The following is a 62,112-nucleotide window of genomic DNA, read 5'->3' on the forward strand; positions in this document are numbered from 1 at the left end:
ATGTCTCTACAATGGACAGTGGCTATGGATTTGAGGAAGCCCTATAACCTTGTCTCCATGTCATGGAGAAAATGTCTCACCAGGTTTGGGTGAGGGGCAAACACTACTAGTGTTCCTCGGGAAAGGATGGTCATGTTTAGGGCAACACCTTGATACCTTATTTCAGGCACAGGGGACGAGACCTAAGAATGTGGTCTGGAGTCAGACAGTGAGAGAGTGAAACTGTTCTGTGTAGGAAGTGAATAGAAATTTGGGAGCATGGACAAGGAGCAGAAAGGAAAGTGAGAGGGTTAGAGGAGAAAGACAGGACTGAGCCACAGGACGGGAGGTGGAGCCTGAAGACAAAGAAAGGCACGTGGTATGTGAGGGATGTGCCATCTTCAGTCTTCAGTAGTTGCCTGGGCTCAGATGTAAACCTCCACCATCCCTCTGAACCTTTAGGGAAAGTGAGCCAGTGAAACAACCTTTCTGGCTTCTGACAGTGGCATTTTGTGGACTGAAATAATTCTGGCTGTCTTGAATTTAGGAAGGAAGTCAGTTCAAAGACCCCCAAGCTGAACTAGTTTAGCAGTAGTAGAGTTCACCTGAGGAGCAGGAGACATCTCAGCCCTTCCCTGCTCTTCTCCAAGAATACCCAGGAGAATGGGGTCTGTTTCTGTATCTGGGAGAGAGTTAGGGTAGAATCCACTTTAATCCTAAAAGGGCAAGGGATGAATAATCCCAATAATCATTTAGATTCCAATTATAGGAGAGAATAAATACAAAAGTGAATGTGCTTGACACATGGTAGGTAACAAACAAATGTTTGTTGATTATGATTTTTAAAATGGTGTGTATAATAGCTAGCTCCTCAGAGAATCCGCCCATTTAGGAGGGAACTTTCTTAGCACTGTCCTTCTTTTCCCTCTAAATTTAGCAAGCATTTATTGAACATGATTTGGCAGGAGTAGCTAAGAAAGCATTTTGAGAGGCACAATCTGATGAGGCAAAAGACAATACAGATACAGATTATAATTCACATCAGACATGATAAGAGCTACAAAAGAGTCGAAAGATTGCCTGGGGGCACTGAGGAAACAGAGATCCATGCTGAGGACAAGATTTAAAGACAGGGATGTAGGACAGGGTGTCCAGGCAGAGGGAATGCAGGGTGATGATGTGTTAGGCAAGGAATCAGAAGCTTAGGGAGGAGAGGTCTTCACAAATGATGCTGGTCCTTTTCAAATGTGTTTTTAACAACCAAATTCTTTATAAATAAAACTTTCTAATGGGACAAGGGTTAGGAGATGGGTGAAAACAATGAAGGGATTAAAAAGTACAAATTGGTGGTTTTGAAGATAGTCAGAGGCAAGTAAATTAAAGTATGGCATGGGGAATATAGTCAATAATTTTGTAATAACTAAGTGTGGTGTCAAACAGGTACAGGACTGATTGGGTGATCACCTCATAAGGTATACAAATGTCTAATCACTACACTGTGCATCTGAAACTAATATAATTTTGTATGTCAACTGTAATTAAAAAGTAAAACAGTAAAAAGAAATGTTCCACAAGGGAGAAGGGTTCCTCAAGCAGTTTAAGTGATAGTTATTATTTGGTGAGTCTTCATTCATGCTTGTTGAGCCGTTGGAGCTCCCCAGCACTTGACACATTGTTTGCAAAGCTGTGATGAAGTCCATCCCTCCTGGTTCAGATGGGTGGACTGAGGCCAGAGGCGGGGTGGGTGACTGGAATGGGGTAGGAGTAGTGAGGCTGAAAGTATAGTTAGAGTCAGTTCAAGAGAGGCTATGAGAGGAGAAAATTGGAGACAGGGAGGCAGACAATTCTTTTAAGGATTTCTCTCAGACATGGCCACAGACATACATAGGGTGGTAGCTGCAGTAACTGAAAGGTAATTTGTTTGTTTTTGAAGATGAAGGGAAGAGAAGGGTGTGTAGATGCTGATGAAAAGCTCTAGCAGAGGAGGGAAATGGATAGAAGAGAAGGGGGGACAAGGGAGAGGGGACAAGCACTAGCAGTGATAACCTTGAGTGGGTAGGGAGGACAGGGCTGTAGTGCAGAGGGAGTCATTGAGTTTTCATGGGACTCTTCTGTAGCTGCACTTTCTCATCTGGTGGCCATGAGTCCCCTGACTCATGGAGGACTTGAGATGTGATGTAAGTGCAAAACACACACTGGATTTAAAAGACATGGTCCCCAAGATGCAATATATTGAATTAATCATTTTTTAGATGGATTACATATAGAAATGAGATTTTTGGATTTATTGGGTTGAATAAATGTTATTAAAATTAACTTCACCTGTTCCTTTTTTTCATTTTGTAGTGTGGCAACTTGAAAATCACATACATGGCTTACATTATGTATCTGCTGGATAGCACTGCCTACAACCTGAGATAACTCATTCATTTATGTATTTCTATGCCTGCTTTCACATAGGCTTGTGTAGTTGCTACAGAGACCAGATGGCCAGCAATGCCTTAAATATTCAACCTCTGGTCCTGTACAAAAGACCTTTGTTGACACCTTTGTCCATAGTAATGAGTGAGAAGGACCCTGTGAGTAGAGGTGCAGGTTGATGAGTACCTGGGTGTTACATGTTGAACTGCATTTAATTCTCCCCCAGTGTCAGAAGGTAGGTACTGATTTATAAACATAGAAACTAAGACTAAGAAAAGTCACATGCTTAGAGTAACACAGCAGTAAAGCTCCAGGTCAGGGACTTGAAACTCCGCTCTGATTCTGACAGCATCTCTGTTTGTTGTAGTGTCTGGTGAAGAAGCTTGGTGGTCAGTGCCTTTCCAGGGGTTTTCTAAACACAACTGAGCTGGACCCTGGGGAGCATTGGTCAAGAGGGATACTCACCTTTTCCAAAGTGTAGTAGAAATGATGTGGGTTGATACAGATATCTGTGATAAAGAGACAGATTCCCATCACAGAAAAGATCGCACTGAGGATGTTCATGCCCAATCCGCCCTTCAGCTGAAGAAGACACAGAGGGTCAGGGTGGGAGAGGAAAATGATTATAGATCTGAGATGAGCAGAGTCTCAATAAGTGTTTCCTAATGTGAATTCCAGGAACCCTAGTTCTGCAGCAAGTAAAGAGGTGTTCTGTGCAAAAAGTTTGTGGGTAAATGAGGACTGAAAAAACCTGAATTGAACAAAGTTAAACAGGTTTGACGTGTAAGACTTTTCAGAGCCTTTAACAAAAACTATTTATTTCCCAGAAATAGGATTATTAACTAGAGATTTTTTGCTCCCAATTTATCTAACAATCTCCATAAAGTTTCCTACTTCAAGGATAACATTTGGGTAACACTTGACCCATTTATCCCCCGGGAGTTATGCAGGAATCTCAGCCCCAGTGTCTTGGGATGTGACAGTCTCTGATGCTCCACAAATGTGGGCCAAGGGTAGAAAGACCAAGCCAAAACTGAGCTTCCCTTTGGAGATTTTCAAATAGAACTTATGTGGTGTGGGATGTGACCACCCTGGGGCCCCTTGCCCTAGATAACCTGCTGTGAGAGAAACAAAGGTACTTTCTCGGTCCATTGCTAGGGGACCACAAGGCCTTGTCCATGTTGATTCACAGAGCTTGGTTAGTTAGATTCCTAGGGAAGTTGCTGCCTGAGTCTCCCCTTGCTTCCCTATAGAAGTGTCTGGAGGTCAGGTCTGTGCACTGCAGGCAGTCTCAGTGCCCTGCTCTGCTGGAGGGGAGCCCTGTGCTCCAGGAAGCTTTTTGCCTCCTCCCGTAAGGTTCTATTTGGAGAGTTACTCTCTGTGTCTCCACACCCTGACACCTCAACAAAAATGTCTGTATTTCCCTTCCTTCCCCCGAATTTTCTGAACTCTTTCCCACTTGTGACTTGGCCAGGTTGGTGTGGTCCTGCATGTGAGTATGAGTGAGCATGCATGTCAGTGCCGTGTGTCTGGTTATGAGTAGGTGCATGGATGGAGGAGGGATTGTGTGTTAGCTTCTTTCCTTTATAGTGTGTCCCTGCTATTGGTCCACAGCTGGGAGAGCCTGTCTCAGGATGTGACTTACCACGCAAGGAGAATTTGGCTGCTCCTCTGATGCCACTGAGAGGGATCCTGAAATGATGAACTGGCACAAAAGAGGGAGTTTAGAGAGAGGTCAGAGGTCAGAGCCTCCCCCTTCAGGCTTCTGTGATTCTTATCACACATATATTCTCTCACACATGCTAGGTTCCTCTGCTGGGTCCTCCAGCTCCACATGGGGAAAAACAAATGAGTGAATGAATGAATGAGCTCTTTTGCACCAGATGACAGGGCAGTGAAGTGGGATACATATAGATTCTAGGATATAGCAGAGCTAGTTTTAAATTCTAGTGTGAATTCACGTGATCTTAGGCAAGCTACTAATTTCTCTAAGTGGTAATTTTCTCATTTCTCAAAATGAGAAAAACTGTATTTCTTCCTCCTAAGTGTCATTGTCATGAGATAATTTGTCTCTTGAGTCTGACATTTGTTATATCTTTCCCTTGCCCTGTATATCTGAGTGTACCTAGTAGACACTCAGAAAGTTTCTTCTTTCTTATCTTTTATTTCCCCACATGCACAACTCTTGGTCTCCCCCCAAATTCAGTCAGATCTGAGGGCTCATGTTGGGAGAGGGAGGGGTTTCCCCAACATCTGTCCTTGCCTGTCTATAATTTGATGAATCCCTTTTGGTTACTGAGAAGTATGTTGCATCTCTATGGTGCTGAACATCAAATACAAGACGAATGGGGTACACTGTGTGCATGTACTTCAGCACTCATGCTCTGCAGGTGCAGTGGCTGATGGGGTGCCCTGCTATCACTAACAGTCTGAGAGGGCATTGGCTAGTGTTTAATGAAAGGTTTGCTGAGCCCTACATGAAGTGCTTCCAACCTTGCCTTATATAGCTGCACAATGGCCCATGAAGCACTATTACTCTTCCCATTTTATAGAAGGGTGGCCTGAGGCTTGGAGATTTCAAGTAACCCACCTGAGACCATCCAGCAAGTAGCAGATATGGGAATCTAATCCAGGTAGTTGACTCCAGATCCCATGATCTTAACCCTCATCCTACACTCCTTCCCCCTCAGAGTAGATGCATGAGCCATGTAGTGGAAATGGGTGTTTACAATGAAAACTGGCTCTGGCTGCCTAACCTTCTAACAGGAATGCCAATTCTCCTGTAAGTGAATAATGAATCTCAATCTTACATCCCTGAGTTTATGGAGACTTGATGGGGAATGAAGGAAACAGAAGGTTGGACTTCTGATATTCCTGCTGGTCCCTTTGAGGAACCCAAGGAGATAGATCTTGGTTTGTAGGAAGACAATGATCCTGAGAAAATAGAAAAATAGTCCTGTAGTCAAGAAGGCAACAAAGAGAAAACTCCTTGCAGAAAAAAGGAAAGGGGGTGTCATGAGGGCTGATGGGCCCTGAGCAGCAGCCTGGTGGAAGTGGAGATGGCCACCAAGGCATCTGAGATACTGGGGCAGCCACAGGGCTCTTAAGAATATGAGATATGAGAGACTGTAATGCTCAATGGCAACTGCTCTGTGGCTGTGGTAGTATCTTCTCCATGGCCCCAAGCCCCACTGCAGTGTGTTATGGAGACACAGGTGCTTGTAGCTAAGTGGAGGAATCTGGGCTGAGTTCCCAGTGTGGGTCTGTGTGGAACTGAGAGGGGACCTCAGCCTCAGAGGTGAGACACAAATGGGAACAAGAGAGAGCCAGTGTTAGGCAAAAGTGCTCCCAGGAATGTAAGTCCTGCTGTCTTACAGATGCCATATGTCCAGGAGGGTGATAAATTACTCCAGGCTGTTTTATGGGACAGGGTGACTTGGCTGATGGTCAGGTTAGTCTGGAGTTGTGCCATTTGTGAGAAAAGTTGCACTGAGTCACAGAGAAGTGTGTGATTTGGGAGACAGACTATGTTATAGCAGGGAGGTGAAGGAGATGGGTGGTGGGAGGGAGGAGAAGGAGGGACTGTGAGTGGCTGTGTGTGTGCAGGAGGGAGGACACTGAGGAGATTGCAAGAGAATCATAAAGGTGAGACACTGGAGAAGGGAAAGGACCTGAGGTTCTTCACTTATTGAGGATTACTGATCACCCTGAGAATGTCACAAAAACTCTGGGCTTTCCAGAAAAAGGTAATCATCTAATATACCAAATATTTTGCTAAAAGTGGGACTCTGAGGCCATCTGTGAACACCAGGTTGAGTCCCCTCTTCTTGATGACTCTTCTGTGGCTGGGCATCCACTCTCAACAAGTGGTGGAAGTGGTTCTCTCCTGGAGCTCAGGCTGGGGCCCTGCACTGATCAACACTTGAGCTGAGTTCCCAATACGTCCCTGTTTGTGTCAATTAGGAAAGATGCTGCCTCTGGGCTGATGATCCAGAAGAAGGTTTCTTGACCTCTGAGGTGGGCTAATTAGGAAAGGTGCCCAGTCTGGGTCCATGGAGCCTTACAGGGCTGTCACTTGGTGTTATGAGCAGAATTGCATCCCCTCAAAATTCATCTTTTGAAGCCCTAACCCCCCACACCCCAGAATGTGACTGTAGGGATGGTTCCAGATGCACACTGGTTGGACTTAAGATTTTGTTGATTGTACAATGATGTGAAAGTGATATGCCCTCAGTAGAAACTGTTCATTAGATTTTGAATACTGATCTTTTCTTGGGTGAGTGTATGTGGTAAGATACTCTCGTGTGATGAAGGACAGTGGCAGCTGGGTAGAGCTTCACATCAGATGTTCTATCACAATGGTGAACAATTCATACACTGCACAATGCAGTATTCAATGCATTTTTGACTTGGGATGTTTTCTTTTTTTAATATATATTTTATTGATTATGCTATTACAGTTGTCCCTTTTCCCCCCTTCTCTCCCCTCCACCCTGTAGCACCTCTCCCACCCACGTTTTCCCCCTTTAGTTCATGTCCATGTGTTATACTTATGAGTTCTTTAGCTTCTACATTTCCCGTAGTATTCTTGCCCTCCCCCTATCTATTTTCAGCCTACATTCTATGCTACTTATTCTCTATACCTTTTCCCCCTCTCTCCTCCTCCCACCCCCCTGCTGCTAACCCTCCATGTGCCCTCTATTTCTGTGGTTCTGTTCTTGTTCTAATTGTTTACTTAGCTTCTTTTGGTTTTGCTTTAGGTGTGGTTGTTAATAATTGTGAGTTTGCTCTCCTTTTACTATACATGTCTTTTCTTTATCTTTTTTTCTTAGATAAGTCCCTTTAGCATTTCATAAAATAAGGGCTTGGTGATGATGAACTCCTTTAACTTGACCTTATCTGAAAAACACTTTATCTGCCCTTCCATTCTAAATGAGAGCTTTGCTGGATAGAATAATCTGGGATGTAGGTCCTTGTCTTTCATGACTTGGAATATTTCTCTCCAACCCCTTCTTGCCTGTAAGGTCTCTTTGGAGAAATCAGCTGACAGTCTGATGGGAACTCCTTTGTAGGTTACTGTCCCCTTATCTCTTGCTGCTTCTAGGATTCTCTCCTTCATTTTTACCTTGGCTAATGTAATTATGATGTGCCTTGGTGTGTTTCTTCTTGGGTCCAACTTCTTTGGGGTTCTCTGAGCTTCTTGGATTTCTTGGAAGACTGTTCCCTTTGCCAGATTGGGGAAGTTCTCCTTTATTATTTGTTCAAATACATGCTCAATTTGTTGCTTTCCCCCTTCCCATTCTGGTACCCCTATAATTCGGATGTTGGAATGTTTAAAGGTGTCCTGGATGCTCTTAAGCTTTTCCTCGTTTTGAATTCTTATTTCATCATGCTTTCCTGCTTGGTTGATTCTATCTTCCTTCTGGTCTACTGTATTGTATTGAGACTCAGATTCCTTCCTTTCACTATTGGCTCTCCTCCGCGTATCTTCCTGCATCTCTTTTATGGTAACCTGCATCCTTTCATCTAAATTGCTCCCAAAATCAACCAATTCTGTGAGCTTTCTGATCACCAGTGTTTTGAACTGTGCATCTGATAGATTGGTTATTTCTTGGTTGCTCAAAAGGACGAGTCATGGGGGACTGATTCTGCTCCGCTGGATACATGTCTTTCCTTTTTTTTTTTTTCCGGTCTGGTCCCTCTTGTTACGGTGGGGGGCGGAGCCTTAGGTGTTCACCGGGGCTGGGCACCCCAGTCGCTAGATTGTGATGTTATATGTGGGAGTAGGGGCGGGGGCGGGAGCGGGGATGGGAGGGAACAATGGCAGTAGTTCCGTTCTCCTGGGCTCAGACCCTTCTCAGGGATCCTGGGCTGCGAGCTCTGCCCTGGTCCACAATCGCTGCCTCACTGGGTCCGCCAGCAGCAGCTTGTGTACTCAAGGATCACCGCTGCGTTCTTGCACCCGGATGGCTGTCGTGCCGATTTCACGCCAAGTTTTCCCCGACCTCTGTGCGCCGCCGACCTGCGCCAGCCCCGCATCCGCCCGGCTCGTCATCTCCTACCAGTCTGGATGTACAGCTCTACTTCAAGTTCTTGGCTGTCTGACTTCCATTCAGATAAATCCTCTATCGGTTCTGGGTGTTATTTTATCTGTAAATTATTGTTGTAAATTATTGTTGTTCTAATCTTGGTTGTGCGAGGAGGTACGGTTCGTCCACCTATTCCTCCATCTTGCCAGAAGTCCTCTGACTTGGGATGTTTTCAATGTACGATGAGTTTATTGATCCATAACCCCATCATAAGCTGAGGAGCATCTGTATTTGAGGATAAGACCTTTAAAGAAGTGATGAACAGTAAATGAGGTCATATGGCTGGGCCCTAATCTAATATGACTGGTGTTCTTATATGAAGACACACTAAACCATAGACCCACAGAGACCATGTGAAAACACAGGGAGGAAGATGACCCTCTGCAAACCAAGGAGAGAGGCACCAGAGGAAACCACCCTGCTGACACCTCCATCTAGGATGTGTAGTCTCAGAAACTGTGAGATAATAAATGTCTGCTGTTGAGCCTCCCAGTCTGTGGTATTTGTTCTGGCTGCACAAGCAGATTAATGTTCTTAGTGAACAAGGCGTGAACTGGGTTCACAGCCCACATATTCTCTTGACTGGAAAACTCCTGTAGCAAAGTACACAGCTTGACAAGGTGGCCCTGAGTGTGTTGGCAGTCTCTGGAACTCACTTGCATGGTGACTCTTGTTACTTACTGAGATACCACCCCAGAAGGGATAGCCTCCGTAGAATGAGGGGGCTCTATAGGGCCCAAGCAGGATGGTCCCCATGATGCTGCCAAGGCCGAAGTGTATCAGTCCAATCAGGATCTGGAGGGCCTATCAGGGGAGCCACAAGGTGAGACATTTATTTCTGTGGTGAATCCTTTCCTGCCAACCACCCTCCCTTGCCTCCTTTGTAATTTATTTCATTTTTTGTTGGTCAAAAAAGCAATATGAAACACGTAAAATTGAAATGAAAACTACCCATAATTTCTCCCCAGAAAGATAACAACTACTTACATTTTGGAGCATAACCTCCCATTAACTTTTCAAATATCTACACTGATAATACAAAATAGCTCTGGAGTAGGTGGAACAGATATTGGGCAGGTAAGATTGTTTCTATGCTCTCATATTATACACAGCACTGTGATGAACACCTTTGTGGGTAAGTGTCTCTGCTCATCTCATTTCTTTGTGACATTGTTTTGAATATATCAAAACAATATATATATATATCAAAACAATATCTGGGATATTGTATTGTTGGAATTTTGTCTGCCTCTCCCCCATCAAAATAATATTTTGAAGTTCTGGTCTCTGGTGCCTCAGAATGAGACCTCACTTAGACATGGCATTGCTGCAGACATAATTAGGTAATATGAGGTGTGTTGGAACAGGGTTGCTCCTGATCCTGTAGGACTGCTGCTACCCTTTTAAAGGAAGGCCATGTGAAGAGACACACATGCACACAGAAGAATGCCAAGGTTGGAGTTATGCTGCCTTAGGCCAAGATCACTGGAATCTTGGAGACTGGCCAGGGTAGATCCTCCCCTTGAGCTTGGAGGAAGCATGGCCCCATGGACACTGTGATTAGAAGCTTCTGGCCCCCAGACTGTGATACAGTAAATTTATGTTGTTCTAAGCTATTCCATTTGTAGTACTTTGTTATGGCAGCTGTAGGAACCTACTATATATTCCTGCTGAAATGGTATACTATAAAAATGGCAGTGAATACAAATATATTATTTCCATAAATTTGCACAAATGGTGGTAGATTATATACAGTATCTGCCTCTAATTTATTCTCATTAACGATATAGCTTGGGTGTATGTCCATATTTTTAAGAAAAGGGGCTTTTTAAAAATATATATCTCCACAACATTTGATTTTTTGGATGTACAATACATTGGTTTATCCAGTATTATAGTGAAGGATATTTAGGCTGTTTCCATTCTTTTCCTATCAAAAACCATGTCTGCAACAAATAACCTCATGCATACCATATTTCTTATGTTCACAGGCATATCTACAGGAAAAAGTCTCAGAAATGGAATTATTGGGTATTTTAAAATTTGGCAGGTATAGATGGCTCTCCTAATAGGATTGTATTGATTGACATTTCCAAGAGTAGTATGTGAGGGTGAAGCTAGAAATTGAAACAGGGCAGGCTGGATCAGAAAGCATGTATATCATTATTTAAATATGCAGTGAAACAGGCCTACCCCTGTCTTAGGGGTAGAGTCAAAGTGAGCTCTTATATTATTGCCATTGGGCAAAGATTCCATTGAAGCACATTGGCTTTAGACTCCCCCTTGTGGCTTGCTGCACCCGCCTTCTTCCAGAGGCCACATGATCAACATGGATTCTGGGCAACAGGAAAAACCTTTTAATTTTCTGCTTCTTTGTTGCTTTTCTTTCTCTTTTCTAAAATGCCTAAGTTAGGTAATATAAGGCCTCATACTGAGGCCCTGGTGATGCTGGACAGCTGAGCTTCCTAGTAGACCTGACTTTGGCAAGGCAGGGTAGCTCCAGCTCCATGCTGGATTTTCCATTTCTGTATTTTCAACCCTTCTCTCTCCCCTTCCTCTGGGGACCAGCAATGTGGTCCCCAGCCTGTGGTGTGAATTCTCACTTACCCCTAAGGTTTTGCCCTCTTTGAAGATTCTCTGGGCTGGTGGTGAACTGGCAGGTGTCTGCAGGCCAGGTTGGTTCCCAGGAATTAGGTTGACTTGGGGCTGGTTGTGTGGATACATGGTCACCTGAGTTGTGCTCTCTGGAATTACAGAGTGTGCATTGTGGGGTGCTGCCATAAACACAGTATTAGCCATGGGTCCTGCTGAAGTCATTGAATTCATGCTGCTAGAAAATAAATGCACTTGAATCATGCTTCACATGTGCTGTGATGTTTACAGTGAAAAAGAACTTTGCCTTCATTAACTCAGTTGAGCATTGCCACCCATTAGGAGTTTATTCATTCTGTTTCAGAGATATTAGGTAGAGGTCCATGATGGTGGCTGAGTAGATGGAAGCAGCACTACCTTCTTCCCAGGACAAAGGTGGAAATTACAACTAATTTATAGGAAAAATCGTCTTAAATGACCAACGTAACACTAGCTGGAGAGGAGATTTATAACCAACCACTTATGGAAGAAACCACACCACCAGAATGAGAATGGTAGGAAGTATGGAGGTGCTAGAGGGCTGGATTGGTTCCCACAGACAGCAATTGAAGTTTTATAGCAATATTTCAGCTACAATGGGGTAGGGGGATTCCCCCTGAGAAGTGTGGGGTAAAACCCCAAGGTGGCCTCCCAAGCCTAGAGAATGAGAACTGGGAGTGGAACCCAAGTTACATCCCGCTTTGAAAAGAAGCTGGCTTTCTGTCTTGCTGGGAGAGATGGCAGACTCACAGTGAACCTTTAAAAGGGCCAATGCGTGAAATTTCCTTTGAGGCCTTGTCCCCCCAGGTATGGCAGAGGGAGGGCAGAGCAGCCTAGAGCCATGTGAGGAGAGTCTGGGATTGGTAGCTCTGGGGAGAGACTTGGAGGGTCAGCCATCAGGGTCCCTGTGCTGAGTCATTCCCCCATACTGTAGAAGCCATCTTTCTCTGGCAGCACTCCCCTCCATGTGGCATCAGCCTGGGGGGAAGCAGTAGCCCCACCCTCAGGAATCCCTCTTGTCCCATCCTGTGGAACTAAAGCAGGGCTGTTGAGGAGTACAAATGGAGACTGTTAAGCCTAACAGAAAGGCTGTAGTTGAAGGCAATACTTGGGAGCTCTGATACTTAAGCATATACTGGTATTCCCGCAGGCCAGGGGCTGGAGCAAACCACCCTAGGTGCACAGCTGGTTCTTTCTGCAAACGCCAAGCCCCAGCAGAAGGAGCCACAGGGGATGGATCACTGACAATTCCAAACAGGTTTCCCAGGGCCAGTCACAGTGTCTCACATAGATCTGCACCAGTATTTGCAGATCTACCTAATACATAGAAACAAACACAAGGAGGCAGTCAAAATGGGAAGACAAAGAAACAGGCCCCAAAGATGAGAAAGTAAAAGAGAATTCTCCAGAAGAAGAACTAGATGAATTGGAGGCAAGTAATTGATCAGATAGAGAGTTTAGAGTAATGATTATAAGAACCCTAAACAGCATGAAAAAAGACATAGAAACCCTAAAAAAGGACCAGTCAGAAATGAAGAATGCACTATCCACAACAAATCATACACTGGAAGAAATGAACAGTTGGTCAGATGAAGCAGGGGTTCGGATCAGTGATTTGGAAGATAAGGTAGAAAAATATACTCAAGCAGAAGAGTAAAGAAAAAGAAAAATTTTAAAAGAGGAGGAGAATTTAAGACACTGTTGGGACAACATGAAGCATGACACTAACTGCATGAAGGAAATACCAAAAGGAGAAGAGAGGGAGCAAGTGACTGAGATTCTATTTGAAGAAATAATGACTGAAACCTTCCTAGTGAAGGAAAACAACACACAAATTCAGGATGTGCAGAGGGTCCCAAACAAGATAGACCCAAATTGGCCGACACCAAGACATGTCATAATTAAAATGGCAAAGCTTAAAGACAAGGAGAGAATCTTAAAAGTCCCAAGAGAAAAGCAGTTAGTTACCTCATGGGAGCTCTGATTAGACTGTCATCTGATTTCTCAATAGAAACACTTCAGGCCAGAAGAGACTGGCACCAAACATTTTGGGTGTTTAAAATATGGACCTATAGCCAAGGCTACTTTGCTAGCAAGGCTATCATTTAAAATTGAAGGAGAAATAAAGAACTTTCCAGACAAGAAAAAGCTAAAGGACCTGCTACTAGGTGAAGAAATCACCCAGTTCTTATTTTACATCATTAATGTAGGACAGGTACAAGAGGCATTGCAAGAGTATGTATGGAAACAAAATTCCACCTGCCCTTAGTAAAGACTCCTGACACAAACAGGCTAAAGTGGGGGACATGGTCTATTGAAAAACCTGGAGCGACAATAGTCCTGAGTCCCAACTACAGGCCACATAGGAGGACCCACATCAAGTCCTACTAAGCACTCTAACTTCAGTAAAGCTTATAGAAATAGCCAGTTTGGTTCATTTATCTCAAAGCAAACCTGTTTCTTGTGAGTCTCTACAGGAATAATAATCCTACTCCTACTCTTGTGAACCCCATCAAGGACCTCAAGTTCCTGTTCAAGAAACAAGAACCTGTTACAGATAAATAACATGATGGCCAGGCTTTAATATAATGGTTTTTCTCATATTTTTGACACTCTTTCTACTAGCCTGTTAGTACACCAAGCCTATTCCTCCAGAAAAAAATGTTTCTGTATACTCCACTTAAATTATTTAAATTTTAACCAAAAATGTTTATCCTTCCTATTTTCATATCTTTACTGTAGTAAAGACCTTACGAGGAGAGTGGGAGGCTAATATACTGGTAAGCTCTTCCAATACTGTTGATGTTGAAAATCAACTTCTCAATTGCTGGCTCTGCCATTAACAATCAATCCAAAGAGCATTCCTGCCTCAGGGTCAACCTACAGCCTTCAACACACCAAGTCTGGTTTTAGGGCCTCTCAAAAATTTTGAAAAAGCCAGTTCTTTTTTAGTAAACTTCCTTCCAGTTCCCGATGGCTTTCTTTGCACCAACCACATTGTGCTCATTAGTTAGAATAAAACTGGTCAATATTAAGGCTCTTATGCAAGACCCTTACAGAACCCTACTGTCATTGTGGTATGTTGAACGAATGTGTCACTAGATTTGAACTAGATAATTCTGTCCTAACTTTGATATATCCAAAGACTTTTTCTGACAATGTTTTCTGTACCTTCAATCTGACACACTAGTGTTCTCTAGACTACAGGTCCAAATTAGATGCCTGGAAAACTAATTCTCAAACTGACCTCCAGAACACCTGCAATTATTGGTGAGAACAAACTAATATTAAGTGGAAACACATTTACCAAGTCCCCAGAACACATAAAATACCACAGGAATAAGGAACCATCTCCTGAAAGGAGGAACCCTTACCATGACTGCATAGAAAACACCTGCTGGGGTTCGACCTTCCAGGCCTGGTTTTCAACAACATATGTGGGCTGAGCTTGCACCCCTCCTGGATACCTCTTTCTCTGTGGACACCTCCAAAATAGACAACCGTATGGTGGCTGACCTTATACCAACTTCCACTAACCATTACCTGCTGTAGGCTATCCATGTGTTAACAACACATAATTTCATTACGCCAGTACACCTTAGGTTTTCTTAGCCCGTGAGCAATTTCTGTCACTGTTCATAATACTACTCACCCTCAAAAAATGAAAGCCAGAGGGAGAGTGGCATGTCTCCAGTAACGGCTTCCTGCTGACAAGGGCTGCCAACCCTGCCTATGTAGAGTGAAGGCACCTCTCCCTGCCTGCTATAAGGAAGACAAGGGAATGGGATCTGAGGCCAGAACAGAGAGGCCATTGGCTTATTCTTCTAAAGTAGGGATATGCAGGAATCCCCACAGAGTCATTGTCTTCACATGGAATTGTTGTAGTTTAGAGGTAACAATTTGACAAGAAGGATAAAAAGGATAAGACTATGATAACTGGCATAAGGGCAGCCATCAGCATAATATTCCATGGGGAGGTTTGCCTATCAGATTCCACCTTAAATTAATTTAACAGATAGTATACAATGACCTAAAAAAAGTATTAGCCATGCCCTCAAAATCTACAACAGTCTTTAGATTCCCTTGCTAATGTTGTACCAGGTAACAGAGTAAGCCTTGATTATTTAGCAACAGAGGAGGGGTGTGTGCAGTCATAAATGAAACCTGCTGCATTAACTCTTCATGGCAAGTAGAAGAAACTATATTAAAAAATCTATGACCAAGCCACATGGACTCATAACTTTGGAAAGGGGAACCCTTCTGCAAGATTAATCTGGGAGACTATTGCCTGGTTTTTATACACCCTCAATTCCCTAAGTATAGATTTCCTCCTCAACTTAGGGCCATGCCTTTTTTACCTTCTTGTCAAAAATTTTACCTCTAAAATACCTCAATTCCATGTGAAGGCAATGACTCTGTGGGGATTCCTGCATATCCCTATTTTAGAAGAATCAGCCAATGGCCTCTCTGTTCTGGTCTCAGATCCCATTCCCGTGTCTCCCTTACAGCAGGCAGGGAGAGGTGTCTTCACCGTACATAGGCAGGAATGACAGTCCTTGTCAGTAGGAAGCTGTTACTGAAGACATGCCCTTCTCCCTCATCGCCCCCCAAAGACTTCAGAAATGGAATTGTTTGAGGAAGAAATAAGGCAGAATCATTAGAAGCTAGAAACATTTCTAATGGTGTGGATGGGAAAACTGAGATTAAACAAGGCCAAACAACTTGACCAGTATACAGCTAGTGACTCACAAAACCTCATTTTCCTAACCAAGAACACTGGAGAACAAATGGTGCATACCTTTCCTCTCTGATCCATGAGTAAATAGTTTAAATTACCCTGGTGAGAGATAGAGGATAGGAACCCTAATAATGGCATCTGTGCCAGCCAAACCCTGAGATGCATGAAGTCAGGGCAATAAAGTAACAAACACCTGATTAGAGCCAGAGAGACTCAAGATAAGTAAACACTAAAGCAGACCAAAGAATAATCCCAAACTCTCCTATATGCTCATTTTGATGCATCATCATATTAAAATTACACCTAGGAGGCTGATGAATATTCTGCTGAAAACCTCCCCTAAGACTGTCATCTGCAAAAGAGAGATAAAATCCCTGAAAACAAAAAATACCATTGCAAGCTCACTCTAGAGCATGCCCATGACCTTCCTATTTTCTTCCTCTTAAATCTAAGGATCCACAAGACTTGCAACCAGGGCAGCAGCAGGCAGCAGCAGCAGCAGCAGCAGCAGCTTGTTCTTGGCTTACTCCCTGAACGTGTTTCCAAAGTCCTCTTTTTCTCTGAGTTTTCAGTGAGACAAAAGCAGCCCCACCTTGACTCACTTCTGTCACTGTGACTTTTACCTCTCAGTGAGTTCACACAGCCCAGTGTGGCTCACTTCTTTTCTATAACATTTCTAGGGAGTCAAAGCAGAGCTCTGCCTAGGTTCTCTCTTGCTGCTTTTCCCACCCTAAATCCTTCATTTGTTTCACTGTCCTCAGTGTTAATAAATGTACTCTCAAAATCAACTTGACCTGTGATATGAAATCTTTCCTATACAAGGTCAAGAAAACACACACTATGGCTGGCCTGAGGCACAACCAGTCTGGGTCCACTCCTCATCCCGTGACATTATTGTAAGTCTCATTTGTCAGAAAAATCATACCAGCATCCCTGAGTTAGCCAAAGAAATCATTAGATCAAGTATACTCACGTTGTTCAGCCTGCAGCTCAGTCTCTCCTGCGCCTCTTCCCCAGTGTTTCGTTGTGGGCAACTTCTCTTTCCTGAAGAATAAGCACACTGGGCTCACACTACTGTGTACTCACAGGGGATATGTCTAGAAAGATCTGAAAAAACTCCTTCAACAGGGGACCTAAGCAGCTGCATAAATCTGAGGTTTCTCACCCACATATCTTTTTTGTAATTGGCAAGAACCAATTAAATGCAGTTCAATTGGGTAAGAGTTTACTAGTATCTGTGTGGAGATGGGAGAGTCATATTTGGTGGGATTTCACAAAAGTGAACTTAGCACTCAGGGGTGATGTGTGTAGCTTTGTGTATGACGGACTAACAAATGCCTCAGTAGAGAATAGGAGCACATTCATGAACACACACTTTATTGGATTTCCTCTCTCCACATATCACTTCTCTATTCTCTCACAGTATCCAAATCCATAGGGCAGTGCCTGTTTGGGGGAACACACAAAAAGACACCTACTGCCTTGCTTTTAATTAATCTGGCAACAATATGAGACTAAAGACTGAAGTAGATACGGAGGCTGTACATCTAATTTAACCTCCTCATCCACCAAATGATGCTCATGGATCTTGTATGACATTCCTGCCAGTTCCGAGCACTTCCAGGAGTACAGAACTGTTACTACTCTGGGTTCTCCTGCTAGAGAAAGGTAGCATATGGAGTATTATACTCTACTCACCCAGAGAGGACTGAGTGTTTCCATAATATTCAGTTCTTTACACAGATCCCACTGCTTTGGGCATGCGGATGGCTTACACATATTCGTGTGCATTCTGTATCCCCTGAGATCCTGAAGGAAAACAGAGGGCAGTCTTAATGTCTATCACTGAAGAAAGATTAGTGAAGGAGCTATTAAGAGAAATGTGGGAAGATCATGGAGACCCAAAGGGTGGTCACCATGGGAGCCAGTAATATAGGGAGCCAGTAATATAGGGAAGCTGTTTCCCTCAGAAGTAAGGGACAAGAAGCATGAATCCTGTTACTATAGCAGCCAGCCTGAGCTGCATCCAAAAATTTGAGCTGCCTGATAAGAGCTGAGGTCTTAGGTAGGAGACCTCAGCTGCTGGCCAATTGTGACCAGCAAAGGGAGGGTGAAGTCTCACTTCTCTCTCCCCCTGACTTCCCCTTTCATTGGCTGAGCCACCAGCAAGATCAGCACACAGCTGTGAGGGTGATGCCAGCCACACAGGCTAAAGAGTCTGGTTTGCTTCTACTCTTAAGAACTTTGGGGCATTATTCTAGCACCTGGAACTCTCTATATCCTGCCCACATTTTGGAAGAAGGCTCTATATTCAATGTCCCTCAAATGATCATATTTGAATGCTCCCTCTCAGCTTTCGCAGTTATCTGACTCTTTTAACAGCAGAAAATGGATGGATGGGCAAGTGGGTTCTTGTTTCTCTCTTTGGTCCTCTCTCCTTGCCCCACATGGTGGCAAAGAGGACATCTGTGACTATTTTTAATCTAAAGGAAAAACTTAAAAAGCTTCATACAAATTAACAAAGGGCTCCCAATAAATACATGACAACTTGTCCTTCCCTGGAGAAGGCCTGGCTCATAGAAATCTCAGGGCAATTACCTCAATATGATGTTTTCTTCCTTTTATAAATTGTTGTTCAATTGTCTCCATTGTTTCCCTACTACCCCCTCCCCACCCTTCCCCACCTTCCATCCTTGATTTTACCCCCTTCATCTCTATCCTTGCATCCTGTATATATGTTCCTTGAGAATCCTCCCCCTATTGTCCTCCATTATCCATCTCCCTTCCCCCCGGTTACCGTCAGTTTGTTCTTTATTTCAATGTCTCTGGTTATATTTTGCTTGCTTGTTTGTTTTGCTGATTAGGTTCCACTTATAGGTGAGATCACATGGTATTTGTCTTTCACTGGCTGGTTTATTTCACTTAGCATAATGCCCTCCAGGTCCATTCATGCTGTCATGAGGAGTAGGAGCTCCTTCTTTCTTTCTGCTGTGTAGAATTCCATTGTGTAAATGTAATACAGTTTTTTGATCCACTCATTTACTGATGGGCACTTAGGTTGCTTCCAGCACTTGGCTATTGTAAATAGCATACTGTTGGTGGGAATGCAGACTGGTGCAGCCTGTTTTTGTTTTTTTGAGAGAGGTGGATTTGAGAGATTTCCCTCTCCTGTCCTTTCATCTCAGTCAAACTGAACAAAGCTTTCTCTATCTCCAAGCACCAATGTTTCAATACTTTTTCTTATTAGAGCATCATGTACACAAACCTGATTTTCCGGAGGTCATTTTGCAACATGGTTTTTCAGGATGAGTGGAAACATACCCAATGTGCAAGATCGAACACCATCACAGGCAGCAGGAGGACATCTAAGAAGATTATCATCCCATGTTTGTGCTATCATTTTCTGTTCCTAGTTATCAAGGTGCATGTCTTATGGGAAAATGGTAGAGAAAGTTTGTAAAGCTCCACAGACTCATCAACGTTTTCAACTGTGCAGAGCATGTGGGATCAGTGGGCGATCAGTAAATGGCATTAAAAAAAGAATGAATGAGTCAGAACATGAGCAGAATGTGAACTGGTGCACAGCAAAGAGAACTCTGGAAGTCCTTGCACGTGAAATGAAGAGCAGTCCTGGTGGGACTGTTGGGGACTCCTTTGGTGGCTGTTCCCCAGGAATTCATGTGCTAGAAAATGTAGTGTTAGCTATCACAGGGTATTAGTTAAGCTTGCCAATGCATTCCAATATTTCAGGCGCACAATTTTGTGTGAGCTCACACAGAACATTAGAAATTTTGCCAATGCATTCCCATATATTAGGTGTATCTGTTGTGCTAGGCACACAAGAGAGCTGAGAATGGTAAGCACTGTGGGAAGGAGGGACCAGGGGTCTGGGGAAGGGCACTCAGGTTCATGCAAAAGACTTGTGGTGTTTTAGTTCTTGTGGTGAGTGGAGTTGGATGGATGGTTCTTCCATTATAATGTTTCAGTTTTGTTATTAAAAGTTCTCATGTAGGCTCTTAAGGCTCAGACCTGGTCATTTTAAGCCTTCAATATTACATGTGAGTCAAAGTTTACCTTCTGCCTTAACTTAGTCTTTAGGCTGCAATGGCTTAGTGGATGGTTGATGGGGGATGGGTCCCCTCGCTTCTCTGTCTCCTCTAGTTGTGCTTTGGTTTTGAAGGCAGTAGTTGAAATATGGCTGTCAGTGAAAAGGTGACTGTCCTTTTTGCTTACTAGGAGTGTTACACCCTCTGTATATAAGCCAGTGTCAGGATATGGTCCTCTTTCTGTAGATCAAATCTTCAATCTGTGTGGGTATGTGGAGGCTTCTACCAGCCCTTGGAAGAGCCACCTGATTTCAAGCAGTTGCCTTGGGCATCAGTAGCCTCTTTTGTAATCCAGGCTTCTCTTCCTACTGACCCTGGACTGCCAGCACTTTGTTGAATTGCTTTGCTATGTATGGCTCTCCATGCTGCAATAATTCTTGGGAAAATTCAGGAAAATATTTCTTAAGCATGATACAAAATGCATAAATCATAAAATTTCAAACATGTTAGATCACATTAAAATTAAGATCTTTTGTTCATCAAAGATATCCTAAAGAAAGTAATAGGAGAAGCCAAAGTATTGGAGAAAGACACTTGAAACACACAACTAAAAAAAGGAAAAATATGCAGAATAGACTATGACCTGAAGAATCAAATAGAAAAAGGGAAGCAACCCAGTAGAAGAATAGGCAAAAGAAATTAACTGACTTTAGAAAAGAGGGAAAAATTAAATAGCCAAAGAATACATGAATAGAATACTTGGGTGCTCAACCCATTGGTATCAGAGATCAAAAACCAGATCACTGAGACAGCTGGTATTCCATCTGCCAGAATGGCAATAATTTCATAGTTGTAAAATATCAGGTTGGAGAGAGGCCGTGGCAGAACCAGGAGACAGTGTTTTCGACAGTGTTGGGTCAGAATTCTGCAAAGGTCAAAAAAGGTAAGTATGAAAATAGAACCATTGAGCTTGCCAAAATGGGGACATTGGTGACTTTGGTGACAGCAGTATTGCCACTGGAATAGGGTGTCAGGATTTGGGAGAAAGCTGGGGCGAGAGTGGTGGCTACTAAGGTGGTAGAGATACTATCTTTTGAACTAAATCACTTTACTTTTCCCACCAGGTGTCTCTGCTTCTGCAAGGAGCCATGGACTGGCCTTCTGGAGTTCTGGCTCTGGTCTTGCCTGTGCTCCAAGCTTTGTTGACCACCTTGGGAAAATGCCTTCCCTCTCCACCTGTGTGTTTCCATCTACCCATAGAGCTCCCAGGTCTCTTCCAGTTTTCATGTGTCATTTTTCTGGAGGGGATGGAGTGAATGGAGGTGTGCAGTGGATGGCTTGTGGAAAAGTGCAGAACAAGCATACAATTTATTGCCCACAGGTGGCAGTGATCTGTCACCCTGCTGGTGAAGGGGCCCCCTGGGATGAGGAACCTAACACACAGAGCAAATAATGTGAGCAGAAGGATAGGAAAGGGAGTCTGTTCCAACAAGCCCCCTGGTGATTTCAGCAGTGCAGGTGGCAGGTGTCACCTCTCTGGAGAAGCACCAGGTGTGTTTCAAGTTGCTTTCTCTGAGGCCATCCACACTATAGGAGGTGGGACAGACCTGGGGCACATTTGTTAACTCACAGGTCAGACAAGTCAGGAAGGAAGCTCTGAGAACAGAGTGGAGGATCAAGGTGGAGGATCAAGGTGGAGGATCAGAGATCTGGAGACCAAGAAGGTATGGAGTCGGATGGGGCAGTGAGAGGCAACACTGAAGAAGAACATGGAGAGAGGGCCAGGCTCACTCTGACCACCTTGCCCTCTGAGAATGGCCCAAATGGTCCAGCCCCTTTTGGGGACCCCAATGAACAAATGTCTCAGCTCACAAAACAGATAGGTGGACAGCTGGTCTGAAACCAGAATATTACATGCTCCATCCTCCATTTTTGTTGCCTGTGATTTCCTAAACCCCTTTCAGTTCTAGAAAACCCATGGGGGGCTTTGAAACCTCAGCCATTTCTGAGCAGCTGATGGGAAGCCAAGGGCTCCTGGTCAGAGAAAGTGCTGGTGCAGAAGTACATGGAATTAAGTCACATGCCATTTAGAGGAAACTTCTTAGGTAAAGTCAGCACTTAAAAATAGACATAGGATTAAATCATGTTCTGTATGTAGTACAAACAACAAAAAACTTATAGCCAGGCTTCTGCCATAAAAGAAAATTTGATGGCACCTGGACTTTAGAGGTTACTGCCATAATCTGTTGTTAGGTAAACATTTGAATGCCGATTGGTCATCATGAATAACAATATTTAAGTTAATAATGTGTGCAAATCTGGAAATTATAGACATAGTTATTTCTCTTTGAATTTGTGCTTATCCTTCCATGTATAATGATATACTAGCATCATAATTTTGGAAGATATATTAAGACAATATTCTTGAGAACTATTGCATCATGGTAACTATATATAAAAATTGATCATGATAGTGGATGACCCACTGCTCCAAATATCTTCCCAACACTGCAGTTTCTTATTGCATAAAACTTAACAGCAACAACAAACAAAATAAATCCCCTACTCTGTCCTTTAGTGCCTGAATAAATCTGATTTCTCAAGCAGACTTGTCCTCTGCTTTCCCTATCACTGCCAGGATAAATTGTTTCCTTCTTTTCCAGAAGGTACAGCCGTACCTTCTGCCTTGTGTTAGAGAAAGTTGTTTGCATGCTGCTCTACTTTCTGAGGCAGAAATTCCTTGAAATCAAGGGTTTGATGTGTTCACCCATGTTCACCATTCCTCTGCCATGAAAGAGACTTAAACGTATCAAGTCCTGGTGCATATTTATTCAATGAGTGAATGACTGAAAGAATGAAGCTTGGGCTGTTTAGACATTTATTCCTCTAACTCCTAAGCTCACACAGGTAAGCACATGAATACATGCACACAACTTCCCCACATGTGGCTGCCTTAGGGAGAACTGCTTTGCTAAAATCCACTTGACATTTCCATTTCCTTTTTCATAGAGGCACAGACAATTTACCAGGCTCAAGTAAAGGGAGTTCAGGGTGCACACAGTTGGACAGACATGTTCCTTAGTTTGTCAGGGAAGGAAAAAGCTAAGTTTCAAAAGCACAAAAAGGGGAGGTTTTCTTTTGATCTCAGTGAAAGATGCTTCTACAGCGTTTGGCCTATTTGGAGTGCTTCACCTCACGGGAATAAGGTGGTGGCGAGTTCACTGGTTCTGGGTTGGACACTTGGTTTGACACGTAGATAGTCTGGTAGACCACGGTGCCCTGGAAAAGACAGGCACAGGAGGTGCTCTGATGAGAACTGGGTATTCAAGGATTCCCATAGACATTACGAAACTCCCCTGCTCCCGGGAAGGAAGGGGAAGCCTGAAGATCCTTCTGGTTTCCACCCTCTTTGGGGCATCTTTTCACCCACTGAGGATCTTTGAACTCACGTAGGAGACCAGTTGGCAGCCAAAGTGGGCACATGTGGAGGCAATGAAGAGCTCCAGGAGGCTGAAGATGAGCAAAACGCCAGAAGTAGCGAATCCAGAGGTCTGGAACCAGAACGAACCGGAAGTTAATTAGTGCTGCTCTGGGAGTATGAGGTCTGCCTCAGAGTATGTCTCTGCAATGGATGGTGGCTATAGCTTAGGGGAAGTCCTATAACTTTGTCTCATGTCATGGATAAAATATCTCACCAGGTTTGGGTGAGGGGCAAACACTGCATGTGTTTGTCAGGAAAGAGTAGTCATTTTTTAGGGCAACACCTTGATACCTTATTTCAGGCACAGGGGACGAGACCTAAGAATGTGGTCTGGAGTCAGACAGTGAGAGAGTGAAACTGTTCTGTGTAGGAAGTGAATAGAAATTTGGGAGCATGGACAAGGAGCAGAAAGGAAAGTGAGAGGGTTAGGGGAGAAAGACAGGACTGAGCCACAGGACGGGAGGTGGAGCCTGAAGACAAAGGATGTGGTATGTGAGGGATGTGCCATCTTCAGTCTTCAGTAGTTGCCTGGGCTCAGATGTAAACCTCCACCATCCCTCTGAACCTTTAGGGAAAGTGAGCCAGTGAAACAACCTTTCTGGCTTCTGACAGTGGCATTTTGTGGACTGAAATAATTCTGGCTGTCTTGAATTTAGGAAGGAAGTCAGTTCAAAGACCCCCAAGCTGAACTAGTTTAGCAGTAGTAGAGTTCACCTGAGGAGCAGGAGACATCTCAGCCCTTCCCTGCTCTTCTCCAAGAATACCCAGGAGAATGGGGTCTGTTTCTGTATCTGGGGAGAGAGTTAGGGTAGAATCCACTTTAATCCTAAAAGGGCAAGGGATGAATAATCCCAATAATCATTTAGATTCCAATTATAGGAGAGAATAAATACAAAAGTGAATGTGCTTGACACATGGTAGGTAACAAACAAATGTTTGTTGATTATGATTTTTAAAATGGTGTGTATAACAGCTAGCTGCTCAGAGAATCCTCCATTTTGGAGACAACTTTCTTAGAAATGTCTTGTTCTTCCCCCTAAATTTAGCAAGTATTTATTAAACATCTGTTTGTTAGAGTGTCTAAGAAGGCATTTTAAGAGACACAATGTAATAAGGGAGTCAGGTGCAGTTGTAGATAATTATAATTTACTGCAGACACGATAAGAGCTACAAAAGAGCCCAAAGCTTACCCAGGGCACTGAGGAAACAGAGATCCATGCTGAGGACAAGATTTAAAGACAGGGATGTAGGACAGGGTGTCCAGGCAAAGGGAACGCAGGGTGATGATGTGTTAGTCAAGGAATCACAGAAGCTTAGAGAGGAAGAGCCTTTACAAATGATGCTGGACCTTTTCAAATGTGTTTTTAGCAACAAAATTCTTTTAAAAATAAAACTTTCTTATAGGAATAGGGTTGGGTGATGGGTGAAAACAATGAAGTGATTAAAAAGTACAAATTGAGAGTTTTAAAGTCAGAGGCAAGTAAAGTACAGCATAGGGGATATAGTCAATAATATTGTAATAACTATGTGTGGTGTCATACAGGTATTGGAATAATTGGGGTGATTACCTCATAAGGTATATAAATGTCTAATTACTATGTTTTACATCTGAAATTAATAACATTTTGTATGTCAACTGTAATTAAAAAATAAAAAATAACAAGAAACGTTCCACAAGGGGGAAGGGTTCCTCAAGTAGCTTAGATGATAGTTATTATTTGATGAGTCTTTGTTCATGCTTGTTGAGCCCTTCCTTGGAGCTCCCCATCTCCTGGCTAATCATGTGCAAAGCTGTGATGAAGTTCAGCTGTCCTTGTTCAGATGTTGGCCTGCAGCCAGAGGTGGGGTGGGTGGCTGGGATGGGGTAGTCCTGGTTCGAAGAATAATCATCAGCAAAACTGAGATTAGAAGCCAGGTGGTGACGGCTCCACATGGATTCTGGATGCATTGTAATGGTGAAAGCCACAGGATTGCCTGAGGCATTGTCTGGTAGATGCAGGAGAAATAGAGCGGGGTGATGATTTCACTGAGTTTTCATCCTGAGTGACTGGAAGGATACAGTTGTCATCAGTGGGGAAACATAAACCCGAGAGAAGGTTTGGGATAAAAAATCTGGAGATCAGAATGGGGTATGTTAATTTCAAGATGGTGAGTGTACAACTGGATTCAAGAGACTGAAATTTGGCAGACAGGTGTGGGGAGTCATTGTCATAGAGAAAGTGTTTCAAGTCACTGGATAGGATGAGGTTGCCAAAATAGTGAGTAGAGAGAGAAACAGAAGAATGAGGATAAAGCCAGAGAATAATGAAAAGAAAAGTAACAGCAAGGGAGACAGAGAAGAGAGTGACCATTATGAGTGGGGGAACACTAGCAGCATGGCCTGGAAGCCACGGAGAGGTCTCCAAATGAAATTGGGGACCTTGAGCAGAGGAGGTTTTTGGAGAAGTGAGGCTGAAAGTGTGGTTAGAGTCGGTTCAAGAGAGGTTTTGAGAGGAGAGAATTGGAGAGAGTGAGGCAGACAATTCTTTATTTCTGCAGACGTGGTTAAGGATCTAGGGTGGTAGTTGCAGTAACTGAAAGGTAGTTTGTTTGTTTTTGAAGATGAAAGGAAGAGAGGGGTGTGTAGATGCTGATGAAAAGCTCTAGCAAAGGAGGGAAATAGATGTAGAAGACAAGTGGGGACAAGGGAGAGGGGACAAGCACTAGCAGTGATAACCTTGAGTGGGTGGGGAGGACAGGGCTGTAGTGCAGAGGGAGTCATTGAGTTTTCATGGGACTCTTCTGTAGCTGCACTTTCTCATCTGGTGGCCATGAGTCCCCTGAGGACTTGAGATGTGATGTAAATGCAAAACACACACTGGATTTCAGAGACATCGTCCCCAAAATGCAATATATTGAATTAATCATTTTACATGGATTACATATAGAAATGAGATTTTTGGATTTATTGGGTTAAATAAATGTTATTAAAATTAACTTCACCTGTTCCTTTTGTCATTTTATAGTGTGGCAACTTGAAAATTTAAAATCACAATCATGGCTTACATTATATATTTGTTGAATAGCACTGGCCTAGAACCTGAGATAACTCATTCATTTATGTATTTTCTATGTCTGCTTTCACACAGGCTTGAGTAGTTGTTACAGAGACCAGATGGCCAGCAGTGCCTTAAATATTCACCCTCTGGTCCTGTACAAAAGATGTTTGTTGACACCTTTGTCCATAGTAGTGAGTGAGGAGGACCCTGTGAGTAGAGGTGCAGGTTGGTGGGTAACTGTGTGTTACATGTAGAACTGCATTTAATTCTCCCCCAGTATCAGAAGGTAGGTACTGATTTCTAAACACAGAAACTAAGATTTAGTAATGTCACACACTTAGAGTAACAGCAATAAAGCTCCAGGTCAGGGACTTTAAACTCTGTTCTGATTCTGGCAGCACTTCTGTTTGGTGTAGTGTTTGGTGAAGAAGCTTGGTGGTCAGTGCCTTTCCAGGGATTTTCTAAAGACAGCTGAGCTGGACACAGTGGTCAAGAGGGATACTCACAAGTGACCTGTCGGAGTTACTAGATTGGCCGTTGGCACACATATCTACGATGTAGGTACAGATTCCCACCACGGAAAAGAGTCCACTGAGGATATTCATGACCAAGTTGCCCTTCAGCTGAAGAAGACACAGAGGGTCAGGGTGGGAGAGGAAAATGATTATAGCTGAGATGAGCAGAGTCTCAATAAGTGTTTCTTAATGTCAATTCTGGGAACCCTAGTTCTGCAGCAAGTAAAGAGGTGTACTGTGCAAAAAAGTTTGTGGGCAAATAAACAATGGAAAAACCTGAACTAAACAAAGTTAAATAGGTTTGATGTGCAAGACCTCTCAGATCCTTTAGGAAAAATTATTTATGTTTCAGCGAGGGGACTATTAAATAGTGATTTTTGCCGCCAAGTTTACCTAAACATCTTCATAATGTGTCTTGTGCGATAAGTGTCCCCAAGGATAATCTTTGGGAAACACAGATAATCTTTGGGAAACATTTGACCCATTTATCTCCTGAGACTTATGCAGGAAACTCAGCCCCAGGGTTTTGGGATGTGACAGTCTCTGATGCTCCACAAATGTGGGCCAAGAGTAGAAAGCCATGCCCAGAATTCAGCTTCCTTTTGAAGACTTTCAAACTGATCTCATCTGGTGTGGGATCTGGCCATCCTGAGGCCCCTTGTCCTAGACAACCTGCTGTGAGAGAAACAAAGGTCCTTTCTTGGTCCTTTGTTAAAAGACCACAGAGCCTTGTTCATTTGATTCATAGACCCTGGTTAGTTAGATTCCTAGGGAAGCTGCTGCCTGAGCTTCCATTGGTTTCCCTGTAGAAGTTTCTGGAGGTCAGGTCTGTGCACTGCAGGCAGTCTCAGTGCCATGCTCAGCTGGAGGGGAACCCTGTGCCCCAGGAAGCTTTTTGTCTTTTCCTGTAAGATCCTCTGACTTTCTCTCTTTCCCACCCTGATGCCTTAACAAAGGTGTCTGTATTTCCCTTCCTTCCCCCGAATCTTCTGGACTCTTTCCCACTTGTGACTTGGCCAGGTTGGTGTGGTCCTGCATGTGAGTATGAGTGAGCATGCATGTCAATGCCCTGTGTCTGGTTATAAGTAGGTGCATGAATGGAGGAGGGATTGTGCGTTAGCTTCTTTCCTTTGTAGTGTGTCCCTGCTATAGGTCCACAGCTGGGAGAGCCTGTCTCAGGATGTGACTTACCACACAAGGAGAATTTGGCTGCTCCTCTGATGCCACTGAGAGGGATCCTGAAATGATGAACTGGGACAGAAGAGGGAGTTTAGAGAGAGGTCAGTGGTCTGGTCCCCCCTTCAGGCTCCAGGGATTATGGTCACACACAAAATTCTCTCACACATGCTAGGTTCCTCTGCTGGGTCCTCTAGCTCAACATGAATGAATGAATGAATGAATGAATGAATGAGTGAACTGTTTTACAAAAGATGACAGGGTGTTGAATTGGAATATAGGTTCTAGGATACAACCCATCCAGTTTTAAATTCTAGGGTGAAACTCATGTGATCTTGGGCAAGTTACTAATTTCTCCAACTGGTAATTTTCTCATACAAAATGAGAAAAACTGTATGTCTTCTTCCTAAGTGTCATTGCCATGAGGTAATTTGTCTCTTGCACTTGACATTTGTTATTTCTTTCCCTTGGTAGGTCTTGTACACAGTAGACACTCAGAAATTTCCTTCTTTCCTTATCTTTTATTTCCCCACATGCACAACTTCTTGATCTCCCAAAAATTCAGTCAGGCATGGGGGCTGTTGTTGAGACAGGGAAGAGATTCCCCAACATCATCCTTGCCTGTCTATAATTTGATGACTCTCTTTTGGTTACTGAGAAGTATGTTGCATCTCTATGGTGCTGAACATCAAACACAAGACCAATGGGGTACACTGTGTGCATATACTTCAGCACTCATGCTCTGCAGGTGCAGTGGCTGATGGGGTGCCCTACTATCACTAACAGTCTGAGAGGTCATTGCTAGTGTTTAATGAAAGGTTTGCTGAGCCCTACATGAAGTGCTTCCAACCTTGCCTTATTTAGCTGTACAATGGCCCATCAAGCACTATTACTCTTCCCATTTTATAGAAGGGTGGCCTGAGGCTTGGAGGTTTCAAGTAACCCACCTGAGACCATCCAGCAAGTAGCAGATATGGGAATCTAATCCAGGTAGTTGACTCCAGATCCCATGATCTTAACCCTCATCCTACACTCCTTCCCCCTCAGAGTAGATGCATGAGCCATTTAGTGGAAATGGGTGTTTACAATGACAACTTGCTCTGGCTGCCTGACCTTCTAACAGGAATGCCAATTCACCTGCATGTGAATAATAAATCTCAATCTTACATCCCTGAGTTTATGGAGACTTGATGGGGAATGAAGGAAACAGAAGGTTGGACTTCTGATATTCCTGCTGGTCCCTTTGAGGAACCCAAGGATATAGATCTTGGTTTGTAGGAAGACATTAATGAGCCTGAGAAAATAGAAAGATAGTCCTGTAGTCAAGAAGGCAACAAAGAGAAAACTCCTTGCAGAAAAAAGGAAAGGGGGTGTCATGAGGGCTGATGGGCCCTGAGCAGTAGCCTGGTGGAAGTGGAGATGGCCACCAAGGCATCTGAGATACTGGGGCAGCCACAGGGCCCTTAAGAATATGAGATATGAGAGACTGTAATGCTCAATGGCAACTGCTCTGTGGCTGTGGTAGTATCTTCTCCATGGCCCCAAGCCCCACTGCAGTGTGTCATGCAGACACAGGTGCTTATAGCTAAGTGGAGGAATCTGGGCTGAGTTCCCAGTGTGGGTCTGTGTGGAACTGAGAGGGGACCTCAGCCTCAGAGGTGAGACACAAATGGGAACAAGAGAGAGCCGGTGTTAGGCAAAAGTGCTCCCAGGAATGTAAGTCCTGCTGTCTTACAGATGCCATATGTCCAGGAGGGTGATAAACTACTCCAGGCTCTTTTATGGGACAGGGTGACTTGGCTGTTACCCAGGTTAGTCTGGAGTTGTGCTATTTGTGAGAGAAGTTGCACTGAGTCACAGAGAAGTGTGTGATTGGGAGACAGACTGTGTTATAGCAGGGATGTAAAGGAGATGGGTGGTGGGAGGGAGGAGAAGGAGGGACTATGAGTGGCTGTGTGTGTGCAGGAGGGAGGACACTGAGGAGATTGCAAGAGAATCATAAAGGTGAGACACTGGAGAAGGGAAAGGACCTGAGGTTCTTCACTTATTGAGGATTACTGATCACCCTGAGAATGTGACAAAAACTATGGGCTTTTCCAGAAAAAAGTAATCATCTAATATACCAAATATTTTGCTAAAAGTGGGACTCTGAGGCCATCTGTGAACACCAGGTTGAGTCCCCTCTTCTTGATGACTCTTCTGTGGCTGGGCATCCACTCTCAACAAGTGGTGGAAGTGGTTCTCTCCTGGAGCTCAGGTTGGGGGCCTGCACTGATCAACACTTGAGCCAAGTTCCCAATATGTCCCTGTTTGTGTCAATTAGGAAAGATGCTGCCTATGGGCTGATGATCCAGAAGAAGGTTTCCTGACCTCTGAGGTGGGCTAATCAGGAAAGGTGCCCAGTCTGGGTCCATGGAGCCTTACAGGGCTGTCACTTGGTGTTATGAGCTGAACTGCCTCCCCTCAAAATTCACCTTTTGAAGCCCTAACCCCCACACCCCAGAATGTGACTGTAGGGATGGTTCCAGATGCACACTGGTTGGACTTATGATTTTGTTGATTGTACAATGATGTGAAAGTGATATGCCTTCAGTAGAAACTGTTCTTTAGATTTTGAATACTGATCTTTTCCTGGGTGAGTGTATGTGGTAAGATACTCTCGTGTGATGAAGAACAGTGGCAGCCGGGTAGAGCTCCACATCAGATGTTCTATTACAATGGTGAACAATTCATACACTGCACAATGCAGTATTCAATGCATTTTTGACTTGGGATGTTTTCAATGTACGATGAGGTTATTGATCCATAACCCCATCATAAGCTGAGGAGCATCTGTATTTGAGGATAAGACCTTTAAAAAAGTGATGAACAGTAAATGAGGTCATATGACTGGGCCCTAATCTAATATGACTGGTGTTCTTATATGAAGACACACTAAACCATAGACCCACAGAGACCATGTGAAAACACAGGGAGGAAGATGACCCTCTGCAAGCCAAAGAGAGAGGCACCAGATGAAACCACCCTGCTGACACCTCCATCTAAGACTTGTAGCCTTAGAAACTGTGAGATAATAAATGTCTGTTGTTGAGCCTCCCAGTCCATGGTATTTGATCTGGGTGCATAAGCAGAGTAATATTCTTAGTGAACAAGGCCTGAGCTGGGTTTACAGCCCACATGTTCTCTTGACTGGAAAACTCCTGTAGCAAAGTACACAGCTTGATAAGGTGGCCCTGAGTGTGTTGGCAGTCTCTGGAACTCACTTGCATGGTGACTCATTACTTACTGAGATACCACCCCAGAAGGGAACACCTCCATAGAATGAGGGGGCTATATAGCCCCCAAGCAGGATGGTCCCCATGATGCTGCCAAGGCCGAAGTGTATCAGTCCAATCAGAATCTGGAGGGCCTGTCAGGGGAACCACAAGGTGAGACATTTATTTCTGTGGTGAATCCTTTCCTGCCAACCACCCTCCCTTGCCTCCTTTGTAATTTATTTCATTTTTTGTTGGTCAAAAAAGTAATATGAAACACGTAAAAGTGAAATGAAAATTACCCATAATTTCTCCCCAGAAAGATAACAACTACTTACATTTTGGAGCATAACCTCCCATTAATTTTTCAAATATCTATACTGATAATACAAAATGGCTCTGGAGTAGGTGGAACAGAGATATTGGGCAGGTAAGATTGTTTCTATGCTCTCATATTATACACAGAACTGTGATGAACACCATTGTGGGTAAGTGTCTCTGCTCATCTCATTTCTTTGTGACATTGTTTTGAATATATCAAAACAATATATGTATATCAAAACAATATCTGGGATATTGTATTGTTGGAATTTTGTCTGCCTCCCCCTCATCAAAATAATATTTTGAAGTTCTGGTCTCTGGTGCCTCAGAATGAGACCCCACTTAGACATGGCATTGCTGCAGACATAATTAGGTAATATGAGGTGTGCTGGAACAGGGTTGCTCCTGATCCTGTAGGACTGCTGCTACCCTTTTAAAGGAAGGCCATGTGAAGAGACACACATGCACACAGAAGAATGCCAAGGTTGGAGTTATGCTGCCTTAGGCCAAGATCACTGGAATCTTGGAGACTGGCCAGGGTAGATCCTCCCCTTGAGCTTGGAGGAAGCATGGCTCCATGGACACTGTGATTAGAAGCTTCTGGCCCCCAGACTGTGATACAGTAAATTTATGTTGTTCTAAGCTATTCCATTTGTAGTACTTTGTTATGGCAGCTGTAGGAACCTACTATATATTCCTGCTGAAATGGTATACTATAAAAATGGCAGTGAATACAAATATATTATTTCCATAAATTTGCACAAATGGTGGTAGATTGTATGCAATACCTGCCTCTAATTTATTCTCATTAATGATATAGCTTGGGTGTATGTCCATATTTTTAAGCAAAGGGGCTTTTTAAAAATATATATCTCCACAACATTTGATTTTTTGGATGTACAATACATTGGTTTATCCAGTATTATAGTGAAGGATATTTAGGTTGTTACCATTCTTTTCCTATCAAAAACCATGTCTGCAACAAATAACCTCATGCATACCATATTTCTTATGTTCACAGGCATGTCTACAGGAAAAAGTCTCAGAAATGGAATTATTGGGTATTTTAAAATTCGGCAGATATAGATGGCTCTCCTAATGGATTGTATTGATTGACATTTCCAAGAGCAGTACGTGAGGGTGAAGCTAGAAATTGAAACAGGGCAGGCTGGACCAGAAAGCATGTATATCATTATTTAAATATGCAGTGAAACAGGCCTACCCCTGTCTTAGGGGTAGAATCAAAGTGAGCTCTTATATTATTGTCATTGGGCAAAGATTCCATTGAAGCACATTGGCTTTAGACTCCCCCTTGTGGCTTGCTGCACCCGCCTTCTTCCAGAGGCCACATGATCAACATGGATTCTGGGCAACAGGAAAAACCTTTTTATTTTCTGCTTCTTTGTTGCTTTTCTTTTTCTTTTGTAAAATACCTAAGTTGGGTAATATAAGACCTCATACTGAGGCCCTGGTGATGCTGGACAGCTGAGCTTCCTAGTAGACCTGACTTTGGCAAGGCAGGGTAGCTCCAGCTCCACTTGCTGGATTTTCCGTTTCTGTATTTTCAACCCTTCTCTCTCCCCTTCTTCCAGCAATGTGGTCCCCAGCCTGTGGTGTGAATTCTCACTTACCCCTAAGGTTTTGCCTTCTTTGAAGCTTCTCTGGGCTGGTGGTGGACTGGCAGGTGTCTGCAGGCCAGGTTGGTTCCCAGGAATTAGGTTGACTTGGGGCTGGTTGTGTGGATACATGGTCACCTGAGTCGTGCTCTCTGGAGTTACAGAGTGTGCATTGTGGGGTGCTGCCATAAACACAGTATTGGCCATGGGTCCTGCTGAAGTCATCAAATTCATGCTGCTAGAAAATAAATGCACTTGAATCATGCATCACGTGTGCTGTGATATTTACATTGAAAAAGAACTTTGTCATCATTAATTCAGTTGAACATTGCAACCCTTTAAAGGGAGACAACAAAGGGCTTATAGACAGGACCCCTAAATGTCAACATGCTTTCAAAGAGTTAAAAGTCAAACTAAGCAGTGCACCTGCCCTAGCGATGCCAAATTTAGAAAAGCTGTTTACCCTGTAGTAGCAGAAAAATAGGGAATGGCACCTGGGGTGCTCACCCATAAATTAGGTCTGACTGTAGGGCCAGGAGCTTACTTCTCAGAACAATTAAATCCTATCGCAGGCTGGCGGCTTTGTTTTCTCATTTTTTTCAAAAATAATATAGTACATAATTTATAAAATAACATATTTTAATATTCTCAAATCAAACACAGTATTCAGTAAATGGTCACAGAGCTTTGATGTCTATATTTTGACCCACCTCCTTGGAGAAACATTACATGTTGTAAGAAACATTTTTGTTTTATAGAAAATTTGTTTCCAATGTGCTATTGGGCTGTAAGTTGTCTATTACATCTCAAAAGGAAAAAGATGAGTGGAGTAGATTCTGCAGTTTACTATCAGAGGACATAGTTAAACTACAAAAGTTTTTTTCTACTGCACAGATTTCTTTTACATTTTAGTAGTAGAAAAAAAATTCATCAATGCCCTGGCTGGTGTGGCTCAGTGGATTGAGTACCAGCCTGTGAACCAAAGCGTTCCTGGTTTGATTCCCAGTTAGGGCACATGCCTGGGTTGTAGGCCAGGTCCCCAGTGGGTGGCACGCAAGAGGCAACTACACATCGATGTTTCTCTCCCTCTCTCTCTTTCTTTTCCCCTCTCTCTAAAAATAGATAAATAAAATTTTTAAAAAATTCATCAAAAGCTCAGTAGATAAATTAAGGATTCCATCATAAGTCTTGGAATATAGGCTGTGCATTTGTTTGCCTGTTTTCTAATTTTTTTATTATTTTTTTAAAATTTTTTATTCTTGACACTGTTACAGATGCTCCCCATTCTGCCCCCCTCATTTGCCCATCTCTCCACCCAGCCCCTGCCACGCCCTCCTCTGGCCTTCATCACACTAGTGTCTCTGTCTATGGGCTATGCATATATGTTTTTTGGCTAATCTCTTGACCTTCTTTTATCCAGTCCCCTGCTCCTTCCCCCTGAGATTGTTTACAAGCTGTAGCAGCCACTGCTCTTTGAGTAAGAGAGGTCAATAAGCTTACTCTAGGGCAGCCATCAGAGGTTCAACACCCCCATCAAGTACATGCTGTGTTAGAAATCAAGGAACTTCAATGGCTTGTGGCAGTGGGAGGGCTACATAAATATTGTAACAGGAATTAAAAATTTTATACAACTCTGATGAAATGTTAAACCCAGCTTGTTACTCTAACCCATTTTTTTTTCTCTCAAAACTAGAGCTTACGTATTAAAGGTTTTTATTAAGCACACTTTACAGGAATCAGCAGTTTCAGTTCCTGTGTAAACCTCAGCAGCAGCCTGACTTCAGGACCCCAGGAATTCAGCTAAAAAGAAACCAGATTGCCAACTCAAGGATGCTGACCATAAGGACCTACATTGAGGTCTATGGGAAGACGTCCTGCGTGTTCACAGCCCCTTCCCCTGATTTCTTTGCTTTGTTTTCCCTCCTGAGAAAACCCCTGCCTGCACTGAGAAGTAAGGATGGGCTTTGGGGTGATTTCCCCATCTCTTCAGGTGGCAGGCACTTGAATAAACTGCTTTCCTGGATGTCCGTGTTACCCTTAGGTGTCATGAAAATAAGAGGGGGCACCTAAAAAAAATCACAAGTGAGACCCCTTGAATTCACCTAATGGTGTGTGTTTTCTCAGATATGATGTGCTGATAGATAACATCCAGTTGTTATCCTACATCATTAATGCAGGACAGGCACAAAAGGTATTACAAGAGTATGGAAATAAAATTCCACCTGTCTTTGATAAAGACTCCCAACACAAACAGGTTACAGTGGGGGACATGGTCTATTGAAAAACCTGGAGGGACAACCGTCCTGAGTCCCAACAACAACCCAGGTGGAAGGGTCTACATCAAGGCCTACTAGCACTCTGACTTTAGTGAGCTCATAAAAACAGTCAGTTGGGGTCATTTATCTCAAATTAAACCTCTTTTTTTGTGAGTCTCCACAGGAACCATAATCTGAGACCCACTCTTGTGAACCCATCAAGGACCCCAAGCTCCTCTTCAGGAAACAAGACCTGTTACAGGTAAATAACATAATAGCTGGGTCTTAATGTAATGGTCTTTCTCATATATATATATATATACACACACACATTTTTAAGATTAAACTGTTTATTGAGGGAATCACTCAGCTCACTGACACCCTTTGGCAACTCTGCTTCCATCTGAAAAATGGGGAAGATAGTACTTGTGGTCATTCCACACATTAGTACCCTCCAACTTGGGGCCTTTGCCCATTCCTTTTCACTGGAATGTTCTTCTGTAGACTTTCAGTCTTTTTCTTACCTTTTTTTAAACATATGTTTTATTGATTATGCTATTACAGTTGTCCCTTTTCCCCCCTTCACTCCCCTCTACCCTGTACACCCTCTCCCACCCATATACCCCCTTTAGTCATGTCCATGTGTCATACTTATAAGTTCTTTAGCGTCTACATTTCCCATACTATTCTTACCCTCCTTCTATTTATTTTCAACCTACAATCTATGCTACTTATTCTCTGTACCTTTTCCCCCTCTCTCCTCCTCCCACTCCCCTGTTGATAACCCTCCATGTGATCTCCATTTCTGTGGTTCTGTTCCTGTTCTAGTTGTTTGCTTACTTTCTTTTGGTTTTGCTTTAGGTGTGATTGTTAATAATTGTGAGTTTGCTGTCCTTTTACTATACATGTTTTTTCTTTATCTTCTTTTCTTAGATAAGTCCCTTTAACATTTCATAAAATAAGGGCTTGGTGATGATGAACTCCTTTAACTTGACCTTATCTGAGAAGCACTTTATCTGCCCTTCTATTTTAAATGAAAACTTTGCTGGATAGAGCAATCTGGGATATAGGTCCTTGTCTTTCATGACTTGGAATATTTCTTTCCAGCCCCTTCTTGCCTTTAAGGTCTCTTTTGAAAAATCAGCTGACAGACTGATGGGAACTCCTTTGTAGGTTACTGTCCCCTTATCTCTTGCTGCTTCTAGGATTCTCTCCTTCATTTTTACCTTGGCTAATGTAATTATCATGTGCCTTGGTGTGTTTCTTCTCCCAAGAAGAAAGGCTCCCAACTTCTTTGGGGCTCTCTGAGCTTCCTGGATTTCCTGGAAGTCTATTTTCTTTGCCAGAATGGGAAAGTTCTCCTTTATTATTTGTTCAAATACATGCTCAATCTGTTGCTTTTCCTCTTCCCCTTCTGGTACCCCTATAATTCGGATGTTGGAACGTTTAAAGATGTCCTGGAGGTTCCTAAGCTTCTCCTCATTTTTTTGAATTCTTATTTCTTCATTGTTTCCTGTTTGTTTTTTTTTTCCTTCCAGTCCACTCTATTGTTTTGAGTCCCAGTTTCCTTCTTATCACTGTTGGTTCTCCGTGCATCTTCCTTCATCTCTTTTATGGTAACCTGCATTTTTTTCATCTAATTTGCACCCAAAATCAACCAATTCTGTGAGCTTCCTGATCACCAGTGTTTTGAACTGTGCATCTGATAGGTTAGCTATTTCTTGGTCGCTCAAAACGATGAGTTCTAGGGCACTGATTTGTTCTTCTATTTGAGCCATCTCTCTCTCTCCCTTTTTTTTTTTTTTGGTCTGGTCGCTCCTGTTATGGTGAGGGGAGGAGCCTTAGGTGTTCACCTGGGCCGGGCACCCCACTAGCTAGATTGTGACGTTGTATGTGGGGGCCGGGGTGGGAGGGAACAATGGTGGCAGCCCCACTCTCCTGGGATCTCAGTCCCTTCCCTGGGATCCTGGGCTGTGCGCTCTGCCCTGGTCCACAATCGCAGCCTCACTGGGTCAGCCAGTTGCCACTTGCATACTCAGGGTTCACCTGCTACGCATCCCGGATGGCTTACGTGCTCCTGGTTGCCTTAGGTGCCCCCAGTTGCCTTAGGCGCCCAGCTCTCCCTGCACTCCACGGGCTGCGACCTGCGCTCGTCTCTGCCTCTCCTACCGGTCTGGATGAACGGGTTTACTTCAACTTCTTGGCTGTCTGACTTCCATTCAGATAAATTCTCTATCAGTTCTAGGTGTTTTTCTGCCTCTAAATTGTTGTTGTTCTAGTCTTGGTTGTGCGTGGAGGTACAGTGCATCCACCGATGCCTCCATCTTGCCAGAAGTCTCTCTTTCTCATATTTTTGACACTCTTTCTATTATCCTGTTAGTATGCCCAGCTTCTTCACCCAGGAAAAAAATTTTCCATAAACTACACTCAAATTATTCAAATTCTAAATAAAAACATTTATCATTCTTATTTTCATATCTGTACTGTACTGCAGACCCCTACAAAGACAGTGGGGACTAATATACTGGTAAACTTTTCCAATACCATTGCTGCTGAAAATCAACTTCCCAATTGCTGGCTGTGCCATGAACAACCAAACTCAAGACCTCTCCCACCCAGGTTCAACCTACAACCCTCAGTGTAAGTCTAACTCTGTTATTAGGGTTCGTCAGAAATTTTGAGAAAGCCAGTCCTTTTGTAGTAAACTTCTCTCTAGATCCTGATGGTTTTCCTTGTACCAACCACACCACGGTCATTAATCAGACTAATAATTGGTTGATATTAAGGTTCTTATATAGGACCCTTACCGAACCCTGTTGTCATTGTGGTATGTCTAACGAATGTGTCACTAAACTTGAACTAGATAATTCTGTCTTGACTTTGATATATCCAAAGACTTTCTGACAATGTTTTTTTGTACTTTTCATCTGACACACTAGTGTCCACTAGACTATGGGGCCAAATTGGATGTCTGGAAAACTAATTCTCAAAATGACCTCCAGAATAGCTGCTGTTATTTGTGAGAAAAACTAATATTAAGTGGAAACTCATTTACCAAGTCCCCAGAGCACATAAAACACCACAGGACCAAGGGACTGTCTCCTAAAAGGAGGAACCCTCTCCACAACTGCATAGAAAAACCTGCTGAGGGATACAAAGCCAACAGTCAGAAATCAAAGGTATTTTTTTTTACACCAACAATGAAATATCAGGAACAGAAATCAGGAAAAATCCCCTTTGATATAGCAACAAGAAAAATAAAGTACCTAGGGGTAAACCTAACCAAGAAGGTAAAAGTCCTGTAGTCAGAGAACTACACAACACTGAAGAAGGAAATTAAGGAAGAAACAAACAAATGGAAGCATATACTGTGTTCTTGGATTGGAAGAATTAACATCACCAAAATGTCCATACCACCCAAAGCAATCTATAGATTCAACACAATTCCTATTAAAATACCAATGACATATTTTACAGATATAGCACAAACACTTCAGAAATTCATTTGGAACTATAAATGACCCTGAATAGCTGCAGCAATTTTGAGAAAGAAGAACAAAGTAGGAGGGATCACAATGCCTGACATCAAACTATATCACAAGGCCACAATAATCAAAACAGTCTGGTACTAGCATAAGAACAGACATATAGATCAATGGAACAGAATAGAGGGCCCAGAAATAAACCCAAGTCTCCATGGTCAATTAATATTTGACAAAGGGGGAAGAAGCCTATAAAGGAGGAAAAATAGCCTGCTGAACAAATAGTGTTGGGAGATCTGGACATGCAAAAAAATGAAACTCAACCACCAACTTACACTGTATATAAAAATAAACTCAAGATGGATAAAAGACTTAAATATAAGTCATGATACCATATACGTCCTAGAGGAAAACATAGGCAGGAAAGTCTCAGATATTCCATGCAGCAATATTTTCACTGATATGTTCCCTAGAGCAACGAACATAGAGGAAAGAATAAATAAATAGGACTTCATCAAAATAAAAAGCTTCTGCATGACCAAGGAAAACATCAGCAAAAGGAAAAGGGAACCAATCATATAAGAAAATATATTTTCAAATGATACGTTGGAGAAGAGTTTGATCTCTGAAATATATAAAGAACTCACACAACTCCACTCCAGGAAGACAAAAAACCCAAATAAATGGTCAAAGAACCTAAACAGACACTTCTCTGAGGAGGACATACAAAAGGCCCAGAGACATATGAAAGGATGCTCAGCATCATTAGCCATCAGAGAGATGCAAATTAAAACCACAATGAAATACCACTTCACACTGGTCAGAATGGCTATCATAAACAAATCAACAAGCAACAAATTCTGGTTCCGGAGAAAAGGGCACCCTAATATACTCTTGGTGGGAATGCAGACTGGGGTAGCCACTGTCAAAAGCACTATGGAATTTGCTCAGAACACTAGAAATGGAACTGCCTTTTGACCTGGCAATTCCACAGCTGGAATTCTACCCTAAGAATCTTGAAACACCAATTCAAAAGAACCTATGCACCCCAATGTTCATAGTAGCATTATTTATAATAGCCAAATCCTGGAAGCAAACTAAGTGCCCATCAGTAAATGAATGGATGAAAATATTATGGTACATTTATACAATGGAATACTACACAGCAGAAAGAAAGAAGGAACTACCCTTTGTGACAGCATGGATGGACCTGTAGAGAATTATGCTAAGCGAAATAAGCCAGGTAGTGAAAGACAAATACCACATGATCTCACTTATAAGTGGAATGTAATCAACAAAACAAACAAGCAAACAAAATATAACCAGAGGTATTGAAAGAAAGAACAAACTGACAGTAATCAGAGGTAAGGGGCAGAGGAATAATGGGGGAAAACAGAGGAAGGGCCATCAAGGAACATGTATAAAGGACACTGGCACAAAGCCAAAGGAGGTATGTTTGAGGGTGGGAGACAGGGATGGTTGGGGCTGGGAGCTACTGGGTGGGGGATGGAGATAACTATACTTGAACAACAATAAAAAAAAAACGTAAAAAAATTGAACAGACAGTATAGCTAACCAAAAAATAAAAGTACTGTCCATGCTTTCCAAAACTTAAAATAGTCTCTAGATTCTGTTGCTAATGTTGTAATAGATGACAGATTAACCCTTGGTTACTCACTAGCACAGGAGGGGTGTGTGCCGTCATAAACAAAACCTGCTGTATTAACTCTTCATGGCAAGTAGAAGAAACTATATTAAAAAATCTATGACCAAGCCACATGGACTCATAACTTTGGAAAGGGGAACCCTTCTGCCAGCTTAATCTGGGAGACTATTGCCTGGTTTTTATCCACCCTTGATTCCCTAAGTATAGATCTTCTCCTCAACTTAGGGCCATGCCTTTTTAACTTTCTTGTCTAAATTGTTACCTCTAAAATACCTCAATTCCATGTGAAGGCAATGACTCTGTGGGGATTCCTGCATATCCCTATTTTAGAAGAATCAGCCAATGGCCTCTCTGTTCTGGTCTCAGATCCCATTCCCATGTCTCCCTTACAGCAGGCAGGGAGAGGTGTCTTCACCGTACATAGGCAGGGATGACAGTCCTTGTCAGTAGGAAGATGTTACTGAAGACATGTCCTTCTCCCTCATCGCCCCCCAAAGACTTCAGAAATGGAAGTGTCTGAGGAAGAAATAAGGCAGAATCATTAGAAGCTAGAAACATTTCTAATGGTGTGGATGGGAAAACTGAGATTAAACAAGGCCAAACAAGTTGACCAGTATACAGCTAGTGACTCACAAAACCTCATTTTCCTAACCAAGAACACTGGAGAACAAATGGTGCATACCTTTCCTCTCTGATCCATGAGTAAATAGTTTAAATTACCTTGGTGAGAGATAGAGGATAGGAACCCTAATAATGGCATCTGTGCCAGCCAAACCCTGAGATGCATGAAGTCAGGGCAACAAGGAACAAAAAACTGATTATGGGTCAAGATGGAGGCATAGGTAGATACACTTTGCCTCCTCTCACAACCAAAAGAAGGACAACAACAAATTTAAAAACAAAAAATAAGCAAAACTGCCATAAAATCAAAGTGTATGGAAGTCCAATGACCTTCGAGTTGAAGAAATATTCATCCAGATAGGTATGAGGAGGGGAGATGGGCAGCAAGGTGGGGAGTACTCCTAGCAAGGCAGTGGCTGGAGGACCAGGGCCAGTGATGCAGCAGCTGGCAGAATATGCTCTCCCACATTTACATGCAAATAAACCTGGAGGAACAATTGAGGAGCGACACAGACCACACAACCCAGGGTCTAGCATGAGGAAATAAAGCTTCAAAACCTCTGACTGAAAAGACCTGTGGATGATGCGGTAGTGGGAGAAACTCCCAGCCCTACAAGAGAGTTCCTTGAAGAGACACACAGGGTCCTAGAATGCACACAAAACCACCCACCTGGGAATCAGCACCAGAAGAGCCCACTTTGCTTGTGGGTAGCAGAGGAAGTGACTGAAAGCTAAAATTACCTAAGGCTAAGAGGGGAGCAAGTGGCATTGTTCCCTCTCTAACCCCTCCCCCACATACAGAGCTACAAAGTAGTGATGTGAATTGCCCCACCCTGGCAAATACCTAAGGCTTTACCCCTTTACTACATAACAGGTGCACCAAGACAAAAAATATGGCCCAAATGAAAGAACAGATCAAAGCTCCAGAGGAAAATACAAGTAAGTGATAAAGAGAAAGCCAACATATCAGATGCAGAGTTCAAAACACTGGTAATCATGATGCTCACAGAACTGGTTGAGTATACTTGCAAAATAGAGAAAAAAGTGAAGGCTATGAAAAGTGAAAGAAGGAAGATATACAGGGAACCAAGAGTGACAGGAAGGAAATGGGAATTCAAGTCAATGGTTTGGACCAGAAGGAAGAAAGAAACATTCAACCAGACCAGAATGAAGAAAAAAGAATTCAAAAAAATGAAGAGGGTTTAGGAACCTCTGGGACAACGTTAAAAGTTCCAACATCTGAATCATAGGGGTGCCAGGAGGAGAAGAGGAAGAGCAAGAAATTGAAAACTTATTTGAAAACATAATGGAGAACTTCCCTAATCTGGCAAAAAGAAATAGACTTCCAGCAACTCCAGGAAGCTCAGAGTTCCAAAGAAGTTGAACACACCAAGAGGAACACACCAAGGCACATCAGAATTACATTACCCAAGATTAAAGATAAGGGCAGACTCTTAAAAGCATCAAGAGAAAAGGAGACAGTTACCTACAAAGGAGTGCCCAAAAGACCATAAGGTAATTTCTCCAAAGAAACCCTGCACGCAACAAGGGGCTGGAAAGAAGTATTTGAAGTCATGAAAGGCAAGGACCTGCATCCAAGATTACTCTATCCAGCAAAGCTCTCACTGAGAATGGCTGGGCAGATACTGGGCTTCCCAAATAAGGTCAAGTTAAAGGAGTTCATTATCACCAAACCCTTATTGTATGAAATGTTAAAGGGACTTATCTAAGAAAAGGAAGACAAAAACTATGAATAGTATAATGACAACAAACTCACAACTATTAACAACCAAACCTAAAAAATACAAAAATGAAAATGAACTAAGCAAACAACTAGAACAGGAATAGATTCACAGAAATGGAGACCAAATGGAGGGTTGTGGGCGAGGAGGGAGAAGCAGGAGAATTGGGGAAAAGGTACAGGGAATAAGAAGCATGAATAGTAGATACAAAATAGACAGGGGGAGGTTAGGAATAGTGTGGGAAATGTAGAAACCAAAGAACTGATCTGTACAACCCATGGACATGAACTAAGATGGGGGAATACTGGTGGGAGGTGGGTATGGGGCAGAGGGGAATAAAGGGGAGAAAAAATGGCACAACTCTAATAGCATAATCAATAAAATATATTTTTAAAAAACCATCTGATTAGAGCCAGAGAGATCCAAGATAAGTAAACCAATAAAATAGATCAAAGAATAATCCCAAACTCCCCTATATGATCATTTTCATGCATCAGCATGTTAAAAGTATTCTGCTGAAACCTCCCCTAAGATTGTCACCTGCAGAAGAAAGATAAAAACTTTCAAGACAAAAAATACCAGTGCAAGTTCACTCTAGAGGATGCCTACGGTCTTTCTATAGCATGGACTTTTTACTTTCTTCCTCCTAAACTCTAGGGGTCCCCACAAGACTTGGAACCAGGGCAGCAGAGGGCAGCAGCAGCTCATCCTTGGCTTATCCCCAGAACCTGTCTCCAAGGCCCCCTTTCTCTCTGACTTTCCAGTGAGCTAAAAGCAACCCCGCCTTGACTCACTTCTGTCACTGTGACTTTTACCTCTCAGTGAGTCCACACAGCCCAGTGTGGCTCACTTCTTTTCAATAACATTTCTAGGGAGTCAAAGCAGAGCTCCACCTAGGTACTCTCTTGCTGCTTCTTCCACCCTAAATCCTTCATTTGTTTCACTGTCGTCAATGTTAGTAAATGTACTCTCAAAATCAACTTGACCTGTGATATAAAATCTTTCCTATACAAGGTCAAGAGAACACACACTATGGCTGGCCTGAGGCACACCCAGTCTGGGTCCCCTCCTCATCCTGTGACATTATTGTAAGTTTCATTTGTCAGAAAAATCATACCAGCATCCTGAGTTACCCAAAGGAACCATTAGATCAAGTATACTCACGTTGTTCAGCCTGCAGCTCAGTCTCTCTTGCCTCTGTTTCCCAGTGCTTTGTTGTGGGCTACTTGTTTTTCCTGAAGAAGAAGCACACTGGGTTCAATGTACCGGGTGCTGCTGGGAGATGAGTTTAAAAAGAAATAAAACAAAATCCTTCTCGCAGTCACTGGGGCTTACAAGCTGTTCAGGGCTGAGCTTTCTTAACAACATTTCCTTCCTGTAATCGTCAAGAAACCAATTAATGCAGTTCATTTGCATAAGTGTTTACTGGTGTCTGTGTGGAGAAGAAAGAGTCGTATTTGGTGGGATTTCATAGAAATGAACTTAGCACTCAGGGGTGATGTGCATAACTCTGTGCAAGACAGATAACAAAAACAAGCCTCAATAATTTCAAAAAGATTGAAATCATACCAAGCATTTTCTTGGATCACAAGGGACTGAAGCTAGAAACCAACCCCAAGGAAGAAAACCCCAAACACTCAGAATCATGGAGGTTAAATAGCATGCTATGAAATAATGAATGGGTGAAGAATGGTATTAGGGAAGAAATCAAAAGGTATCTGGAAGCAAATGAAAATGAACTCACAACAACCCAAAACTTATGGGACACAGCCAAGGCAGTCCTGAGAGGGAAGTTCATAGCGATACAGGCCCACCTAAAAAAGTTAGAAACATTCCAAACAAACAACCTAACCCTACGTCTACAAGAACTCGAAGAACAACAACAAAGACAGCCCAGAGCAAGCAGAAGGAAGGAAATAACCAAGATCAGAGCAGAATTAAATCACATAGAGACTAAAAGCACAATTCTAAGGATCAATGAATCCAAGAGCTGGTTCTTTGAAAAGATAAACAAAATCAACAAGCCTTTACGCAGACTCATCAAGAAAAAAAGAGAGAGAACCCAAATAAACACAATCAGAAATGAAAGAGGAGAGATTGCAACAGATACCACAGAAATAGAAAGGAGTGTAAGAAATTACTACGAAGAGCTGTATGCCAAGAAATTTGAAAACCTAGGTGAAATGGACAAATTTCTAGAAAAATATAATCTTCCAAAACCCAGTGAAGAAGAAGCAGAAAGCCTGAACAAACCAATAACAGCAAAAGAAATTGAAGCAGTCATCAAAAAACTCCCAACACACAAAAGCCCTAGACCAGATGGTTTCACAGGAGAATTCTACAAAGCATTTAAGGAAGAGCTAACCCCTATCCTTTACAGACTATTTCAAAAAATCCAAAAAAATGGGAGACTCCCAAACTCTTTTTATGAGGCCAACATCATCCTAATTCCAAAACCAGATAAAGACACAACAAAGAAAGAAAACTTCAGGCCAATATCGCTGATGAACATTGATGCTAAAATCCTCAACAAAATACTGGCAAACTGCATCCAACAGTGCATTAAAAAGATCATACACCATGACCAAGTGGGATTCATCCCAGGGATGCAAGGATGGTACAATATTTGCAAATCAGTAAATGTAATACATCACATAAACAAAAACAAAGACAAAAACCACATGATCATATCAATTGATGCAGAAAAAGCATTTGATAAGGTACAGCACCCATTTGTGATAAAAACACTCAGCAAAGTGGGAATAGAGGGAGCATTCCTCAACATATTAAAGGCCATATAGGAGAGACCTACAGCCAACATCATACTCAATGGGTAAAAATTAAAATCTTTTCCACTAAGATCAGGAAAAAGACAAGGCTGTCCACTTTCACCACTTCTATTCAATATAGTACTGGAAGTTTTAGCCACAATGATCAGACAAGAAAAAGAAATAAAAGGCATTTAAATCGGAAAGGAGGAAACAAAACTGTCACTGTTTGCAGATGACATGATAGTGTACATAGAAAATCCTATAGACTACACCAAAAAACTACTTGACCTAATAAATGAATTTGGCAGAACAGCGGGATACAAAGTCAATATCCAGAAATCAAAGGCATTTCTGTACACCAACAATGAAAGAGCAGAAGCAGAAATCAAGGGAAAAATCCCATTTGAAATAGCAAAAAGCAAAATAAAATACCTAGGAATAAACCTAACCAAAGAGTTAAAAGACCTGTATTCAGAAAACTACATAACACTGAGGAACGAAATCAAGGAAGACACAAACAAATGGAAACATATACCGTGTTCATGGATCGGAAGAATTAATATCATCAAAATGTCCATACTACCCAAAGCAATTTACACATCCAATGCAATACCTATTAAAGTACCAGTGGCTTATTTCATAGACATAGAACAAACACTTCAAAAATTTATATGGAACCATAAACGACCCCGAATAGCTGCTGCAATTTTGAGAAAGAAGAGTAAAGTAGGAGGGATCACAATATCTGATACTAAACTATACTACAAGGCCACTGTAATCAAAAGAGCCTGGTACTGGCACAAAAACAGGCACATGGACCAATGGAACAGAACAGAGAGCCCAGAAATAAACCCACGTCTATAGAGTCAATTAATATTTGACAAAGAAGCAGCAACATAAAGTGGAATAAAAATAGCCTCTTAAACAAATGGTGTTGGGAGACCTGGACAGCTAAGTGCAAAAAAATGAAACTCGAGCACCAACTTACACCTTATACAAAAATAAATTCAAGGTGGATAAAAGGCTTAAATATAAAACATGACACCATTAAAGTCCTAGAAGAGAATGTAGGTAGGAAAATCTCAGATATTTCACGAAGAAACTTTTTTACTGACGTGTCTCCTAGAGCAAGAGACATAAAGGAAAGAATAAACAAATGGGACCTCATCAAAATAAAAAGCTTTTGCACAGCTAAAGAAAACAGTATCAAAATAAAAAGAGAACCAACTGTATGGGAAAACATATTTGCGAATGATACCTCAGACAAGGGTTTAATCTCCAAAATATATAGAGAACTTACATGACTACACTCTAAGAACACAAGCAACCCAATTAAAAAATGGGCAAAGGACTTGAACAGACACTTCTCCAAGGAGGACATACAGAAAATCCAAAGACACATGAAACGATGTTCAATGTCGCTAGCTATCAGAGAGATGCAAATTAAAACCACAATGAGATACCACTTCACACCAGTCAGAATGGCCATCATAAACAAAGCAACAAACAACAAGTGTTGGAGAGGTTGTGGAGAAAAGGGGACCCTAGTGCACTGTTGGTAGGACTGCAGACTGGTACAACCACTATGGAAAGCAGTATGGAACTTCCTCAGAAAACTAAAAATGGATGTGCCTTTTGATCCAGCAATTCCACTGCTGGGACTATATCCTAAGAGCCATAAAACACCAATACAAAAGAACCTTTGCACCCCGATGTTCATAGCAGCACAATTTACAATAGCTGGGTGCTGGAAGCAACCAAGATGCCCATCAGTAAATGAATGGATCAAAAAACTATGGTACATTTACACAGTGGAATTCTATGCAGCAGAAAGAAAGAAGGAGCTCCTACCCTTTGCAACAGCTTGGATGGAGCTGGAAAGCATTATGCTAAGTGGAACAAGCCAAGCAGTGAAAGACAAATACCATATAATCTCACCTTTAACAGGAACCTAAAGAACAAAAGAAGAAACAAGCAAAATATAACCAAAGTCCCTGAAATAGAGGACAGGCTGATAGTGACTAGAGGGGAGAGAAGACCGAATTTCAGGGGAGAATGGGGAGGGTTTACAGGAACAAATTTAAAGGACACATGGACAAAAACTAGGGGGAGGGTGGTAATGGGAGGGAAGTGGGGAGGATTGGGTGGGTGGGCTGGAATGGGAGTAAAAGGGAGAAAACTGTACTTGAACAAAGATTAAAAGAAAAGAAAAGAAAAAAATAAAGTATTACTATAGGTAAAAAAAAAAGACAGATAAGAAACACCACTGAAGAGAAATAACCTATTCATGAGCACATATTTTATGATCTTTCTTTTCTCATGTATCAGTTTCCTATTCACTCACAGTATTCAAATCCATGGGTCAGTGTGTGTTCTGGGGGAAACCCAAAATAAGAAACCCACTGCCTTGGTTAAAAAAACCAAAACAAAACAACTGCCAAACAATGAGAACAGGAGATTAATGACTGCAAAAGATAGAGAGGCTGCATATCTAATTTAACCCAACTCATCCACCAAATGATGCTCATGGATCTTGTTTGACATCCCTGCCAGTTCTGAGCACTTCCAGGAATGGGGAACTGTTGCTACTCTGGGTTCTCTTGTTAGAGAAAGGTAGCATATGGAGTACTATACTCTACTCACCCAGAGAGGAATGAGTGTTTCCATAAGATTCAGTCCCTTTACACAGATCTCACTGCTCTGGGCTAGGATGGCTTACATATACTCATGTGTATTCTGTATCCCCTGAGATCCTGGAGGAAAACAGAAGGCAACCTTAAAGTCTATCATTAAAGGAAGATTAGTGAAGGGTATATTTATAGAAATGTGGGAAAGTTGTGGTGACCCAAAGGGCTGTTGACACACCTGGGAACCAGTAATATAGGGAAGTTGTTCCCCTCAGATATAAGGGACAAGAGGCATGAACCCTGTTACTATAGCAGCCAGCACGAGCTGCAGCCAAAGATGCAAGCTACCCGATGAGGTCTTAGGAGACCTCAGCTCTGCCCAAACTGTGACCAGCAAAGAAAGCATGAACTCTCACGTCTCTCTCCTCCTGACTCCCCCTTTCATGGGCTGAACCACCAGTAGGATCAGCACACAGGGATGTGTGGGTGATGCCATCCACACAAGCTACAGAATACAGGTTTGCTTCTGCTCTTAAGAACTTGGGATATTATTCTATCACCTGGGATCTCCCCAAATCCTGCCCACATTTTGGAAGAAGGCCCTGTATTCAATGTCCCTCAAGTTATCCCTTTGAATGTTCCACCTCAGCTTTCCCAGTTATCTGACTCCTCTAACAGCAGAAAGTGGATTTGGGGTGGCAAGTGGGTTCTTGTTCCTCTCTTTGGTCTCCATTCCCCTGCCCCACATGGAGGCAAACAGGATATCTGTGCCTATTTTTAATTTAAAAGAAAAACTTCAAAGACTTGTGCAAATTAACTCAGGGTTCCCAGTAAATACATGACAACTTCTCCTATCCTGCAGAAGGCCTGGCTCATGGAAATCTCAGGGAAACTTGCCATACTATTTTTTTTATTGAATAGATCCACTTTCTCTTTGGATAAAAAGGAGTGCATAAATTGTCCAGCTCACTTTATAATTCACTATTTTTCATAAATAGAGTATTTTCCTTCTAAAAAGTCCTTGTGAAAAGAGAGCTGGGTGTGGGGACCCATGAGGCTGCTAGAATGTTATTAGGGACTGTGATCTTTTTGATTCAAAGCCTGATATATCTTCAGGACCTGAAAGGAGCACAGAAGTAAATCTGTTCAAGTTCTTGACTCTTCAGATTTGGATGTCTTGCTTTTCCTGTCTTCCAGATAAGTGCAAACATTTCTAATTCTAATTTCTAGTTCTAAGATTAAGATGGATGTAAGTGGGATGGAGAAGGGAACTTTTCTTCAGAAGATGTCCTTTGAATTGGATGGATGGTCCATCCCTGAAGAGTATGAAAGGATAAAGGTTGTAAAGTCTCTCAGAGCAGGGCAGCTCCATTTGGGTGGGGTTCAAGACACTATTTAGCTCCTGTAAGCAAATATAAGGAAAGAATTTCAAAAGCTCCTCAGATAAAAAAATAATAAAAAGTTGTATTAAGGAGTCATCATGCTGGAATAAAATTAAAACATAGGCTCTGCAGTCACTGTTTGCAGAGACAGCCACATAGTGAATGACACTCTGTAATTTGTACAAATGTGGTAGATAGGTAAAAAACTGGTTGTCAGAATCTTGTAATGATTTTGTACTTGGAATATTTCCCTAGTGAAAATCTGAAAAGTAAACATGCAGTTTAAAAGGAAACATTTCACTTGGAAAACGTAAAATGAAATAATGTGTAAATCCTGTAAGGGATAAAAGTCCAAATGGGGCTCAGATTTAAAAAAGAAACCTTTTTATTGTCTAACAATTTTTTAATGAGAAAAAGGATATTTTGACATTGCAATGGCCTCAGGTTCTGTGCCTAGTTATAACATAAAGAACAAGAGCCTGCAAATTGACAACATGGTAACAATGAGGACTTGAAAAGATGAGTTTTTTTTTTAAAGCGAACGTATAGAAATCATTGGAACATATATATATATTTGTTACTGAATGGAGTTTTATTACATAAAACTAAGTTTGAAATATTGGGTTATATAACTAATTCAGTTTCTTAAATTCTTAAACACAAGAAGTGATTTTTCTCTCACCTTGTTAGTTCTCCAAAATGTTCTTAATTTAGAATGCTTCCCTTTTTTCTTTGTGTTTATGCACAAGAAGCTCCTACTGATTCAGGGAATCCAGATGCTCCTGAGGCTTCTAACTAGAGACAGCTCAGTCTCTATTTCTTGAATACTTGTGAAAAATTTATTTTGCAGTTATAGTTGGCACATGATATTATATTAGTTTAGGGTATACAACATCATGATTAGGCATTTATGTACCACATGAAATAACCACCATGATAAGTCAGGTACCCACCTGGCACCATACATAGCTGTTACAATATTATTGCTTTCCTCCTCTGTGTTGTCTTACATCCTGGGGACTATTTATCACTGGCCATCTGGTTTTCTTCCTCCCTTATTGAATTCTTCATAATCTAACATTTCTGCAGTGATGCACCCATAGCTGGGAAACAATGTTTACATTATGGAGAGAGGAATGATTACATAACTAATGTGAGGGACAATTCTTCTTTGAAGTCAAAGACTGCCCATCAGTTCTTAGATAAGGCATGTACAGAAGATTAAGAACTGTACATGCAACTTTAAAAAATCATCCCTAAATAGTTCAAAAGAATGGCATGCAATTTGAAAGTAGAGTCTGCTATCCATTGTGTGATTTTATATTAAAATTTTCAGTGATATATTTAGGAAAAAACCCAGAAATTATTTGGTCTGAGCCTCTCACTTTGCACATGAAGTAACTGCCAAGCAGAGAAGGGCAGTGATTTTCTTATCACTCCACCTAGGTCCTGGCAAAACAAGGACTGTCTTATTTTTTTCAGCCCAGATTAATGCCTTCACTGTTATATAAAGGGCAAAAATGAATATATGAGTACATATAATATGTAAAATGTCAATTTCATTATGTAAAATTTCATGTCTACATATATTAGAAGACATAATAGATGCTTGTACATTTTTATAATATTAGTTTGGATTTAAAAGAAGAAAATCAGATGACATCTGTGCAAAAAAAAAAAAAAAGGAAGAAAGAATAAGAAATGAGACATCCAAGGTTGGGGTGGTGTAGGTAGAAGCTACACTCACCTTCTCCCAGGGTCAAAGTGGAGTTACAACTAAATTATAGAACAACTGACCCTGAATAACTAACTGAAGATTAGCTGAACAGACCCCTTTAACCAAAGATTTAGATTAGAAGCCACATCAAGCCTGGCAGGAAGGGTGGAGATGGAAAAAGGGCTGGCCATGCTTTCACGGATAGTGGCTGGGGAACTGAAGGGATATCTCAGTTGTGGGGGATTTCCCTGAAAAAGATGCCGCCTAATTCCCAAATTGGTCTTTAAAGTCCAGAGCATCGGAGCCAAGAAGAGGTGCCCATACGATATCTGACTGTGAAAAGCAGCAGGGCTTCTGTCCACCAGGGAGAAACTGGAGCCCACTAGAGACACAGGCACTCTCTTAATGCACCAACATACACAATTTTGTTCTCAGACACTCAACCTGGGCTACAGTGGAGGGAAGACTGAGCAGACCAATGTTGCATAAGGAGAATCTGTGGTTTGTGGCTCTGCAGAAAAAGCTGAAGGGACATTTGCCAGAAACCCTGTGCTGATTCATTCTCCCATACCGCAGAGACCATCTTTCTTGGGTGGAGCACTCCCATGTTTGTGGCAACAGTCTGGAGAGCAGTAAGACTTCCTTTGCCTTCTGGACTTCCTTTCACCCACACTGCAGACCTGTCCCTGCTGACAAGTATAGCCAAGGTTCTTTCAGTGAGAGGGCCTGTCAACCAGGAGGTGGAGGTATGCAGAGGTGGATCTTGAGGTGCCTTGGGACTTTTCCTGACCAGGCCTGTGCCTGGTGCTGATAAAACCCAGCTTTGGTGCACAGATTGATCCACCCATGTGCACCCAGGTCCAGCAGTGGAAGCCAGAAACTGTGGATGACTTGTAGCTCCAAACAGGTTGCCCAGGGCCAGTCAAAGGCAGCCTCTGACATTGGCCTGCAGCAGAGTCTCTTCCTAGAGGCCCAGAACAAACATCCCCAGTGGCCAGCTTCAGACAACATCAGAGCAGGATCCAATAAGCTTCATAAGCAGCAAATCCAATGGGAGAACTTGGTAGGCACCAAACCCCCACTGAGAAAAAATTCCACTATGTGTGGTCTGCACATGTACATCATCTTATATGCTGTGGTCAGGGTTGAGCCTCACAGTGAGCCAGCCTGAGTTTTGATACCATGCATGAACATGCCAATAGCAATCAAAACTCAACTACAACAAGAGGAAATACATAATATTAAAAAAGAACATTCCTGGAGCACCCAGGTCAGGTGAACAAGAAGACTGCACCACTGCATATTACTAGGCACCTACAACATAAGGCAACTTCACAAAGCCTGAGAGTCATAGAAGATTCATGCAATACACAGAAACAAACAAAAAGAGGCAGCCAAAGTAGGGAGACAAAAAAAAACACCCCAAATGAAAGAAAAGGAGGAATCTCCAGCAAAAGAGCTAAATGAAATGGAGGCAGGCAATTGATCAGTTTTAGAGTTCAATACAATGGCTATAAGAATGTTCTATGCCATGAAAAAGATACATAAACCATAAAAAAGAACCAGTCAGAAATGAAGAATACAATATCTGAAATGAAGAATACACTGAAAGGAATGAATAGTAGGTTAGATGAAGCAGTTGACCAAATAAGCAATTTGGAGACAAGGTAGAAAAAACACCCAATCAGAGCAGCAAAAAGAATTAAAAAATATGAGGATAGTTTAAGGCACCTTTGGAACAGCATGAAAAAAACAACAACATATATATCAAAGGGGTAATAGAAGGAGAACAGAGCAAGGGATTGAGAACCTATTGAAGAAATAATGACTGAAAACTTCCTTGACCTGGTGAAGAAAAAAGACACATAACTAGAGGGAATGCAGAAAGTCCCAAACAAGATGGATCCAAAGAGGTCCACACAAAGAAACATCATAATTAAAATGGCAAATGTTAAAGAAAAAAGTTGGAATCTTAAAAGCCACAAGAGAAAGACAGTTACCTACGAGGGAGCTTCATAAAACTGTCAGTTGATTTCTTAACAGAAACTATGCAGGCCAGAAGGGATTGGCAACAAATATTCAAAGGGATGAAAAGGAAGGACCTTCCATTAAGATTTCTTTACCCAGCAAGGCTATAACTTAAAATTGAAAGAGGAAAAACAGCTTCTCAGACAAGAAAAAGCTAAAAGAGTGTTACCACCAAAGCAGTATTACAAGACATGTCAAAGAGCCTGCTTGAAGAAGAAACAAAATTAGATGAAGAAGGGACAGAGGAACATAGTTAAAAGAATAAAATGGCAATAAATACACACCTATCATAGGCACTTTAAATGTATATGCCTTAAATGCTACAATCAAAAGACATAGGGTGGCTGAATGGATAAGAGAAAAAAACCCATATATATACTCACTCCAGAAGACTCATCTCAGAATGAAAGATACACACAGACTAAAGATAAAGGGATGGATAAAGATATTTTATGCAAATAGTAAGGATTTAAAAAGGTATATATAATACTTAGATCACACAGAATAGACTTTAAAATAAGGCTGTAGTAAGAGACAAAGAAGGACACTACATAATGATAAAGGGGGCAATCAAACAAGAGGATATAACCCTTGTAAACATTTATACACCCAACATGGGACCTGCAAAATATATAAAGCCAATCTTGATGCATGTAAAGTGAGAGACTGACAGTAATTCAGTCATGATAGGCGATTTTACCCCTCCATTGACAGCAATGGTTAGGTTATCCAGACTGAAAATCAACAAGCAAATGACGGCCTTAAATGACAAACTAGATCAGAAAGATTTCATTGATATCTTCAGAACATTTCATCCCAAAGTAACAGAATAAACATTCTTTCCAAGTGTGCATGAAACATTATCTAGGATAGATCACAAGTTAAAACACAAAATAAGTCTCAATAAATTTAAGAAAATGAAAACCATATCAAGACGCTTCTCTGACATAATGAGAAGAAACTACAAATCAATTCCAAAACAATAAGTAAAAAACACACAGAGACCTGAAGGCTAAATATCATGTTGCTAAACAAGAAATGGATTAACAATGATAATCAAGGAAGAAATCAAAAGATACCTTGAAAGAAATGAAAATGAGAACACATTTGCTACCCAGAATCTATGAGACACAGTGAAAGCAGTCCTAAGATGGAAATTCATAGTATTACAGGCCTATCTCAAGACTCAGGGATAATCTCAATAAGCAATCTAACTTCACACTTCAAAGAACTTGAAAAAGAACACCAATCAAAGCTCTAAGTGAGTAGAAGGAAGGAAATAATAAAGATCAGAAGTAAATGAAATGGAGTAAAAAAGAACCATACAAAAGATAAAGGAAAGCAAGAACTGGTTCTTTGAAAAGGTAAGGAAGATTGACAAATCTTTCATTAGACTCATCACAACAAAAACAAAGAGAACCCAAATAAATAAAATCAGAAATGAAAGAGAAGTAACAACTGACATCAACCCCCCCACAAGATTGTAAAAAAATATGATGAACAACTGTATACTAACAAATTCAACAACCTATGTATAATAGATAAATTTCTAGAAACATACAATCTTCAAAAACTGAATCAGAAAGAATCAGAATACCTGAATACACAGATTAAAACTAGTGAAATTGAAGCAGTAATAAAAAAACTCCCGGAGAATTGACGGCTGCTGCGAGTGGGTCACTACTCTCTCTTCGATTAAAGAGCGTGGTCCGGGACCCCACTACGTGATTCACACAGATACCTCAGAATGCCAGGTGTAAGTTGTAGATTTTATCAACACAAATTTCCCGAGGTGGAAAATGTAGTGATGGTGAATGTAAGATCCATTGCTGAAATGGGGGCTTACGTCAGCCTGCTGGAATACAACAATATTGAAGGCATGATTCTTCTTAGTGAGTTGTCCAGAAGGCGTATTCGTTCTATAAACAAACTCATCCGAATTGGCAGGAATGAATGTGTGGTTGTCATTAGAGTGGACAAAGGAAAAGGATACAGTGATTTGTCAAAAAGAAGAGTTTCTCCAGAGGAAGCAATCAAATGTGAAGATAAATTCACCAAATCCAAAACTGTTTATAGCATTCTCCGTCATGTTGCTGAGGTGTTAGAGTACACCAAGGATGAGCAGCTGGACCCTGTTCCAGAGGACTGCTTGGGTCTTCGATGACAAGTACAAGAGACCTGAATACGGTGCCTATGATGCATTTCAGCATGCAGTCTCAGACCCATCTATTTTGGATAGTTTAGATTTGAGCGAAGATGAACGGGAAGTGCTCATTAACAATATTAATAGGCGTTTGACCCCACAGGCTGTCAAAATTCGAGCAGATATTGAAGTGGCATGCCACGGTTATGAAGGCATTGACGCCGTGAAAGAAGCCCTGCGAGCAGGTTTGAACTGTTCTGCAGAGACCATGCCCATCAAGATTAATCTCATAGCTCTTCCTCGGTATGTGATGACTACAACAACCCTGGAGAGGAAAGAAGGCCTCTCCGTCCTCAATCAAGCCATGGCTGTTATTAAAGAAAAGATTGAAGAAAAGAGGGGTGTCTTCAATGTTCAAATGGAGCCCAAAGTGGTCACAGATACAGATGAAACTGAACTTGTGAGGCAGCTGGAAAGGCTTGAGAGAGAAAATGCAGAAGTGGATGGAGATGATGACGCAGAAGAAATGGAAGCCAAAGCTGAAGATTAACGTTGTAGGAAACAGTCCAGTTTAAGGAACACAAAACAGCCCTTCCTGGCTATAAACCCTAGACTTAAAAGTTTTCCAGTATTGAAAACTTCAAAGTTGAATATTTTTAATTTCCAAGTATTTAAGTGTTCTAACAGACCAAAACGTGTAATGCCCTCCTAAAATATCAGCTGTTTTCACACAGTAGCTCCAAGACATTGAGCATTTTTAAGCTAAGAAGGGATAAAATTGGGTTTTCCATTTCTCATGTCTCCAGATTGACATGCCTTTGTAGTTCAGTGCCTCCATGTAATTTATCAGGGGCACCCAAAGCAAATAGTCCCAATCTTTCTTTATAAATGTATTAAGCAAACATTAAATAAATTTCTGGGATATTAAAAAAAAACTCCCAACAAACAAAAGTCTTGGATGGGATGGCTTTACAGGTAAATTGTATGAAACATTCAAAGAAATACTAAAACCTAATCTTCTGAAACTATTCCAAAAAATATTCAAGAAAAGGGAATACACCCAAGTTCATATACAAGGCCAGTGTTATTGTAATTCTAAAACCAGATAAAGACACTGCAAAGAAAGAAAATTATAGGCCAGTCTTTGCAATGAACATAGAACTAAAATCCTCAATAAATATTAGCAAACCAGAACCACCAAAATATTAAAAAGATCACACACCATGACCAAGTGACATTTATTATGGTGACGTAAGGTGAGTATAATATTTGCAAATCAATGAACGTGATACACCACATGAATAAAATGAAAGATAAAAACTACACGATTATATCAATAGATGCAGAAAAGCATTTGATAAAACTCAGTATTCATATATGATAAAAATTGTCAGCAAAGTGGGACTAGAGGGAACATACCTCAATGTAATGAAGACAATATACGACAAACCCACATCCAACATTATACTCAATGGGCTAACACCAAACCTGTTTCCCTTAAGATTGGGAACAAGACATAATGTCCGCTTTTACCATCTTATTCAACATAGCACTGGAAGCCCTAGAACAGCAGTCAGACAAGAAAAAGACACAAAATGCACCCATATTAGAAAGGAAAAAGTAAAACTGTCATTATTTATTTGCAGATAACATAACACTGCATATAGAGGATCCTAAAGATTCCACCAAAAAAAAAAAAACTGGAACTGATCATTGAGTTCAGCAAAAGAGCAGGATACAAAATAGGTATCCAGAAACCAGTTGCAACTTTATGCCCCAATAATGAACTATGAGAAAGAAAAACTTAGAAAACTGTTTGATTCACAGTTACTTCAAAAAGAACACCTAAGAATAAACCAAACAAGGATGTAAAAGACTTGTGCTTGGAACATTATAAGACACTGAAGAAAGAAATTAAATAAGATACAAAAAAGTGGCAGCATATAGCATGGTTTTGGGTTGGAAGAATTAACATCATTAAAATGTTTCTACTATAGCAATCTATAGATTCAACACAATTTTTATTAAAATACCTATGGCATATTTCATAGAACAAGAACAAATACGCCAAAAATTTATATAAAACCACAAAAGACCGTAAGAGATACAGTGATCTTAAGAAAAAAGAACAAAGTTGGAGGATTATGCACCTTATGTCAGACTGTACTACAAGGTCATAGTAATTAAAACATCATGGTACTGGCATAAAAACAGACATAGATAGAGAGCCCGGAAATAAACCCATGCCAATATAACCAATTAATATTTGACAAAGGAGGCAAAAACATACAATGGGCTAAAGATGGTATATTGAAGAAATGGTGTTTGGGAAAATAAGACAGATACATGCAAAAATAAAAAAACTAGACCACCTCTTTACACTATACACAAGAATTAACTCAAAATGGATTAAAAACTTAAATGCTTAACTCAAAACCATAAAATTCCTAAAAGGAAACAATGGCAGTAAAATCTCAAACATTTCTTGTAGCAATATTTATTCTGATATAGCTCCTTTGGCAAGAGAAACAAAAGAAAAATAAACAAATGGAACCACATCAAACTAAAAAGTTTTTGCACAGCAAGGGAAACTATCAATAAAATGAAAAGACAACCCAGTGAGTAGAAGAACATATTCACCATCACATCTGATAAGGGGTTAATATCTAAAATGTATACAAGTCAACACCAAAGCCATAACAAAACAAATTAAAAACAGTTCAATTTAAAAAATGGTCTAAGGACTTGAGTAGACACTTCTCCAAAGAGGACATATGGCTGGACAAGACACATATAAAAAGATATTCAACATCAGTAATCAGAGAGATGCAAACTAAAATCACAATATCGCCTCACATCTGTCAGAATGGCTGTCATCAATAAATTAAGTTCCGGTGAAGATGTGGAGAAAAGAATCCTCATGCACTGTTGGTAGAAATGCAGATTGGTCAGCTACTGTGGGAAGCAGTATGGAGTTACCTCTAAAAGTTAAAAAATAAAGTTGCTTTTTAAAAAATGGAAGACCCAGTGATTTGACTTGTGGGAATTTATCCAAAGAAACCCAGGCCACAAATTCAAAAGAATATATGTACCCCATGTTCAGTGCAGCACTATTTACAATAGCCAATATTGGGAAGCAGCCCAAATGTCCATCAGTAGATGAGAGGGTACAAAAGCAGTGGTACAGTAATACTACTTGGTTTTAAAAAATAAAGGAGAAAATCTCACTATTTGCAACAGCGTGTATGGACCTGGAGAACATTATGCTAAGTGAAATAAGCCAGTCAGAGGAAGACAAGTACAATATGATTTTACTAATATGTGAAATCTAGTGAACAAAAGGAACTAACCAAGTAGAGACAGACTCATAGATGGAAAACAGACTGACCGCTGTGGGGTAGGGGCAGAGTAAAGTGATTGAACAAAAAGAAAACCTCATGGACGTGGATCACAATGTGGTGATCCCTTGGGGAAGAGGAGGTGGGGAGAAGTGGAGGAGGGTAAAGGGGGGATAAATGGTGATGGACAGAGACTGACTTGGATGGGGAATATAAACTACAGCACACAGATGATGGGTTATAGAATTGTGAACCTGAAACCTGTGTAATTTGGTTACCCAGTGTCACCCCAATAAATTCAACAAAAAGGAAACAAAAGGAGTAGAGGGATGAGTAAAACTTACTACTGTAAGTAATAAAGAACAGAATAAAGTTATAAAGAAATAGGCTAATTAGCCTAAGATAGGAGAATGAAAATAAAATATTAATCTCTAATATTAATGTAGGCAGACCAAGCCAATTACAGAAAGTTGGAGTAGAGAAATGAGTGTTTTCATGATTAACCAAGGCAAATACAATGTCAGTCCCCTGTGTTGTGTTGTGGGATGAGGAAGTAGAAAATATCCCAGAGAATGTATGTGCCCTGAGAGATCCTACCATAGGTTGGGACATACATGTTCCTGTGATGATCTAAACTTAATCTTGGCTACCATTGCCTTCAAAAAGCCATGGGGTATCAGAATGGATTAGGAGAAAATGGTTATAAAAGAGGCTTTCCTGGAGATAGAATCAGATAAGACTGAAAACAACAGTAAAAACCCAATTTATAACCTCAGCATGCACCATTCATGAAGGACAGGGTGGGGGAGAGGGAGGGAGAAAGGGGGAGAGGGAGGGAGAAGGGAGAGAGAGAGAGAGAGAGAGAGAGAGAGAGAGAGAGAGAGAGAGAGAGAGAGAGAAAGAGAGAGTTACTATAAGGTGTTGGCTCACCTGAGTGCAGAGGTTAAGGAGTTCCATGGTCAGCTGTCTGCAAGCTGGAGACTCAGGACACAGGAAAGCTGGTGGTATGATTTGAAGACCTTAAAGCCAGAGAACTGGTGGTGTTGAAGCCATCCTGAGTCCAAAGGCTTGAGCACCAGGAGTGCCAAAGGCAGAAGTAAAATGTTCCAGCTCAAGCAGTGAGGCAGAGAGCCTTTCAACCTTCCTCTGCCTTTCTCTTTTGCTCAAGCCCTCAGTGGACTGGGTGAGTTTCACCCACATTAGGAAAGGCCCTCTGCTCTACCCAGTTCACCCATTCAAATGGTAATCTCTCCAGGAAACATCCTCAGGGACACACCCAGCAATTATGTTTAACCAGCTCTCTGGGCACCCTCTTAAGTTGACACACAAGATGGCAATAATATGAAGTATTAAAAAAACCATCACTTTGGTTTTTAAAATTAAATAAAATTATAAGAACTCATTGGACCTCACATCTTTATTCCAATTTCATAATTGATTTTATGTCAAAAGAGTCATATTTCTCTTCTGTGAGCTGTTTGCATGAGGCAGCAGCAAATTAGACTGGTAGGGCTGTGTTGTAGTGGGGACTTGAGCACGAGTGGCATTGCCTTTCCTTCCTATTATCTTACACAGTGAATCCCTCCTGGGACTTGAAGTCTCAAGTAAAGCCAAGTAATGGCAGCCACCCTGCTAGAAACTTTTATATATGATCAAAACATGAGGATTATTCGTGAAGTTCTAGGCCCAGCTAATGATAAATAGGTTTATCTTCTTCGTGAATGTCTGATGGGACATTCCAAAGTGATGTCAGACAATGATCAATTTATCTTTATTTAGGATTGTCCTGAATTTTCAGAACGTCTAGCATCCTTGGCTCTATTCTCTAAATGCTTTTAGTGACTTGTCCCCTCCCCCACTCCCTGTGACAAACAATAACATGTTCATAAATTTCCCAGAAATCACCCTGTGGTTGGTACTTTCTTTTTCTAAGAATTGCTAGGGTGTGTCTGTAGTGGGGACTGTTGTGGGGTTTTTTATTATTGTCTTTAAAGCTTTTATTTATTTTAGAGTGAGGAGAAGTGAAAGAGAAGGAGAGGGAGAGAAACAATAGTGTGTGGTTAACTCTCATATGCCCACTACTGAGCACCTGGCCTGCAACCCAGGCACATGCCCTAGACTGGGAATCAAACTGGTGACCCTTTGGTTTGTAGGCCAGAGCTCAATCCACTGAGCTACGCCAGCCAGGGCTCATTGTGGTTTTAATGATCCCAGTATATTGGCAGCTACAGTGAAATAATTTAAATCTGAATTAGGATAAAAGTATAGGCTTTAACTAAATGTTTCAATTGCTATGGTTGTTGAGTAACTTACAGTCCCTGACTGTGAAGTATGTTGGCCACGTCTGAAGGCCTGACTATTAAGCGAGTTCCAGGAGAAATGTTTAAAAGCACACTTTGTTGAGATAAAGGAGAAACACAGCTAGTTAAACACAAAACAATGACAGGTTAATCAATGGTGATGGTCACAATGTCTACATTCTGCATTTTACTTTAATCATGAAGTCACTGATGCACAACTATGAGATATTTTTCAGAATTTTTGTTCTTCAACCCTGCACCCCTAGTTCTCACAATAGAATTTGGTGCTGCTGACATACCGGTTCATTGTCAAGCAGGAAAAGATGCATCCAGGGCCACCAGGTCTGATAAAAAAGCGTTATCTATCCTTGAAGAAACACAGCTGCTTTTCTCAGTTCTCTGAAACTTTCCCTTCTTCTATTCCCTACCTGCATAAAAACTTCCTACATTTGTTTTTTGAGACAGGTGGATTTGGGAGATTTCCCTCTCCTGTCCTCTCACCTTGGCCAAAATGAATAAAGCTTTTTCTATCTCCAAGCACCAATGTTTCAATACTTTCTCTTACCAGCCCATCGTGTACACAAACCTGACTTCGGGAGGTCATTTTGCAACCTGGCTTTTCAGGATGAATGGAAACATACCCATGTGCAAGATTGAATACCATCACAGGCAGCAGGAGGACATCTAAGAAGATTGTCATCCTAGGTTTGTGCTATCGTTTTCTGTTTACAGTAA

The 62,112-nt window shown here is 41.6% G+C and overlaps 2 protein-coding genes and 1 pseudogene across 17 annotated transcripts in view; 1 reads left to right on the plus strand and 2 right to left on the minus strand.

The window, feature by feature from the left end:
• The window catches only part of LOC123829470 (membrane-spanning 4-domains subfamily A member 8-like), a 19,522-nt gene extending 806 nt beyond the window's left edge, over positions 1 to 18,716 (minus strand). For 2 of the 7 annotated variants that reach the window (XM_045855215.1, XM_045855214.1), the window contains exons 1-4: positions 11,097 to 11,315; positions 9,171 to 9,293; positions 4,046 to 4,105; positions 2,866 to 2,982 (exon numbers count right to left, since the gene is read on the minus strand). In XM_045855215.1, the coding sequence (XP_045711171.1) occupies positions 2,866 to 2,982; positions 4,046 to 4,105; positions 9,171 to 9,293; positions 11,097 to 11,315 (519 nt within the window). Of the gene's footprint in view, positions 1 to 2,865; positions 2,983 to 4,045; positions 4,106 to 9,170; positions 9,294 to 11,096; positions 11,316 to 16,831; positions 16,966 to 17,556; positions 17,903 to 18,655 lie in introns of those variants that run through there. The other 5 variants (XM_045855217.1, XM_045855220.1, XM_045855219.1 and 2 more) reach the window with 5 other exon arrangements.
• Positions 18,717 to 22,713: 3,997 nt separating this feature from the next.
• Positions 22,714 to 60,329, minus strand: LOC123829509 (membrane-spanning 4-domains subfamily A member 8-like). 10 transcript variants are annotated; one of them, XM_045855294.1, is made up of 9 exons: positions 60,008 to 60,329; positions 44,236 to 44,343; positions 41,099 to 41,224; positions 33,321 to 33,543; positions 31,401 to 31,523; positions 28,130 to 28,189; positions 26,930 to 27,046; positions 23,354 to 23,455; positions 22,714 to 23,183 (listed from the first exon to the last, which is right to left on the minus strand). In XM_045855294.1, the coding sequence occupies exons 3-9, from the start codon at positions 41,128 to 41,130 to the stop codon at positions 23,079 to 23,081; spliced, it is 762 nt and encodes a 253-aa protein (XP_045711250.1). In that variant the 5' UTR covers positions 41,131 to 41,224; positions 44,236 to 44,343; positions 60,008 to 60,329; the 3' UTR covers positions 22,714 to 23,078. The 10 variants fall into 10 exon arrangements, with proteins under 10 accessions (XP_045711250.1, XP_045711257.1, XP_045711255.1 ...); XM_045855301.1 differs by lacking the exon at positions 41,099 to 41,224 and having other exon boundaries at positions 33,321 to 33,540; positions 44,236 to 44,306; positions 60,008 to 60,327; XM_045855299.1 differs by lacking the exon at positions 41,099 to 41,224 and having other exon boundaries at positions 44,236 to 44,306; positions 60,008 to 60,327.
• On the plus strand, positions 55,336 to 56,418 carry LOC123829508 (annotated as a pseudogene).
• Positions 60,330 to 62,112: the final 1,783 nt, after the last annotated feature.

This window comes from Phyllostomus hastatus, unplaced genomic scaffold (genome assembly GCF_019186645.2).
Source record: "Phyllostomus hastatus isolate PE091 unplaced genomic scaffold, TTU_PhHast_1.1 phas_scaffold_11, whole genome shotgun sequence".
Lineage (NCBI taxonomy): Eukaryota > Metazoa > Chordata > Mammalia > Chiroptera > Phyllostomidae > Phyllostomus > Phyllostomus hastatus.

Excerpts from the sequence above, each read along its gene's own strand:
- LOC123829509 (XM_045855294.1), bottom strand. The coding sequence starts at position 41,130 with ATGTACGGTGAAGACACCTCTCCCTGCCTGCT. Across the intron at positions 33,544-41,098 it reads GACACCTCTCCCTGCCTGCT|CAGCATGAATTTGATGACTT; the intron begins GTAAGGGAGACA and ends TTTATTTTCTAG. Across the intron at positions 23,184-23,353 it reads GCTGCCAACTGGTCTCCTAC|GGCACCGTGGTCTACCAGAC; the intron begins GTGAGTTCAAAG and ends TGTCTTTTCCAG.